Raw genomic sequence first — 72,089 nt, 5'->3', positions numbered from 1 at the left:
AATCATACTCATTTCACAACTCCTAATCCTTTTCACAAGTGAAAGAATATCAAATTCTTGCTACTTATGGAATATGCTAGATTCTAACATTTTATGCAATGATCCTTTCGTAATATCATAGCACAAAAGTCACAATGACTATTTCCAATGATATTACAAAGTCCTCTATCGAAGATTGTTACAAGACAATTCCTTATATGTGATGTCTCTCACTCAAAGTACATTCCTTTGAACATCCTTTTGCATAAAAGTTTCTAATCTAGACATGTATTTTCAATATTCAATTCCCAATATGGAAAACTTTCCATACTTACCATATGACAATTCATTCTTAATAGAATCTTATTTATTCATAATAATGTCGATATGGTCCATCCAATAATATACTTCCAACTACTCACAAGCGACCAATCCTAGGCGAACTTTGGATTGTCTTTGATAGTTGTTTAATTATCTTAGTCAAAACCGATTCTTGTCCTTTTTCCTTCTAAATGCGCTAGACATTTGGAAAATTTTAGAATGGTCAAATATTATAGCATTTGCAATCGATCCTATACTCGAAGCGTATAGGACACGATGCATAATGTCTTACATAAAGATTTGATACTTTATCAATCTTCTGCCATAATATTTTATGTGCTATGTTCTCAAAATTCGAACTATGAAGAGGAATGTCGTAATCATAATTGAAATTTGAGAACACACTATGTTTCCTAGACTAAATTTATTAACATTTCACAACCTAAACCTTTAAATTTGAAATGAAGCATAATATTCTCTCCCTTAATTATAGTAAAACAACTTTACAACCTTTACGACTTTGCAAGGTGTAACTCGTGTTTTTCTATAATTAATATTGCTAACTTGTAATACTTTCCATAATAATCATGCAATCATAACATTTATGCTCCCACTTATCATGATAATTATTATAAACATAACACTTATGCTCCCACTAGCTTTGACATGTATTCAGAAACCAGCTTAACTTCCAGAAAAACAATACTTATTGAATTTCTTAAGTTCATGTTTCTAATACCTAATTCTTTGATAATCCTTTATCTAAGCTTATACACATTTCCCTTAGATAGCTCACATGTGTGTCTAATCAATTCAGACTAATTGCCAAATCTCACAATTCGAATTATGGAAAGGGATACCGTAACCATAATCGAATTCGAGAATCCAATTTTCACAGTCACTATCCTTTTAAAATCTCTCTTAGTGAAAGAATTTCCTCACAGTCATTTTCATGAAGGAGGGAATCTTATGACACTTAGATTTTAATGGTGTATGTGTTCCTATCCATGTGAATTTTGTCAAAACCAAAGTTTACGACAAATTCAAACTCATATGGACCGAAATTTCTTAATCTTGACTTCTTGTCTTATGGTAGCACAGCTGCCCACCATGTCTTCCAAGTAGTTAAGCAGCTCACCTTTTCCTATCAATGTACTTTCCATTGATCAAGGTACCTGCCTTTTATGCGTTCAAATGAGAACTCATAGAACTCACATGCATAATTAACTCAATTGGAATGACACAGAAACAAAATAGTGTCAATACGATAGGATGTAAACCTCAACTTGTGTGCTAGTGATGATCGATAAGGTCTATTTTGATTTGTTCTTGAAACCTTTCAAGACCATTAAGACTCCCACTGACTCCTTGACATATAAGATTCTCTTGTCAATAAACATTTCTTGACAAACAAATATTCAAGAGTTAGTGTAGTTTTTTATCAAAACACTTCATAAATTGGTCTTAGTTGGTCTTTGTCTTATCAAAGACATCACAACTTTCCATATTTGATGAATGCTATAAACCTTCTTAATACTTTTCACTCAATGTCACAATCTTAACTCTAAGACTTGTTTTGGAACGAAGTATGATTGACTTCTTGATTTAACCATTTCTTCAATTCTTGATTCCTCTTCTTAGACATACAATTGTACTAAGACTGACTTAGAGGATCAATTGAGATATGGTTCTTAATCATTAAGACCTATCATAAAGCATAAAAGGTACTCTCCCTTCTTCTTAGAATGGAGAAACTTTTATCTTTCTGTCTACTTGATTCTTCTTATTCGTTCTGCTATTGATTTAAACTTTTTCAATCAATTCAGAATTACACTTAATCTTATAAGTATAATCATATTTACTAAACCATTAGTAAATCATGACGAATATCTTTGTTACTCTTATGGTGGACTTGATCAACACGCAACTTTGTGTACTCGATCTCCTAGTCCTTCACTTAACACTTTGTCAACGACTTAGTCCAATTTCCAAATATGAAATTTCTCATTCATCGTGCAACCAAGTTGCATGATTCCAAGTTTCTGTCCAACTGAAACTTGGGCGATGAGAAACTCTCCCTATTTGGTAAATTCTCGACATTTCCACAAACATAATTAAGAATCAAATCCATTATTGCTAATAATAGAAACATTCAAACATCAATTTTTCATATACGCCATCGCAGGGATAAATAATATAAAATCAAAATTTATTTTATTGCGGAAAAGATTTTGTCCTTACAATGCAATTCATTGAAAAACTATGCTAATACATCTTTCTTAGCAATCTAATTCTAACTCTAAGTAGTAGCTCAAGAATCTAATCTTCAAGTAATACGATCGAAATCCATTCCTTCTCGGTTAGATTCTGCTCACTTCTTCCCTTAAGCTTCCTCTCTTTTCTTTGATCCTACAAAACATCAATTGTAATCTTATTACATTATGTATTAAGAATCTAGAATAGGAGCTTAAAAGAGTTAGTCAATGGATTTTACCTAAAGCAGAGTCATACGTTTTGACTCTCCCATCTCTTAAATCTCTTAGGTAAATTGAGCAGCTTCGTCTTCAATGCCCCTTCTCTTGGCAATGAAAGCAAATTGACTCTTTTGGAACAGAACATGGAACTAATTCATACATTGCCTTTCTCTTATGATCAAACTTTTCGATCATAGCATGTCTTTCGTTGCCATTGTCTATATCCATAGAGGTCTTGAAGGCAGATTCACCAATCAACTTTGCTTTTCTATTGCGCCAAACCATTGCTGATTCAGCAATAATAAGCATATAGGTGAGATCTATAAGGTTCACGTCGCGGTTCATCGTATAGTACTCTCTTACAAACTCACTATACGAGTTAGGAAGTGACTAAAGAACCCAGTCAACAACCATCTCCTCACAGACAACGGATCCTAACATTCTTAACCTATCAATGTGTGACTTCATCCCTAGGACGTGTGCACACACTGACTTTCCTTCTTTATGTTTACTTGCCAAAAGGGCTTGAGTGAGTTTGAACTTTTCAAGCCTTCGAACTTGTGGGTTAGGGAGAATAATTGGAGGAGGTGGAGGAAGAGAAGCATGATCTCTTGTTCCTCGATCGAATTGTGGAATATCATCTTCATGCGGAATGCTTGTTCCACGGGATTTGGGAAGACCATAGTTGTCGTACTTTGACATCTACAAAACGGGAGAAAACGAATTCAAGTTAGTTGATTCATTGAGTCCTTAGTAAATCACCCAAATGAGATACTAAGGCTAGGACCCAACACAATATGCAACAACATAGAAAAGGGATGCCGTAATCTAGTTGCAGAATATTTGAAGGTAAGTGAATGATGATTCACTAATTTCCACCATTAAAAAAAACGAAAAAGAAATTTAAGTTTTAAATCTATGAAAACTCCTAGATCCTTTGAGATTCATTGAACTTTTCAATGGCATGTTTAAATCTCGATATGCCCCTCTAGTTTGTGACTGGGATGCCGAGGATCAAAAAGCGGGTGTGAATAACCATGCAAACTTACATGGTGCCCCCACATGTTACAGTCACCTATTCGATGTGTCGGTAAACCACACACGCTCCACCGAATTATGACAAACATTGAGTCACCCTTTGTTTCCTTTGCTTAGAACCATTTAGTGTGCCGGTAAACCACACACGCTCCACTAACTTCTTCGCAAGGGCACAAAGTGTAATTTCATGGAATTGCATCAATTCACTTTTGCCTAAAGTAACTAAGATTGGGAATTTGTAAAACATTTAGTTACTTTTGTACTTCATTATACTTATAATGGAAGGTTTCTGTCCTATCCTACCCGTTCGGCTAACAACCCTCCACTAGTCAAGAGTGCGGTGGGTAAGAGTGGATACCCATTCAATCGCCATTTTATAGGCAATTTCCTTAAACACCCCTTATAGACCAGCTTCGTGAATGAGGCCTACTAACGGTAAGACTGACTTTTACTCATACATATATATAATGTTAGACTATTTTACACTTTTAAAATACTAGGTGGTCAAATTTAACAATCATACTTTTAATTCAATTAAATTGTAAACCAAAACTTTATGGATTTATTAAACTTCTTTTAATTATACACCTTAATTAATTAATAAAACCATAAGAGTGTGATTTGAACTTTTCAAAACAATACTAGGGTTTTAGAATTTAACAGTCCTAAATTAAACTTTTAATCAACTTTTAAATTCCAAAACTTGAGGGCAAGTTTTGAAACATTTCAAAACATTAGGGTTTAGAATTTAAATATTTCAAAATCAAACTTTTCAATCAAAATTTAAATTCCAAAACTTGAGGGCAAGTTTTGAAACCTTTTTCAAAACATTAGGGTTTCAACTATTTAAATTTCAAAACAAAACTTTTGAGTTCTAATTTAAACTATAAAACCTAAAGGGATTAATTTGAAACTTTTCCAAACTTTGTCAAGAATATTCTAGATCACATAATTCAAATAAGGCAATTAACTATAATTGGTGGTTATCTAATTAGATCTAGTTCAAATTCTTGCAAGATAATGATCAAATAATTTCCATAACTTAACATTTATCAAATAAGGTAACAATTATCTAATTAGATGACCAAAATCTTTTATTTTGACAAGGATAATCATAAGGAATCAATAAAATTCGAATTTTATTAATTTTAAACAATTATGGTAATTATCCTAAATCAAAATAGGCAAAAATCCCGAAACAGCCTCCTTTTGACGCTCGAACTCGCCGAGTTCCTCTATGGACTCGCCGAGTTGGAGCTACTCGCCGAGTTCATCAGATAGGGGGCCAAAAAAATCGATTTTTGAAGCTTGAACAAATAACCAAGGCATCAATACAATAGAAACCAATCAAGGCTCTGATACCACTGATGGGTTTTATTCATAAGAACATCCTATGTGCTCATACAAACCCTAATGCTTGGATCTAGGTTTGTCTATTGTACATGCAAGTCATCCAAGACTATAAACCCTAGATCTAATATATAATAATCAATATAACATATGAATTAGGGTTTAGATCATACCTTGATTGTTATATAGTAATAACAATCTCAATTCCTTCTTGTATTGACTTTAGAAAGCTTAGAGTCACAAATGTCACTCCTCTAATGGCTCACAAACACCAAGAGCAAAAGGATGAAGAGGAGAAGAGAAGGAGGCTGCCCAAAACGTGTGGAAACCCTAACCAATTAGTTCACCACGTTTTTGGGGCTTAAGGGTTCCTTAAATAGTGAGGCTATTAGGGTTATCTAACAAGGAAACCCTAATTTGGATGCTTAGGCCCTAAGCAACCCATGAACTCCTTTCTTAAAGGCCTTTGGACGATTTCTAATGGGTTTCCCCATAGAATTCGTCCACCCCTTTAATATGGAGTCCATTAGCTCAATATTCAACTATCACACAATTGACAGTTCTAGTCCCTTAAGTTTAATTAATGTCTTTTAGCCACAAACTTAATTCTTATTAATTCTTGACTAATATTAATTAAACAATATGATTTCTCCTTTAATATATTATTCTCATAATATATTAATAAATCATAATTAATTCTTTCTCTCCATAATTCATCCTATCAAGGTGCTTTGGTGAAGGCAACCCAAAAGGACCATGCACCATCGGGTCAAGTACATACTAAAATAGTTATGGACTTAGACACTAATCCAACAAAAACATCTTCCGAGGGATATCTATTTTGTTGGTATGGTGAATAATGCATAACTTTTTTTAAAAGATTAACACAATAAAGGTGTGAGAAGCTTTATTATTGCAAGCATAATATTTGTTTAAAAAATAATTTAAGATTAAATAAAATTGAATTTGATTATCGGGATTAGATATAGGAGTGAGGGATGCAAATTTTTTTACATATATGGCTCACTTTGGGATAGGTTTAGAAGAATGATTTGATGAAGACTAATACGACCAAAGGGAGGTTGCATGTCCAAATGGCCATCAATGTAGTGTTGTGGGTTATGATTATGAAGACATGGTCTCATATATTTTCTCCCCTGATGTTGAACTAAATGAGGAAACAACTTGTATGAAGAAGACAAGCAAGGACTCTTTTTTAGTAAACTTTGTTTTTTAAGAAAAAACCAATCAAGAATCCAACCCAAGAGAAGAACAAGAACAAGAAGAACAACAAATTATTGTACAAGACGAAGTTTTTTATGAAGTATCGGAGAATGAACCAATAGGACAAGATCATTCTATTTCCAATGAGTTTGTATATTGGAAAAAACATAAGTTGGAACTAGGGGTGAGATTTCAAAATCCTAAGCAGATGAAACACATGATTTGTAATTATGTTATTGTAAGTAGTTATCAGTTATGTGGCAAGACGAATGGTACAATAAGACTTTTTAGGTTTGTGTACTTTTAGGTTGTGCGGCTCATTGACTAGTCAGGAACACTCTTTCCAATAAAGTCGTCGATTAGTGAGCATAATTGTGCTAGGAATTTCAAGGTGGTTTTAACAATGAAGTATGCATAGATTGTGAGTCATTACACATAACAAGTATTCCAGAAGCAGAAAATGATTGTAAGGCAGCTTAGACTAGAGGTCCAATAGAAATTTAGAATTGAATTTACTATTGGACATTATAGAAGGGAAAAAACATGTGTTACATTTGATTGGGGTTAATCTAGTTGAACGTTATGCAATGTTATGGTCATATGGTAAGGAATTAGAAGTTAACCCTTGGTTCTACTGTGAAGATGGATGTGAATACTATGTTAAATAAGGAGAATCATTTTATCAAGTTTTATATGTATTTTCAATGAGTGATGCAAGGTTGGATAAAAAGGGATTATGAATATAGATGGTTGCTTTGTAAAGGGTGCTATTTTAGGGAATTACTTTCTGCTATAGGTAGGATGCTAACAACAATATTTTTCCAATAACTTGGGGAGTAGTTTGTGTTGAGATTAAAGAAAACCAGAAGTGGATTTCGGGTAACCTTATTAATGACTTGAAACTAGGTATGGAAACTAGATTGGCTTTAATTTCAGACCAACACAAGGTTAGTAATTTATTAATACGTTGTTTACTTCATTTTAGTGCTAATATATATATATATATATATATATATATATATATATATATATATTTCCTAATACATATGTTAAATATGTATAGGGTCTAACTTCAAGTTGTTAAGAATTGTTATTGCCACATGTTGAACATAGGTAATGTGCAAAGCATATTTTAGCCAATTTCAAAAAGAAGTTTTCTGGTGTGCACTATGGAACCCTTTTGGGAAAGCATCTAAGGCAACCATAAAAACTTCATTTAATATAACAATTATGGAAAATTAAACTTCTGAAATAGGTGCCCACAAACAATTGATGGATAGGTTTCTAAAACCAAGTTCCTTTTTAGATTGGAAAATGTTATGATGTTGTAGAAAATGGTATTGTGAAAGTTTCAGTAGTGTTTGATATGTTAACAACCTCCGGGGAGAATCTAGTATGACAGTAGCTCTGACGAAGATCTGGTATCACAATTAAAGAAACCTGACAACATCAGTAGTTGTTCAAGAAGAGGTTGTGAAATCCCAAAAATAGTGATAAAAAATCTTCATTTTAAAAATCATTAATTCCATACATTAGACGTCTCAAAATCAACCACAATATAGTATATCAAATCATCAGATTAGAAATAGCCATAAATGCGGAATCATGAGGGGGATGTTGTGCGATCATGTTAGGCCCTTCCCTTTCGAACTGGAAGTACCTGAAAATGTTAAACCATAAAATCATAAGTACAAAGTTTAGTGAGTTCCCCAAAATACCACATATCACACGTAAAATTGTCATAGGCTACCACTACGGTCTTTTTCCTGGAATGTCATGGGCTACCCCCAGGTTCTTACGACCAAGTGTCATGGGTTACCCCATGGTCTTTCATGCAACTGCCATGGGCTACCCTCATTGTCTTCCATACAAATGTCACAGGCTACCCCCGGGGTCTTCCATGTAAGTATCATGTAACATTCTGTTTCGAGAAGTTTCTTATTTCATGAATGTGGGCAATAAATGGATTAAGTAAAGGCCTTGGGCTTTAATGGAATAGGGTTTAGACCCTATTGGATGTTGATCATATTGGTTATGTGATCTAAGCCATTGGTTTGTGTTTTTGAGCCAAGGGGTAAAATGGAAAAAATTACATGTTAGGCTTCTTACATGGATTATGGTTTTTATTTTGACATGTGTTAAGCCAAAGTTAATTAGATAGAAGTGTGGGGCCTGTCAATACATTTCCTTTGGATATAAAGACCGCTGAAAATAGAGTTGAAATGAAGAAGTTATGTTTGTTTGAAGTTGAGGTGGATTTGGGTGAAAATAGTCACCACGAAGTGGGGATCAGAGCCCATTGCGTGGCAGTCGCCAAGTGTGACACCCCCATTTTCACGGCCAGAAAAGACCGATTTTTATTTATGCTTTATAAAAATCAGAGTACCTCTTTTAATAAAAATGTTGCGGAATTTGTTCCCAATAAAACATGATAAATACGTTATCAAGGCATTTCCGAAGAAAATTATTTTTATTTATTTTAAAACATTTGGGATGTCATTGTCAATACAGAAACATAAGCATAAACAGAACTTACATTCATTATCAGTAGTGATTTATATCTCCTTAATCTCTCAGTGTAATGTGACTTCATATCAACACTTGTGATATAAATAAACTGAGTGGGTCAGGTTGGGAAACCTGGTGAGTACATAGGGTTTTCAACCCACAATAAGTAAGTTTATTAACTTTGTCAAACCAATCAAACCCGATTACCCCTTCCCGTTATCCTCACTTTACGTCCCTAAAACATCTAACACAAGGGACCTAGTCTAAGGACTTTCATCGGGGTGACAACACATGCTTCGGGGGTTCCTCAACAATTCATGTCAAATAAGGCAACCATGTGGGGGATGGAGTACTACTGGTGAGCACACAGTTCAAATAAACACCTAAGGTTGCGAGCCGGCTAGCGTTCCACTGGACTGTTTAGAATAGTCTGTGGTCGTCATCTATACTCCGCTAGATGACTGGATCATCAATAACATTGATAACAAGGCCTTTCATTATTTTATTTTGTCACACATAAACTATTACATCTACCCATGTTTTACCCAATACGTTTTGTAGATATAAAATACATATACCGTTTAAATCATTTAAAACATGTATAACAATCGTTCATCTAACATAGATAGCAAGTATAAAGATAATATGCACACAAAGTATGTAATTTATATAAAATACTTCATATCTATGTGGAAGATGAAAGGGACTATGCACTCACCTGAAAAGATGGTGATTCCGAACTCAGACAGTGCTTCGTTTCTTAAAAATAATTTCCTTCGACGAAACCTAGTATTATTACCACTAGAGTTTAGTCTATTATTTTCTGAGACTAATTAATAGTCTAGCTATTATTACTATTATATAAGCGTTAAAAATACTTATATAACTCATAATAATATCTCAAGTACTTATTATAAGTTCCTAATAACGTTATTATAATTAAATAAAAGTTATATTAAAAATAGTGTAGGCGTAGCTCACTTACAACGGGTTTTATAGAAAACTAGGCTTTTCTTAGAGCAACATTCCCTAGCCGAAAAGCTCTTCTTCTCGGATCCGTCGAGCACTCCAGGGCTTCCGCCTCGTGCTAGGGAGGTTCCTTAGGCTTTTCGGGGGCTTTCGGGGCTAGAGAGAGGTTATAGAAAAAGAGTAAAGAGAAGAAAGAATGGGAAAAGTGTGAAGAAAATGAGGGTGGGAGAGGTTCCATTTATAGGGTGAAATATGGCTGAACTTGGTGCCACATGTCACCATCTGGTGGCAAGACTTTGGGGAGAAAGCAATGGCCAAGATTGTGCCACGTCACTCATTTTCGCACAGCACACTTCCGACTTCTAAAATCCATAAATTTCGCATACGAGCTCCGTTTTTGACGTTCTTTATAACCATGCGTAGGTAAAAATAAGATCTACAACTTTCATTTTGACTCCATTGGCTAATTCTCTACCGATCTTAAATTTAACAGTACGGGGAGATTATATTGTTAAATGTCCGCGTAAAATTCATAACTTCTACATACGGACTCCGTTTTCGTCTGTCTTTTTACTGTTGAGTTCCTATCAATGAGATATTCAACTCTCATTTAGGTCGCATAGGCCAAAAATCACTCGATCTAAAATTCGAGTTTCGGGTTGTGCACTGCTAAGCCAAATCTTAGAAAATTCATAACTTCTTCATACGAAGTCAGATATGGGCGTTCTTTTTATTGTATGTTCTCGGTTTAACATATACTACAAATTTTTTTTAGATCACTAAGGTTAAAAAGTCCTCTATCGTAAATTCACTATTTACGTCTCCCGGTGCCGTGTTGGTTTTGTCGTAAAACTTCGACGGGCCATAACTTCTTCGTTATAACTCGGATTTTGACGTTCTTTATATGTACAGAACCCTTGTAACATATACTAAAACTTGGTTAATATTAATCCTTCTAAATATTATTTCATCAAAAACTCATTTTTTGACGCTCATTGTCTCTAAATTGACTAGCCCGGATCTACGGGCGTTACACCAAGGCACGACGATCAGTTAGGCTCAAGCCTATGATTTTTAGGGTTTTCAACGTATTTAATCATAAGGTTCCAAATTTTAGGTAATTTTATTATCCTCCATCACCTCTAGAACCCCTTAGGAGAAACCATAGCCTCCACATTCAAGATTTGAGCTTTTCCCCTCTCCTCGCTCCTCTTTTGGATGTTTTTTTATGATATTTTGATGAATTTCGAAGGTCCTTTTGATTGCAAGGAAATTTGTTTCAAATTTAGATCCATCAAAGGCACTGTATTTCTACGCTATTGTAAGTATAAAGTTCTAATCTTGCTATCTAGTTCGTTAGATCTTTTCATTTGGGGTTTTTGGCACTTTTGGTCCATTCTATGTGTGATCTTGGAGTTGACTGGACTCCAACATATTTTGATCGGTTTGAAATGTTTCTTGGACCTCATGGACTAGGAAAGTTATGATCTTTTGCCTTCTTTTTTAGCCATGCGAGTTATCTTGGTCGTTTAGGCCATTTTGGTATATTAAAGTTTAGATCTTGAAAGATTGTGACATTACTATCGATAAAGTTGGAAACTTTATCCATCTAGACATCTTGTTGATTCAGATATGAATGTGGGAGACATGGAATTAATGGATTGAGTTGAGAAAGATGAATTTTTGGGTCCCTTTGAGACTTAAAGTCTCAATCTTGGTAATTTGGACCTTCCTAACAGATAAAGTTAGAAACTTTAGCCATTAAGACCTTGGAAAGGATTAGATTTGATCTTTGGAGCTCTTGAAATCAAAAGAAAATGGATTAAGCTCATTTGAGTTACTCAAACCAGTCCCCACAACATGGCCTTAGGTTGCCACGACATGGAGACTGGGGAATCAGCGACTGTTTTGGCATTTTGTGCCCACAACGTGGCCAAGAAAGGCCACGACATAGAGGGTTGTTGCTGGAAATTTTGACCTTAGCTTTGATCGTTGACTTTCTGACGAGTTTGACTTTTTGTCAAACTTGGGTAGAATTGAGTATTTGACTAGGGATTGGTTTTGGTTTGACCTTAGGGAGCTTGAGTTGGTTGTTTTGTTACTGAGGTGGCTGTTGGGCTTCTGTTGAATAGTTCAAGTGAGTCTCTTCACTGTACTTGTGGGTCGAAGGAACCAATATCGGGCCACTGGATTATGTTTTTAGGATAATAGTTGTCTTTTATGACACTTGCTGATATGCATGTATGTGCTTGTTGTCTTTGTGAATCTTGCTGATATGACTGTATGCTTAGATGTAGGGGTGAAATAGACATGTACTAGTTGAAAGATACTGAAGAAGTTGAAATAGACTCAAGGGTTAAATAGACCTGCACCGGTTTGAAGATACCGAAGGAGTTGAAATAGTCTCGGGGGTGAAATAGACCTATACCTGTTATAGACACCGAAGGAGTTGAAATAGACTCGGGAGTGAAATAGACTTGTTCTGGTTGAAAAAACAACGAAGGAGTTGAAATAGACTCGAGAGTGAAATAGAACTGATTTAGCTTCGAGTTGTTATGTATGATTAGTATAGGGTATTTTGTGGAACTCACTAAACTTTGTGCTTACAGTTTATGTTTAAAATGTTTACAAGTACTTCTAGTTTCAAAAGGAAGGGCCCGGGTTGATCGTACTGCATCCCCTGAAGATTTATTCTGCATTGATTGTTTATGACTTTACTCTAATGTTTTGAGAATACGTTTACTTTGATTGTCTTTTGGGATAACAAATGAATGGTTTTGACTTATTTAAAATGAAAATTTTACTTGGTATTTTTAGGACATTACAAGTTGGTATCAGAGCCTTGGTTTAAGGGATTTGGGCACACTCTCGGGTGTGTCTGAACTCAAACTGAGGAGTTACTAAATCTTTTTAAATAAAATGAGTTTTCCAAAAAGGTTTTTAATAAAAATAGGTGGGATGCATGCAATCAGCCCGAGCTCAAGTAAGTATTTCCCAAAATACCCATACATTTGTTATGCTTATTGTTATGGTATGAGTATATGAGAATTGCATGTTATATTAAGGCTAAGGATCTACTCAGGATTTGCATGATAGAATGCTAAGAGATATGCATTTATATGCATGTCGATTGAGCTTTTGGAATTGCATGCTAGTTAGGATTTCAGATTATTGGAATAATGGCTTGATTAAGTGAGGCATTGGTTTAAATTACTTGATGCTCGAATGTTGCTTTCTTTGTGCTTTTAGAGATCTCCAATAATATAAGCTAATTTTTGAGAATACAAATGCTATACACCACCTATACAGCCACACAAGTATAACCCTTAGTTCTCTCTCCAAAACTAGGAGGTTGACCAAAAGTCAACTCAAGCCAAAAAGTCAACGGTTAAAGTTGACTTTTCACGTCATGGCCATCCTTTGCCATGTTATGGCGCAAAAACGACAAAGCAGACGCAATTTCCCCCATTCATCATGTCATGGAAACCTAGGGACACACATTGTGATTAGTTTTGAGCATAACAACAATCTTATGGTCCACATGCAAACTCTAAAGCTTTGGATCTAGTTTTTCTAATTGTACATACAATAATCATCCAAAGCTTATAAACCCTAATCTAGCATGCTTATTTCGAAATTGACATAATAAACAAGATAGAATGATACCTTTCTTTATAGTTTGAAGATCTTCAACCTTTGAGAGCTTTAGTGTGACAACCTGAAATTTCTATCCTGTACACTTATTCAAATCAATCAAATTCAGACTCATTTTTGTCATCTTCTAGCATTTTTTAGAGTCAATTAGAGTGTTTTAAGCATTGTACCTTCAAAGTTAGGGTTTAGAATTGAGTTCCGCAAGTTCAACATTTCAAAAATTGGCCAAAAACTCCGACTTAAGGAGTGTACGGCCGTACACCCCCTTCTGGCCGTACACTCTCAGGTATAAATGAGAGTGTTAGCCTCCATTCACCTCTTTTCACACCCTTTAAGTCGAAAATCAACTTCTCTCTCAAGAATCATCTGATTTTGCTTCTAGATCTTCAAGTTGTAAGTGTTTCTTCCTTCAATTTGATGATTCTTTACACTATCTAGTAAGGATCTATCATTTCATCCATGAAATTACTCATTTTGTTTAGATCTTTAAGTGTTCTCTAAGAACACCAAGCACACCTACTAAGTTTTTGGACCACAAACACCCCTAAAGGCTTCTATATCGTAAGTACCACTCCTTGTGCTTGTTATTTACTAGTTATACTCCTTAGAAACCATCCAAAACATGATCAATAAGGAGTGTATGGCTGTACACACCCCATGTGGCCGTACACCCCTTTATTTAGTGCAAAATGGCCTTAAAACTCATGTTCTATGCTAACACTTTATCAAGAACATTCAGGGGATGCAAGATAGAGACTTGGAATGCACTTTTGACCATTTTTACATGATTATCAAGGGTGTTGTTGGATTAGTGTCTAAGTCCATAACTATTTTGGTATGTACTTGACCCGATGGTGCATGGTCCTTTTGGGTTGCCTTCACCAAAGCAACTTGATAGGATGAATTATGGAGAGAAAGGATTAAATATGATTTATTAATATATTATGAGAATAATATATTAAACGAGAAATCATATTGTTTAATTAATATTAGTCAAGAATTAATAAGAATTAAGTTTGTGACTAAAAGAGATTAATTAAACTTAAGGGACTGGAATTGTAATTATAAGATAATTGCAATTGGGCCATGGATTGCCTTATATTATAAGGTTGGACGAATTCTATGGGGAAACCCATTAGAAATCGTCCAAGGCCTTTAAGGAAAGGAGTCAATGGGTTGCTTAGGGCTTAAGCATCCAAATTAGGGTTTCCTTGTTAGATAACCCTAATAGCCTCACTATATATAGAACCCTTATGTCCCAAAAACGTGGACAAGACTTCTTCTAGGGTTTCCACACGTTTTGGGAAGCCTCCTTCTCTTCTCCTCTTCATCCTCTTGCTCTTGGTGTTTGTGAACCATTAGAGGAGTGACATTTGTGACTCTAAGCTTTCTAAAGTCAATACAAGAAGGATTTGAGATTGTTATTGCTACATAACAATCAAGGTATGATCTAAACCCTAATTTATATGTTATATTGATTATCATATGCTAGATCTAGGGTTTATAGTCTTGGATGAATTGCATGTACAATAGAGAAACCTAGATCCAAGCATTAGGGTTTGTATGAGCACATATGATGTTCTTATGACCAAAACCCATCAGTGGTATCAGAGCCATGATTGGTTTCTATTGTATTGATGCCTTGTATGTTTGTTCAAGTTGAAAAATTCGATTTTTGTGAAACTGCCTGATGAACTCGGTGAGTCCCATAGCGGACTCGGCGAGTAGGCTCGACTCGGCGAGTCCAAGCGTCAGAAAGAGCAAATATCGGGATTTCTTGTTGTTTATCTTTGAGATAATTGCCTTTTATCATATTAGATCAATATAAATATGATTTTATGATATATATATATATATATATATATATATATATATATATATATATATATATATATATATGAGTATATTCTTGATCTAATTGAAGATATTTATCAATTAATAAAATATTTATTTCCTTATGTGATAATTGATTAATTATTTTGATTAAATTGGTAAATTGTTTTACAAGAAATTATTAAATAAATCAAATATGGATAATTATGTGATTAGATGTTAATTTAGATTATTTGTTATTTGATCCCCAATGTTTTAAAAAGGTTTCAAAACTTGCCCTCAAGTTTTGGAATTTAAATTTTGATTAAAATTTTAATTTTGATGTATATTTAAGTTCTAAACCTAAATGTTTTGAAATGTTTCAAAACTTGCCCTCAAATTTTGGAATTTAAAAGTTGATTAAAAGTTTAATTTAGGAATGTTAAATTCTAAAACCCTAGTGATGTTTTGAAAAGTTCATATCACACCCTTATGGTATGTGGTATTTTGGTCGCACCCGATTAAAAGTTTAATCGTGTCCGTAAAATGAATAAAAATAATTTTCTTCGGAAATGCCTTGATAACGTATTTATCATGTTTTATTGGGAACAAATTCCGCAACATTTTTATTAAAAGAGGTACTCTGATTTTTATAAAGCATAAACAAAAATCGGTCTTTTCTGGCCGTGAAAATGGGGGTGTCACACTTGGCGACTGCCACGCAATGGGCTCTGATCCCCACTTCGTGGTGACTATTTTCACCCAAATCCACCTCAACTTCAAACAAACATAACTTCTTCATTTCAACTCTATTTTCAGCGGTCTTTATATCCAAAGGAAATGTATTGACAGGCCCCACACTTCTATCTAATTAACTTTGGCTTAACACATGTCAAAATAAAAACCATAATCCATGTAAGAAGCCTAACATGTAATTTTTTCCATTTTACCCCTTGGCTCAAAAACACAAACCAATGGCTTAGATCACATAACCAATATGATCAACATCCAATAGGGTCTAAACCCTATTCCATTAAAGCCCAAGGCCTTTACTTAATCCATTTATTGCCCACATTCATGAAATAAGAAACTTCTCGAAACAGAATGTTACATGATACTTACATGGAAGACCCCGGGGGTAGCCTGTGACATTTGTATGGAAGACAATGAGGGTAGCCCATGGCAGTTGCATGAAAGACCATGGGGTAACCCATGACACTTGGTCGTAAGAACCTGGGGGTAGCCCATGACATTCCAGGAAAAAGACCGTAGTGGTAGCCTATGACAATTTTACGTGTGATATGTGGTATTTTGGGGAACTCACTAAACTTTGTACTTATGATTTTATGGTATAACATTTTCAGGTACTTCCAGTTCGAAAGGGAAGGGCCCGACATGATCGCACAACATCCCCCTCATGATTCCGCATTTATGGCTATTTCTACTCTGATGATTTGATATACTATATTGTGGTTGATTTTGAGACGTCTGATGTATGGAATTAATGATTTTTAAAATGAAGATTTTTTATCACTATTTTTGGGATTTCACAACCTCTTCTTGAACAACTACTGATGTTGTCAGGTTTCTTTAATTGTGATACCAGATCTTCGTCAGAGCTACTGTCATACTAGATTCTCCCCGGAGGTTGTTAACATATCAAACACTACTGAAACTTTCACAATACCATTTTCTACAACATCATAACATTTTCCAATCTAAAAAGGAACTTGGTTTTAGAAACCTATCCATCAATTGTTTGTGGGCACCTATTTCAGAAGTTTAATTTTCCATAATTGTTATATTAAATGAAGTTTTTATGGTTGCCTTAGATGCTTTCCCAAAAGGGTTCCATAGTGCACACCAGAAAACTTCTTTTTGAAATTGGCTAAAATATGCTTTGCACATTACCTATGTTCAACATGTGGCAATAACAATTCTTAACAACTTGAAGTTAGACCTTATACATATTTAACATATGTATTAGGAAATATATATATATATATATATATATATATATATATATATATATATATATATATTAGCACTAAAATGAAGTAAACAACGTATTAATAAATTACTAACCTTGTGTTGGTCTGAAATTAAAGCCAATCTAGTTTCCATACCTAGTTTCAAGTCATTAATAAGGTTACCCGAAATCCACTTCTGGTTTTCTTTAATCTCAACACAAACTACTCCCCAAGTTATTGGAAAAATATTGTTGTTAGCATCCTACCTATAGCAGAAAGTAATTCCCTAAAATAGCACCCTTTACAAAGCAACCATCTATATTCATAATCCCTTTTTATCCAACCTTGCATCACTCATTGAAAATACATATAAAACTTGATAAAATGATTCTCCTTATTTAACATAGTATTCACATCCATCTTCACAGTAGAACCAAGGGTTAACTTCTAATTCCTTACCATATGACCATAACATTGCATAACGTTCAACTAGATTAACCCCAATCAAATGTAACACATGTTTTTTCCCTTCTATAATGTCCAATAGTAAATTCAATTCTAAATTTCTATTGGACCTCTAGTCTAAGCTGCCTTACAATCATTTTCTGCTTCTGGAATACTTGTTATGTGTAATGACTCACAATCTATGCATACTTCATTGTTAAAACCACCTTGAAATTCCTAGCACAATTATGCTCACTAATCGACGACTTTATTGGAAAGAGTGTTCCTGACTAGTCAATGAGCCGCACAACCTAAAAGTACACAAACCTAAAAAGTCTTATTGTACCATTCGTCTTGCCACATAACTGATAACTACTTACAATAACATAATTACAAATCATGTGTTTCATCTGCTTAGGATTTTGAAATCTCACCCCTAGTTCCAACTTATGTTTTTTCCAATATACAAACTCATTGGAAATAGAATGATCTTGTCCTATTGGTTCATTCTCCGATACTTCATAAAAAACTTCGTCTTGTACAATAATTTGTTGTTCTTCTTGTTCTTGTTCTTCTCTTGGGTTGGATTCTTGATTGGTTTTTTCTTAAAAAACAAAGTTTACTAAAAAAGAGTCCTTGCTTGTCTTCTTCATACAAGTTGTTTCCTCATTTAGTTCAACATCAGGGGAGAAAATATATGAGACCATGTCTTCATAATCATAACCCACAACACTACATTGATGGCCATTTGGACATGCAACCTCCCTTTGGTCGTATTAGTCTTCATCAAATCATTCTTCTAAACCTATCCCAAAGTGAGCCATATATGTAAAAAAATTTGCATCCCTCACTCCTATATCTAATCCCGATAATCAAATTCAATTTTATTTAATCTTAAATTATTTTTTAAACAAATATTATGCTTGCAATAATAAAGCTTCTCACACCTTTATTGTGTTAATCTTTTAAAAAAAGTTATGCATTATTCACCATACCAACAAAATAGATATCCCTCGGAAGATGTTTTTGTTGGATTAGTGTCTAAGTCCATAACTATTTTAGTATGTACTTGACCCGATGGTGCATGGTCCTTTTGGGTTGCCTTCACCAAAGCACCTTGATAGGATGAATTATGGAGAGAAAGAATTAATTATGATTTATTAATATATTATGAGAATAATATATTAAAGGAGAAATCATATTGTTTAATTAATATTAGTCAAGAATTAATAAGAATTAAGTTTGTGGCTAAAAGACATTAATTAAACTTAAGGGACTAGAACTGTCAATTGTGTGATAGTTGAATATTGAGCTAATGGACTCCATATTAAAGGGGTGGACGAATTCTATGGGGAAACCCATTAGAAATCGTCCAAAGGCCTTTAAGAAAGGAGTTCATGGGTTGCTTAGGGCCTAAGCATCCAAATTAGGGTTTCCTTGTTAGATAACCCTAATAGCCTCACTATTTAAGGAACCCTTAAGCCCCAAAAACGTGGTGAACTAATTGGTTAGGGTTTCCACACGTTTTGGGCAGCCTCCTTCTCTTCTCCTCTTCATCCTTTTGCTCTTGGTGTTTGTGAGCCATTAGAGGAGTGACATTTGTGACTCTAAGCTTTCTAAAGTCAATACAAGAAGGAATTGAGATTGTTATTACTATATAACAATCAAGGTATGATCTAAACCCTAATTCATATGTTATATTGATTATTATATATTAGATCTAGGGTTTATAGTCTTGGATGACTTGCATGTACAATAGACAAACCTAGATCCAAGCATTAGGGTTTGTATGAGCACATAGGATGTTCTTATGAATAAAACCCATCAGTGGTATCAGAGCCTTGATTGGTTTCTATTGTATTGATGCCTTGGTTATTTGTTCAAGCTTCAAAAATCGATTTTTTTGGCCCCCTATCTGATGAACTCGGCGAGTAGCTCCAACTCGGCGAGTCCATAGAGGAACTCGGCGAGTTCGAGCGTCAAAAGGAGGCTGTTTCGGGATTTTTGCCTATTTTGATTTAGGATAATTACCATAATTGTTTAAAATTAATAAAATTCGAATTTTATTGATTCCTTATGATTATCCTTGTCAAAATAAAAGATTTTGGTCATCTAATTAGATAATTGTTACCTTATTTGATAAATGTTAAGTTATGGAAATTATTTGATCATTATCTTGCAAGAATTTGAACTAGATCTAATTAGATAACCACCAATTATAGTTAATTGCCTTATTTGAATTATGTGATCTAGAATATTCTTGACAAAGTTTGGAAAAGTTTCAAATTAATCCCTTTAGGTTTTATAGTTTAAATTAGAACTCAAAAGTTTTGTTTTGAAATTTAAATAGTTGAAACCCTAATGTTTTGAAAAAGGTTTCAAAACTTGCCCTCAAGTTTTGGAATTTAAATTTTGATTGAAAAGTTTGATTTTGAAATATTTAAATTCTAAACCCTAATGTTTTGAAATGTTTCAAAACTTGCCCTCAAGTTTTGGAATTTAAAAGTTGATTAAAAGTTTAATTTAGGACTGTTAAATTCTAAAACCCTAGTATTGTTTTGAAAAGTTCAAATCACACTCTTATGGTTTTATTAATTAATTAAGGTGTATAATTAAAAGAAGTTTAATAAATCCATAAAGTTTTGGTTTACAATTTAATTGAATTAAAAGTATGATTGTTAAATTTGACCACCTAGTATTTTAAAAGTGTAAAATACACCCTATACTATATATAACATTAAAAGTCTAACATTATATATATGTATGAGTAAAAGTCAGTCTTACCGTTAGTAGGCCTCATTCACGAAGCTGGTCTATAAGGGGTGTTTAAGGAAATTGCCTATAAAATGGCGATTGAATGGGTATCCACTCTTACCCACCGCACTCTTGACTAGTGGAGGGTTGTTAGCCGAACGGGTAGGATAGGACAGAAACCTTCCATTATAAGTATAATGAAGTACAAAAGTAACTAAATGTTTTACAAATTCCCAATCTTAGTTACTTTAGGCAAAAGTGAATTGATGCAATTCCATGAAATTACACTTTGTGCCCTTGCGAAGAAGTTAGTGGAGCGTATGTGGTTTACCGGCACACTAAATGGTTCTAAGCAAAGGAAACAAAGGGTGACTCAATGTTTGTCATAATTCGGTGGAGCGTGTGTGGTTTACCGACACATCGAATAGGTGACTGTAACATGTGGGGGCACCATGTAAGTTTGCATGGTTATTCACACCCGCTTTTTGATCCTCGGCATCCCAGTCACAAACTAGAGGGGCATATCGAGATTTAAACATGCCATTGAAAAGTTCAATGAATCTCAAAGGATCTAGGAGTTTTCATAGATTTAAAACTTAAATTTCTTTTTCGTTTTTTTTAATGGTGGAAATTAGTGAATCATCATTCACTTACCTTCAAATATTCTGCAACTAGATTACGGCATCCCTTTTCTATGTTGTTGCATATTGTGTTGGGTCCTAGCCTTAGTATCTCATTTGGGTGATTTACTAAAGACTCAATGAATCAACTAACTTGAATTCGTTTTCTCCCGTTTTGTAGATGTCAAAGTTCGACAACTATGGTCTTCCCAAATCCCGTGGAACAAGTATTCCACACGAAGATGATATTCCATGATTTGATCGAGGAACAAGAAATCATACTTCACTTCGTCCACCTCCTCCAATTATTCTCCTTAACCCACAAGATCGAAGAATTGAAAGGTTCAATGTCACTAAAGCCCTATTGGAAATGAAACATGAAGATGGTAAACCCGTGTGTGCCCACGTTCTAGGAATGAAATCACACATCAATAGGTTGATAATGTTGGGTGCGTCATTCCCTGATAAGTTGGCTGTGAACTGGGTTCTGCAGTCACTTCTCGAATCATATAATGAGTTCAAAAGAAAGTATTATATGATAGATCATGACGAAAACCTATTGACCTAACATACATGCTCATTGTTGCTGAATCAGAAATGATTTGGCAAAGCAATGGAGCGTATTTGTTGGGAAAGTCAACCAACTATGCTTTCGAGGACGTTCTAGGAGAACCGACCTGTGTTTGCTGCCAAGTGAAAGGGCGTTGGATACGAGTCTGCCCTAAGAGCCAGAAGAGTCCAGAAGATGGGAGAGTCAAAGAGTATGAATGTGCTTCAGGTAAAATCCACTATCTAACTCTATTAAGTTCCTATTCGTTGATTCTTAATACATGATGTGATAAGATTGCATTTGAATGTTTTGCAGGATCAGTCATCGCCAGCAATCCGCTCTTATCCCTTGGTGTCAAAGGGCGAGTTCCTTTCTTGTCTTGCCCAAAAACTTTCTTAAAAAGAGAGGAAGCTTGATGAAAGAGCAAGATGAATCTAATCACGAAGAAATGGATCTCGATCGCATGGATTTGAAGATTAAATTTTGAGCTTAGAAAATTATGATAGAATTGTTAGGAATATTTGACTACATAGTTTTTCAGTTGATTTTGCATTGTAAGGACAAATGTTTTCCGTTGCTTTTATGAATAAAATAAATTTTGGTTTGACTCATTTATTTATTTATTTATTTCCTTGCAATGAAATCGTTATGAAAAATTGATGCTTGCATATTTCTACAACGAATGGATGTGATTCTCAATTATGATAATTGTAGAAATGTCGAGAATTTACCAAATAGGGAGAGTTTCTCATCGCCCAAGTTTCAATTAGACAGAAACTTGGAATCATGCAACTTGGTTGCACGATGAATGAGAAATTTCATATTTGGAAATTGGACTAAGTCGTTGACAAAGTGTCAAGTGAAGGACTAGGAGATCGAGTACACAAAGTTGTGTGTTGATCAAGTCCACCACAAGAGTAACAAAGATATTCGTCATGATTTACTAAGGTTAAGTAAATATGATTACACTTATGAGATTAAGTATAATTCTTAGTTGATTGAAATAGTTTAAATCAATAGCAGAACGAATAAAAGGAATCAAGTAGGCAGAAAGATAAAAGTTTCTCTGTTCTAAGAAGAAGGGAGAGTACCTTTTATGCTTTATGATAGGTCTTAATGATTAAGAACCATATCTCAATTGATCCTCTAAGTGAGTCTTAGTGCAATTGTATGTCTAAGAAGGGGAATCGAGAATTGAAGAAATGGTTAAATCAAGAAACCAATCATAATTCATTCCATAACAAGTCTTAAAGTTAAGATTGTGACATTAAGTGACAAGCCTTAAGAAGGTTTATAACATTCATGTAATGTAGAATTTGGAAAAAGGTTTTCTTATTCTTGAACATTTGAAATTGGAAAGTTGTGATGTCTTGGATAAGACAAAGACCAACTAGGACCAATTTATGAAGTGTTTTGTCTTGATAAGAGCTACACTAACTCTTGAATATTTGTTTATCAAGAAATGCTTATTGACAAGAGAATCTTGTATGTCAAGGAGTCAGTGGGAGTCTTAATGGTCTTGAAAGGATTCAAGAACTAATCAAGAATAAACCTTATCGATCATCACTAACACACGAGTTGAGGATTACAACCTATCGTGTTGACACTATCTTGTTTATGTACCGTTCCAATTGAGTTAATTATGCATGTGAGCCCTATGAGTTCTCATTTGAATGCATAAAAGGCAAGGACCTTGATTAATGAAAAGTACATTGATAGGAAAGGGTGAGCTGCTTAACTACTTGGAAGACATGGTGGGCAGCCGTGTTACCATAAGGCAAGAAATCAAGATTCATAAAGTTCGGACCATAAGAGTTTGGATTTGTCGAAAACTTTGGTTTTGGACAAATTCGCATGGATAGGAACACGTACACCATTAAAATCTAAGTGTCATAAGTTTCCCTCCTTCATGAAAATGACTGTGAGGAAATGATTTCACTAAGAAAGATTTTAAGAAGATAGTGATTGTGAAATTGTATTCTCGAATTCGATTATGGTTACGGTATCCCTTTCCATGATTCGAATTGTGAGATTTGGCAATCAGTCTGAATTGTTTAAGACACACATATGAGCTATCTAAGGAAAAGGTGTATAAGTTTAAGAAGCCTTGATAAAAGATTATCAAAGCATTGAGTATTAGAAATATGAACTTAAAGAAATTCAATAGATATTGTTTTTCTGAAAGTTAAGTTGTTTCTGAATACATGTCAAAGCTAATGGGAGCATAAGTGTTATGTTTATAATAATCATCGTGATAGTGGGAGCATAAATGTTATGATTGTATGATTATTAAGGCAAGTATTTCAAATTAGCAATATTAATTATAGAAAACAAGAGTCATACTTTGCAAAGTTGTAAGGGTTGAATAGTTGTTTTGCTATAACTAAGGGAGAGAATATTATGCTTCATTTCAATTCTAAAGGCTTAGGTTGTGGAATGTTAATAAACTTAGTCAAGGATACATAGTGTGTTCTTAAATTCCGATTATGATTACGACATTCCTCTTCATAATTCGAATTATAAGAACGTAGCACATAAAATATTATGGCAAAAGATTGATAAAGTATCAAATCTTTATGTAAGACATTATGCATCGTATCCCACACACTTTGGGTATAGGATCGATTACAAATGCTATAATATTTGACCATTCTAAAATTTTCCAAATGTCTAGCGCATTTAGAGGGAAAAGGACAAGAATCAGTTTTGACTAAAATAATTAAACAACTATCAAAGGACAATCCAAAGTTCGCCGAGGATTGGTCGCTTGTGAGTAGTTAGAAGTATAGTATTGGATGGACCATATCGACATTATTATGAATAGAAAAGATTCTATTAAGAATGAGTTGTCATATGGAAAAATATGGAAATGTTTCCATATTGGGAGTTGGATATTAAGAATCAATGTCTAGATTAGAAACTTTTATGCAAAAGGATGTTCAAAGGAATGTACTTTGAATGAGAGACATCATATCTATGGAATTGTCTTGTAACAATATCCGATAGAGGACTTTGTAATTTCATTGGCAATAGTCATTGTGACTTTAGTGCAGTGACATTACGAAAGGATCATTGCATAAAATGTTAGAATCTAACATATTCCATAAGTGGCAAGAATTTGATATTCTTTTACTTATGATAAAGGATTGGGAGTTGTGAAATGAGTATGATTGGTAATGTGTTCATTTGATCTATTTCACAAAGTAAGAACCGTAGGTAAACATTGTGTGCATGCTAAGAGCATGGGACGAGTGTTGTAATAATTCAAGTAAGAAGTCGATTAACCGAAACAACAAATAATGAGTAATCGATATGGTGATAAATAAAAGGTGTTTTATTTATACTCAAAGGTTTGAGGTCATATAGAATTAGTATTATTCTTGTGTTTCACTTTGCATGTTTTGACTTCCTGAATAATTTAATTGGTTTAGAACAGTCAAATTATTCAAACGGGCCACAGTCGTTCATATGTTGGAAGTAGATATGAATGAAGACTGTCATGAATTGGTGTGTGGATTGTCTAAATAGCATTAGACATAAGCAAATGTTTGCTGCAACGTTCATGAGTGCTTATGAATATGATTTGAGCATTGGATTAAACCCACGCTCACTTGGATCACTTCATGGATAGTATCACGAGTAATTGGTGAGACGATAACATCTTATATTCTTGAAACCGAGATGTGTGAGTTGTATCTTGCGAGTCGGTTGCACATTGATAATATGTAAACGCACCAGTAACTTGGTGTTATAAAACATATTGTTGTGTGTGATTCGGTAAGTGAGTGCAAGCGAGCATTAAGTCAAAGTTTATCCGTTCCTTTTATTCAAAGTAGGATAAAAGTGATATCTGTGGGCCACTCGATGATTTAGTGATGGCACCTAAGTGCTTGGCCAAGCCGGGACTAAATTGATGTGTTCAATTGTAGTCTGTTGTCAGTCGTCATAAATCTGAATTCGGGAAACAACACATAGACAGAGAGAATGATTTAGATCCATGTCTCAGTCTATACGATATCCAGAATGGAGGAATATATGATCCCTTATCTAAGGACACACGTATTTGATAAGATCAGAGTTGACAGCGGCTTTGGAAAGCTACGATTGCAGATCAGGATCTGAAGTCATATGCAGAATAGTTATTAGACTTATCCAAGTGGGAGACTGTTGGATTAGTGTCTAAGTCCATAACTATTTTAGTATGTACTTGACCCGATGATGCATGGTCCTTTTGGGTTGCCTTCACCAAAGTACCTTGATAGGATGAATTATGGAGAGAAAGAATTAATTATGATTTATTAATATATTATGAGAATAATATATTAAAGGAGAAATCATATTGTTTAATTAATATTAGTCAAGAATTAATAAGAATTAAGTTTGTGGCTAAAAGACATTAATTAAACTTAAGGGACTAGAACTGTCAATTGTGTGATAGTTGAATATTGAGCTAATGGACTCCATATTAAAGGGGTGGACGAATTCTATGGGGAAACCCATTAGAAATCGTCCAAAGGCCTTTAAGAAAGGAGTTCATGGGTTGCTTAGGGCCTAAGCATCCAAATTAGGGTTTCCTTGTTAGATAACCCTAATAGCCTCACTATTTAAGGAACCCTTAAGCCCCAAAAACGTGGTGAACTAATTGGTTAGGGTTTCCACATGTTTTGGGCAGCCTCCTTCTCTTCTCCTCTTCATCCTTTTGCTCTTGGTGTTTGTGAGCCATTAGAGGAGTGACATTTGTGACTCTAAGCTTTCTAAAGTCAATACAAGAAGGAATTGAGATTGTTATTACTATATAACAATCAAGGTATGATCTAAACCCTAATTCATATGTTATATTGATTATTATATATTAGATCTAGGGTTTATAGTCTTGGATGAATTGCATGTACAATAGAGAAACCTAGATCCAAGCATTAGGGTTTGTATGAGCACATAAGATGTTCCTATGAATAAAACCCATCACTTTTTTTGCCTTTAGAACATGTAAAAGGGTACCGTACAAATACTCTTTGGTAGTTAAATTCTACTTGAAGGTACAAAGACATTGCCATTATACCTAGATTCAGATGTTGCTCTTCAGTTTCAAGAACACATTGAATGGTTTGATAGGAAAATGTTTTATATGGTGTTAATAAACAGAGAACTGAAATGTTTATTAACAGATATGGATGAAATTACATACATGACAAAAACAAACCTACTAAATGCCATGTAGGAATGGTAACAAGTTTACCTCTTCCTCATTTTCTTGGTAATGGTGTTTTTAACATCTAAGTACCACCTTTAAACATGTATACGACAATTTCTTTTAAGGATGTATTTATATTAAAATTTATATACTTTCTTTGGGACAAGAATGACATTATCTATTTTATGAATAGTGGAGGGACCATTTTTGTAATTCACGTCTTCTACTTTCAAGTCTTTGAGTACACATTTGTAGATTTTTCCACTTTGAAGATCCTAATCCAATAACTTTGCTCAACTGTAGAGGTACTTCGTTAGGCGAACTGCTCTTCGGGATAGAGCACCGATCAAAGCTGCTGACATAGACGAACAACCTTGTCGAACTCTCACACTCCTAAAATCTTCCTACCAAGAACCCAACAAATTCAATCTGTTAGTTCTCTCAACTACCGCTTTATTTGCTTCTGATTCGATTACATATCGTTAGTTCACCCAAAACTGGTGTCTGGCTGGGTATCACTTCTTTTTTCATTTAAAATCAGCGATCCATATTAAATTCTTTGATCAATGTTCATGTCAGTCGCTTAAAACCGCACAATTTATTGGGTTGGTCTTGAATTTTATAGAAAGAAAAAGGGTACAGTGATTCCAGTTAATCGAAATTCGAAAAAGTCCATATCAGGGGCTCATTATTTATTAGTTTTTACAATTATTAGCTGAACTTGTAGTTATATTATTAATTCCCATGTGGGTATGATAAATTTTGTATCGATAATGTGATTTGGTATACTGTATTTAATGTTAAACATTTATTGATTGTTGTTTGTGCGTTCGTTTGGTTTTACCTCTTTGGTGCCTTCGTATGTGTGGATTTCTGAATAATTTATTTCTGAATTGTCTGTCTGTATATGAATTGAAGTAATGGAGGAATCCAATTTGATATTGACCTGTTTAGGAGGTGGTTAGGTGGAGAAAGTGATAACATTGAATTTAGCAATGAATATAAATGAAGAAACCAAGAACATAAATGAGAAAAGTAACTCAGAAGAGGGAGAAGATACAGGAAAAGAAATGGTTCCACCTGTTGCAAATTCAATTCACAGATCAAGTTCAAGGCCACAGCTTGATCTTAGTGGAGCAGCCATTCAAGGGAATTTTGAAGAAAGAGATCCCACCATTCTTTTGCCTAATCAATCTGATGATATATCACATTTGGCATTAGACATTGGAGGTAAGTTTTCTTCTCTTAGTTCAGTTTCCATCAATTAGTTGTAATTTTACAAGATTCCTCTTTGTTCTTTATGAAAAAAAGACCTTTTTTATTTTCTGTGTTTCTTGAATGCCTTTGTAGTTGTAAATATTATCTAATCTCAACGACTTTGCATCAGGCTCTCTCATCAAGTTAGTTTATTTTTCAAGACATGAGGATAGATTAGTCAATGACAAAAGAAAGAAGTCCATGAAGGAGAGATTTGGAGTTATAAATGGTAACAGGAGGAGCTTTCCTATCCTTGGAGGGAGGCTGCATTTTGTGAAATTTGAAACAGCTAAAATTAATGAATGTTTAGATTTCATCCACTCAAAACAACTTCACAGAGGAGGTGCAATTCTTTTGTTACTCTTTCCTTATTATTTCTATTCATTTCACTTATACTTTTCATCTAATTAAACTTATATATATTTTTTTCTATCATGTATGATATGAATATTGATATAAACATTGGTTAGACAACGACAATGCAGTAATCAAGGTACACACACGTTTTTTTCATCAATGTTTAATGCTTCCATCTTTATATATTTTTATAGCTTTAATCATTTTACATATGTATCCTGCTTCACTTTTTCTACCTATTAACTTATTATAATGTTTTGAAAAGGCTACAGGTGGTGGGGCATACAAGTTTGCTGATTTATTCAAAGAAAAACTCGGAGTTAGCATTGAAAAAGAAGATGAGATGGATTGTCTTGTAGCTGGTGCAAATTTTTTACTAAAGGTGCTTTTTTTTTTCTATTCTATTCTTTTTCATGAATAAATTTAATAAATCCATGCATATGTTAATTAGGTTTTAAAAAAAAAAAACTAAATTTTATGTAGGCGATTCGACATGAAGCCTTCACCCATAAAGAAGGTCATAAAGAGTTTGTGCAGATAGACCATAATGATTTGTATCCATATCTTCTTGTTAATATCGGATCTGGTGTTAGCATGATAAAGGTACTTTTTTTTTTTTTTTTCTGTTCTTTTTTGATTCTTTTGATCTTTTTTATTAAGTATTTTGCATTTATGTAGGTTGATGGAGATGGGAAGTTTCAGAGAGTTAGTGGGACCAATGTAGGTGGTGGGACATACTGGGGCTTAGGGAGACTGTTGACTAAGTGCAAGAGGTTACTCTTATTTGACCACTTTGGTCAACTCTTTGACTCTCCACTTTGACTAATCTTGTAACAATAACGTTGTTCTTTCAGTTTTGATGAGCTTTTGGAGTTGAGTCAAAGGGGAGATAATAGCTCAGTAGATATGCTTGTTGGGGACATTTATGGGGGATTAGATTACTCAAAGGTAAATGTTATGTCTTTTTATGAAACGTATAAATAAAGTTTATAACTTTTTCACTCCTTTGACTTGATTACCCTTTGATCTGTTACATCATCTCAGATTGGACTTTCTGCATCAACAATTGCTTCCAGTTTTGGTAAAGCAATTTCAGAGAACAAGGAGATTGAAGACTATAGACCTGAAGACATTTCTCTCTCTCTTCTCCGAATGATTTCTTACAATATAGGCCAGGTATGATGTGATAGTGATTTTGTCTTTGATGAAACATGTGTTTCCTTTAAATCCAATAATAAAACCATTTTTCATAGTTGATTAATACCTGTGCATAAGTCCTTAGCATATGTAATATCAAAGAAGATAATGGAGAATGTATATTGTGAATCTGATTTCGATTTGATTTATGTAGATATCTTATTTAACTGCATTGCAACTTGGAATTAAACGAATATTTTTTGGAGGATTTTTCATAAGGGGTCATGCTTATACCATGGACACAATTTCTTTTGCCATTCAATTTTGGTAAGGATTACAATCTTTTTCCATTAGACATTTGATTTTAAGTTTTTAGCAAAAGGATTTAAGAAAATTTTGTTTTGATCTTATTCTTTTTTTTTAATTAGGTCAAAAGGAGGGGCACAAGCTATGTTTTTGCGCCATGAAGGTTTTTTAGGAGCCTTAGGTGCATTTATGAGTTATGAAAAGCATGGATTAGATGATTTAATGGTTCATCAATTGGTGGAAAGATTTCCAATGGGTGCTCCATATACTGGAGGAAAGATCCATGGGCCTCCACTTGGGGATTTAAATGAGAAGGCAAGTATATGGTCAACAAACATAATATGAGTTATATGATCAAACAACATGCTATCATTAGTCTTTGAGTCTTTAATGATTTAATATTTTAATAACTGCATACATTATTCGACTCATTCTCAACTTGTTAATCTTTTTAGGTCAGTTGATAACTTAACATAAAGCAGAATGAGTTGTGATTTATAATAAACATTTAGTGTCAAGATTGATGCAAATTGGGTAACTAATGTCCTTATATGTGATGTGAGCATGTTTTATGGCTTTTGAAGGGTGGATACAAAGGTCCAGATCTTGTATATAGCAATCAGAGAGAGAAAAATGTGTAACTTGATTGGCAATTCTATCTTGTATCTGCTTTTAATATGTATCTCTTGTGTAAAATAGAAATAGGAAAGATCATGTATGGGTTTTGCATGAATTTGTTTTGCAATAAAATTAGTGTCATATTCAATGCTTTGAAGAAACTGTGTAGAGTTATTTATGTTACATTGGCACATCAGAAAGTATTGTAATCCTGTTGTAATGATGAAAATCTTTGTGATATAATGCCCATTTATGTATGTATTGCTTATGAAATCCAAAATGAAATGGTTTTAAATGTGTGGTCACTCTTTCTTATTAGTTTTATATACCATTGTCAGTTTCCAATATTAAAAGAAAGTTACAACATGCATTCAGAAGTGACTGAGATTTAGGTTAAAAAGTCAAAATGCTTTATATTTTAGCATTTTGTTCATCTGCCAACTTTATTAAATCCTGAACTAATTCAACTGGATTTGGAATATTCAAGTTGCATTTCATCACTTTGGTATATAAATAAATGTTCATATTGTTCATGTAGTCATAACCTTTTGATCTATGTGTTTCTCTGACTTTGCATGATAACTTAGTTCGAAATATTAGATATTATTGTTTATTCTTTTAGAGCTAAAGGTTACTACTTTATTGACCTAATATTGTATTTATAACTTATTGCAGATATCATGGATGGAGAAATTTGTACGTAAAGGAACTAAAATAACTGCTCCTGTTCCAATGGCTTCTCCAAGAACTACTGGTTTAGGTGGATTTGAAGCTCCATCATCAAAAGGAGACACCCTTCGTTCTGATGAAAGTAATTTAAATGTTGGTGTTCTTCATCTTGTTCCCTCATTAGAAGTCTTCCCCTTGTTGGCTGATCCTAAAACGTATGCAAATCACTACTATTTTATATGTTTATATGTTCATTTGCTTCCATAAATTAGTATCTACATAACTACATGTTTGAATGATTAAAGATTCATCTTGTTTGCAGCTATGAACCCAACACTATTGATCTTGCAGAACCCAATGAGCTTCAGTAAGTTTTTAAGTTTTTATTTGGGTCAATGAGATAAAAGGGTTATTGTTCTTTTTTTTTTTTGTTGATTTGGATATTTGTTTTGTTGCAGATATTGGTTCACAGTGTTGTCTGATCATTTACCAGATCTTGTTGATAAGGTAAATGGGTTATATATTACAAACTTTCTTTCCATACCATGATTAAATGAAACAAACACTATTAACAAACAGAAAGGAATCACATTCCATTCCACTAGGCAAAATGAACAGTTTCATTTTCATTCCAATGGAATGAACCATTCCATTCCCTCCTACCAAACACTACCTCTAAAGTTGTTAGAAAATTTACAGGCAGTGGCAAGTGAAGGTGGAACAGATGATGCAAGAAGAAGAGGTGATGCATTTGCTCGTGCTTTTTCTGCACATTTGGCAAGGTAAGACTAAATTCCATAAAAAGATTATCTAATTTGGGAAAATTACAACAATATAAAAACTAAGTTTCAAAAGCTTGGATCTTTTCGCATAGTTTTTTTTTTCAAACTTGTTGTATTTTACAACTGATTACAGGTTAATGGAGGAGCCTGCTGCTTATGGAAAATTAGGGCTAGCAAATCTGCTTGAGTTGAGAGAAGAATGCTTGAGAGAATTCAACTTTTTTGATGCATATAGCACTATAAAACAAAGGTAATTATACTATTATGTATATAATTTTTTTTATTTTTCTTTAAACCCATGTAAAATTTCATTTTTTTATGGCAGAGAAAACGAGGCATCACTTGCTGTCTTGCCTGACCTTCTAATGGAGCTTGATAGTATGAGTGAGGTATAAGTTATAACACCATTTAAAAGGAAAAAAGAATTACATAATTAACACAAACTCCTTATAGAAATACAATCTTTTCATGAATCTTGATGCAAACATTGTTTGATTTTCAGGAAACAAGATTACTAACATTAATAGAAGGCGTTCTTGCTGCAAACATATTTGATTGGGGATCTCGTGCTTGTGTTGATCTTTATCACAAAGGAACTATTATTGAAATCTATAGAATGAGTCGCAAAAAAATGCAAAGACCTTGGAGGGCAAGTCTTTTTTTCTCCAACAATTAATTATTCACTTTACATTACATAATCTTTTTTAACAAATAAAAAAAAATCATTTTTTTTTATATATTTATATTTTAGGTGGACAATTTTGATGCGTTTAAGGAAAGAATGGGTTTTGGGGAGAATAAACCACCACGTCATAAACGGGCTTTACTTTTTGTGGACAATGCGGGCGCGGATGTTGTTTTGGGCATGCTTCCATTGGCCCGTGAACTTTTGCGCCGTGGAACTGAAGTGAGTTGGTCAAAGTTGGTCAAGGGTTTGAGTCTCAACAGCTGCAATGTGGGAGTTTTAATTCCAATGCTCACTGGCATTTAATTTATTAGCAACATGATCCAACCAATTTTTAATACAAGACAAAAAAGAAAATAGTAAAAATTCGGCTCCTTCTCTCCTCCATGTGTCATACATACATTGGTTAGGTTAAATTATTTTTTTTACATAATTATTTGATTATTAATCAAACTTTATCTTCATTAAAGAAAATAAAACACACTAAAATATGTAAAAGAATTTTCTTTACAAATAGAGAACAATATTGATATATTTCCATATATGTTTTTTTAAAAAAATATATTTCTTATATATTTGAAATATAAAATAATAAAAGTACATAAATCTTTGATATATTTTAAAATAAAGTAAATTGTTTATATTTCAAATAACTCAATAATAATTACAGTTGATAATAAATAAAAAAAACATTTTCTAATGAAAGATCATGTTGGGTTGCTTGTAAACTAACAAAAATTGAAATCGTTGCGTTGTGTATGTGGAGGAAGAAGAAGTTTTTTTTTTTTTTCAATTAAAAAATATTGCGTTGGTTTGGGTTGTTGATAAATATAGTCATATGCCGAGTCACCTATGTGGGCCAGCATTGGGATTGCTGGAAGAATAACCTTTTTGCAGAATTTTTTCTTTTTTTTTACAATTGGCATTGGTCAATGTAGAAAAAAAGATGTGAAATGACATAAATACCCATAAAAGATGACAAGTTATTTATTTATTGATTCTTTTTTTCAGGTTGTGCTTGTTGCAAATTCTCTTCCGGCGCTAAACGATGTAACTGCAATGGAACTTCCGGAAATTGTAGCCGAGGCTGCCAAGGTTTTATAAACTTTTTTTTTAAACAAATCTTTTAAAACATCGTTTTTTTTTAAAAAAAAAAGAATATTATAATGAAGCAAAAATTGTTAAAACAAACAGCACTGTGACATTCTTCGTGGAGCTGCTGAAGCTGGTGGCCTACTTATGGATGCAATGATCAGTATTCAAGATAGTCCAAGAGAGAAATCATCTTCAACTCCATTAATGGTGGTTGAAAATGGCTGTGGGAGTCCATGCATTGACTTGAGACAGGTCAGCTCTGACCTAGCTGCTCTTGCCAAAGATGCTGACCTGGTATGCTGACCTGGATTTCTTTTTTCTTCAAAATTCTATATTGCAAACGAGTTTTTATTGTGAACTTTTTGTATTTTTCAGGTCATTTTGGAAGGTATGGGGCGATCTTTACATACCAACTTTAATGCTCGGTTTGTTTGTGATGCTCTCAAGGTAATATTATAGCATTGTGTACTTTTTTTTTTGTTAGGATGAGATTGCTATAATTGTGTAGATTTTCAAAGTAATATGTTTGTGATTTTTTATTTATTTATTTTTTGTAGCTTGCGATGGTGAAGAATCAACGGTTGGCTGAAAAGTTGATTAAAGGGAACATATACGATTGTGTGTGTAGATATGAGCCAGCCAGCTAATTGAAAATTCAACTCTTTTGTGTTTCTTTACTTTTTTTATTTTTATTTTTTTATTTTTGGGATAATTTATTAATTATTATTTTGGTTAACACAATAATTTTAAATTATTTGTAACGTATCTTATGTATTAAATAAGTAGTATGATTATTGATTTATATCAAATGATCTAAATGAGAGAATTTTTTTATTATAAACATTTAGAAGTGTCTACAAAGAATAACATGCGTCACTGGTGGGGTATTATTCGCGATTTGGGTGCGAGAGGCTCCGAGAAGTTCAGTATTTATTATTTTTACGTATTCTACCCCTTTATTCTTGTTAAGTTCTGTTTCGGTCCTCGATGTTCTGATTTGTAGCAAAAATGGTATTTTGTAGATATTTTATGCGTTATTAATTGGCCGACATTGGTTATTGTTTTATATTAAAATTTTGGATGAAATTGTCGCACGTATCATCTTGTATTGTAGTGGAATCTTTTTATTTTTATATATTAAAAGAATACATGACCGACTTCAATGTATCGGAAAATTATATAGTGAAACGTTTTGAATTCAATTTTAAAATATGTTATGAATTTAATTATACAAGAAATCTGGTTGTTATAATTCAATTTTTAGTTTATGTAACTACATCTTATATTTGATTATAATAATTTACATAAATAAAGTATTATCTTAAAAAGTATTTTGTAGTACAAAGTTAAATAAAGGTATGTTTTTGTGTATATGGAAATTTTCCCGAATAATAATAAAAAAGATATGTAGATTTAGCTTAATAGATTAATAGTCATTAAATCGAGGTGACTCTTGATTTTTCAAAAAGCCGTATAACAAGTCTATAAAGGAAAAAATGTGTCGACCTAAGCCATTATATACATGGATAAAGGCGAGTATGAAAAATGTATTTATAGTGTTAAAGTCCAAGGGATATGTGTTAGTAAAGTCATCACGAAACAAACACAAACAACATTTGTTAACTGTTATAAACGTAAGCCACAAGTTTAGAGGAAACATTGGTGTTTGGCAACTAATTTTCGAAAGTTTTTAGCTTTTACTTTTTTAAATGAAAAATATCGTTTGAGAGTATTAGTTTAAAGCTTTTATTTTACAACAAAAAACTTTTGGACATGATTGATAGTTGGAAGTTTTATTTTTTATTTGTGTGGAAATATTCAGAAATTTAACCGTAAACTTTTTAAAATATAAGATTATATAAAAAAAACTAAAAGCTACTCCTTATAATTTTTTCTTTGATACAGGTTTTTTCTTAAAACAAACTCTAAAATATCATTAAAAGCTCTCAAAACCTTCACTGAAAGTTTTCAACTTTTACTTTCTAGTTTTCAGTTTTGAGCTTTTAATCTATGTCGTTTGATGCATTTGTGTTTTCTCAGTTATCTAAGGCATGGGGAGATTTTGAAAAGTAAATGACTCATAAATCTATTATGGGGCAAGATTCTATTATGTTTAATGAAATGTTATATTGATCGATTGACTTAGTATAGTAAGAAACATTTTCTATTTTAAATTATTGAGTTGATTATACCAAAAGTTTGTTGTTATAGCTTCTAAGGTAAAAAAAAAAAAAAGTAAGTGTCAAGAACAGCAAACCGGATTTAATATGGATGTGAGTTTCATATGTTATTTTGAAAATCGATATACATGCTAATATGATTTTACATATTATATTGACAAAACATAATTTTCTGTTCACAAATCATGTGTTACAAATCTTATAACAAACATATCATTAAGAAAACGAAAAATGTTTTACATCAATACAGTAACCAACCGCTTCAAGCAAATTAAATGCGTGTGACTATATGATAAAATTCATGCCATATAATGACACTTGATAGAAACAAAATGAAGCAAAAAGGCATGGCATTTGATCGACAAATGAAAACCACAAGTATTCAGTGATAATTGTTGTTAACAAGCATATGCATTTCTTTCTTGATTGACTTTTTTGCATTTATGAAAATGCATTTAACATGTTAGGTACTATTGTTTACCAATTAAATCAAAAACCATAAACTCTTAAATTTATACGCGTGCCATAAATATTTTGTGTGATTCTTTAACAAATAATTAAGGGAGACAATGGTGCCCATGATACAAGTGTCGACCCAAGGTTTTCCTTAATTGAAAATTTTAGACATAGGTTGTGGTTGAACGTCATCTATTTTGCTTTTTTAAATTTTATAAATTGTTATGTTTGATAAAGTAAAATGTAGCTTATAAATAATTAAAAAAAAATTATTTATATTAAGATTTCAACCGGTTTATTGAGTTATTCTAAAACTCTTCTAAATATATCCTTTACTAGTATTAATTATAAAAAAAAAACTCAATCTATGTTAAAAATAACCTTGTTATTAATCCTATAAATATGTATAGATGCCCCAAGGATGCAAATTTGGTAGTTAAAAAGTGAAATTTCATATAAGAGTTTCAGGGTCCAAATCTTCTAAAATATTATTAGTATTATGCGAAACATATCTCGGTATTTTAGAAGCCAACAAGTTTTAAGATTAAACACGTTTAAGTGTTATCGTTTAATTAAGTAGAAATATAAGATAAGGAAAGTGGAAAACATGAATTATTAATTATTAGAATAAAAACCGACTTAATTCACGTGTCCACTTGCCCAAGAAACCCCAAGAGTACAGAACAAAATGAAATGGTGGGCAATTCCGTGGGAGAGAGGATTTCTTAACCGACCCTCTCCCCCTTAAAACCGGTGACACCGCCACCAGTTTCCGCCGCACTGCCTCGGCTTCTCTCTGTTTATGGATATTTCTGAGTCGGTCGTTTCTTCCTCAACATAATCCATTGGCGTGCCTATTGTTTACTCTTCTACTAAGCGTTTACCAAAATTATCACCTTCGGGGATTTAAATTTGTCTTCTTCCTCGGCTTTATACATACCGACATGCGTGAATGCATACACACATACATTATACATACACATACACATACACATATCTTCTTGTTTTGATTCACTGAGTTTGTTTAACGTTTTCGAATCGTAGATTCTTCTTTTGATTTTCTATCGTGGTATATACCCAGCGTTTTATCCAAGCGAAAGAGATTCTCCTTGATTAAATACTGTTTGATTATTAGGAATTTAGGATAGTCCGATTGTATCGGTTGTAATTTGTTCTTTGGTTACATGCATTGAGTTGAAGGTAGGAAATTATAATTTGATTGCTTAGTTTTTAAACAATGTTGCAATTGTTGCCGGCTGCCATGGATCCGAGATTGGTAGGCGATGATGAAGGAACCTCCTCGAGTTTTGGTGGTGACGATGAAATCCGTCGTCCGATTACAGAAGACTCCGTTTCTGGGGGGAGCTCGGAAGATGAGGATGATTCCTCATCTATTTCTGATTGTGAAAGTGTTATCTCCGGAAGTAGAATCGTCGAACATACCAGGATTCAACCAGAAGGATTGGTTCGATTGGATGAAAGTGAAAAAATGTACGGGATTATCGAGAAAAAGTTCATATCGAGATTGGATGTTCATGGGGTTAAGGCTCAAATTCAAAACATCCATAGGAATCTGTTCAATACCAGTGCGATTACCCAAGCTAGACTGAGGAGCTTCCAGATTTTCTCAAAAGCTGTGGAGATTAAAAATGAAGGTGTGGCTAATATCAAGTATGCTTGGTTTGGTGCTTCAAAAGATGAAATTCACAACATCATTCTGCACGGATTTGGCCATGAGAATATTCAAAAGAACGGCTCTTTTAGTCATGGCGTTGTTCTATCTCCTGATCATTCCCCACTTGAAAGGTCGGTTGATTTTAATTCATGTTCTTCTTCCTCTAACTCTTTCATTTTATTAATCTATTATATATATCAACAGTGTGGAGTCTGCAATTGTCGATGAAGATGGGGTAAAACACCTTCTGCTGTGCCGAGTGATATTGGGTAAATTGGAGCTTGTGAATCCTTCTTCTACGCAATGCCACCCGAGTTCAGAGAATTTTCAGTCGGGAGTCGACGATTTGGTTTCCCCTAAAAAGTTCATCGTATGGAGTAATCAGATGAACACTCACATATTGCCAGAATTCGTCGTCAGCTTCAAGACACCATCGAAACCTTCAAACGTGAACAGTAAGTCACCTCAACAGTCTCATGATTCAATAGTCAATTTCATGATTCGATGAACCTCGATTGATTTATATACACAATTTTATATATGATTCAGGATCTCAATCAGATGGAGTTCGAATTCAGAAACCCGTTTCCCCATGGATCCCAATTCCAGAACTCATTGCAGCACTTTCCAAGATTCTGCCTCCTAAATCCATGAAGGAGATCACACAGTATCGTCGCAGTTACATTGTAAGTGCTAACAAATTCAAATTATACCTTTTTCATAAAATTATGGATTCGTTTTAATGGTGATTGGTATGATTTTACAGGAACATAAAATCTCTAGACGTGATATGATACAAGGAATCAGAGAATGTACAGGTGACAGCCTGTTGCTGATGGTTCTAAAAGATTTCACAGAGCAGCGAAAACATGGCCTGAATTGAAGTAAAGAAATTGTGGTTTAGGATGGAAGAAGGGTATTTTGGGGAATAAGTGAAAACTAACAGGGTACTTGTTGATTTTTAGATATGTTTTAGGTTATACATGAGTCTAATGTTGTACCCTTTTCTATAGTTGAAACAATTGTAAAGCTCTTGACTTGGAACTTTTGATTGTTTTGGGTACAACAATCAAGAAATAGTTTTGTCATTTGTGATATGAAATGAATCTTGATTTTGTTGTATTATTGCAATTAGTTGTTTTGGGTATAATCAAGAAACGATAGTGTTGGCTTTAAGGGTTTATTAAAGAAACGAGGAATTTCTAAGGAAAATTTGTTCCACATCGGTAGTAAGTGAAAATTAGGTAGTTGTATTGGTGATGTATATAATGAAAGCAAAAGACCGTAGTTTTATGAAAGAAAAAGACCCCAACTCACGCCTAAAAATGTAACAAATCTCTCTCTCTCTCTCTAAATCATTCATACCCGGGGTGGAACCAACTTTTGAAAATAAGGGGGCTTACACTATGCACGATTTAACGACATCGACTAATGATAATAAAAAAATTTATTTACTAAATACCGGTTAATTGATAGTTAAAACTTAAAAGTGTTATTAATGACACGAATTAAAATAAATTGGATTAAAATCGGTAATTAATTTGAATGGGTTGAAATAAATTTAACCAAATAAGGTAAATCTATAATTACATAAATAGGCCTCAATTTTAATCATAGTCATACCCTCATAGCCTCAATGCTAATTACTTCTATATAAAATATTATATAATTAAATAGGATTGGGAGAGACTTGGCATAACAGAAAACTAAAGCGGGGCTTGAAATTAGTCATAGGCTTGTCAATGTATATATTATACTTTGAAGTTGTAAAGGAGATTAAGGGGGACAAAGCATCCGACAACCCCTCTACTATCTCTGCCCATGATTCAAACTCTGAAGTCAAAACCAAAAGTCAAACATAAAAATCAAACACATAAATTTACTCAAACTTGAAATCAAAAACACAAATCAATCACTGTAAATCAAACCCGAAAATTTATTTAAACCATAAATCACACCCACCCATGATTGGAGCTTTTAGGAGACCTTGTAAGGAAATCATAGCTTTTTAAAGAGTCTCTCTCTCTCTCTCTCTCTCTCTCTCTCTCTCTCTCTCTCTCTCTCTCTCTCTCTCTCTCTCTCTCTCTCTCTCTCTCTCTCTCTCTCTCTCTCTCTCTCTCTCTCTCTCTCTCTCTCTCTCTCTCTCTCTCTCTCTCTCTCTCTCTCTCTCTCTCTCTCTCTCTCTCTCAGTAATCAAAATCATTCAAACCCAGGGTGGAACCAACTTTTGAAAATAAGGGGGCTTACACTATGCACGATTTAGACGCTAGTGTTACATACTATATTTGTTAATTTAACCACATCGACTAATGATAATAAAAAAAATTATTTACTATACTGGATAATAGGTGGTTAAAAGAGTTATTAACAAGGCAAATTAAATACCGGTTAATTGATAGTTAAAAGAGTTATTAATGACACGAATTAAATACCGGTTAATTTGAATGAGTTGAAATAAATTTAACCAAATAAGGTAAATCTATAATTAAATAAATAGGCCTCAATTTTAATCATAGTCCTACCCTCATAGCCTCAATGCTAGTTACTTCTTCTATATAAAATATTATATAATTAAATAGGATTGGGAGAGGCTTGGCATAACAGAAAACTAAAGCGGGGCTTGAAATTAGTCATAGGCTTGTGGATGTATATATTATACTTTGAAGTTGTAAAGGAGATTGAGGGGGACAAAGCATCCGACAACCCCTCTACTATCTCCGCCCATAATTCAAACTCTGAAGTCAAAACCAAAAATCAAACATAAAAATCAAACACATAAATTTACTCAAACTTGAAATCAAAAACACAAATCAATCACTGTAAATCAAACTCGAAAATTTATTTAAACCATAAATCGCAACCCATGATTGGAGTTTTTAGGAGACCTTGTAAGGAAATCCTAGCTTTTTAAAGATTCTCTCTCTCTCTCTCTCTCTCTCTCTCTCTCTCTCTCTCTCTCCCGTTACTACAATTCCCTATGCCAAGACTAAAGTTAAAAAAAAATTACTATTTTTCTAGGGGTGGATATCCGTTTTGTACAAAACAATTAGTTCAGTCAGAGAGGAGCTAATATATTATGCTTATAGGTAGGAGAAAAGAAATAATAAACATATAAGATATAAATTTCTTTCTATGTAGTTGATTTTGTATTTATTTGTGTGGAAACTTCATTGTGTTGTGTTCTTATTAGTTGTATGGTTTGAAAATATTCGTTTGGTAGAGAATTCGTGTAACGACCCGTCTCCGGTATGTTGTTTCCATGTTATTTATTTAGGAGTTTTCAAGAGGGACTCGGCGAGTCTATAGCCCGACTCGTCGAGTAGAGACAGGATTTCGAGCACGTGTAGTTGGCGACTCGACAAGTCCATATTCGGGACTCGGCGAATCCGCCTGCCAGGAAGTAACCCTAAATCCCTGGGTTTGCTCACTATTTAAGCAATGTTATGTGCCCCAAACTCGCCTCCTTCACCCTCAGAGAGCTTGTGAGAAACCCTAAACCACCCCTTGTATGATCTAAGTGTTTTTGTGTGGATTCTTGAAGGATTGAAGAAGAAAAAGAAGAAAGGACCAAAAAGAGGAAGTGTATAGCAAAGATCCAAGGCCAAAGTCAGAGTTCATTGAGGTATGTCTCGGAATTATCCTGTTTTGTGCTTAAAACCTCCATTAGAACACCTCTAAGGCTAGTTTAATGTAATTTCCAAGCTTTATAGTTGTATGGATGCCTTGTTGGGTCGAGATATCCCTAGATCTGTTCATTTAGGAGTGTTAGAGCCCTGATCTAGTGCCTTTTCGAAGTTTCTTTGCTTGAGAACCCTAGATCTAGCCTTTATTATGCTTTTTGAGCCTCTTAATGGGTGCATATGGGCACGTAAAGATAGAACCTTTACGTGTTAATCGAGCTTAGGGAGCCCAAATCTATAAGTTTTATGCGCTGGATTCAAGCATAATCGAGTTTAGAGTAGCTGCATGCATGCGACTCGGCGAGTCGGATGAACGACTCGGCGAGTCGAGTCGCGAGTCCTTGATTTTTCCCCTTTTGAGTGATGCCGAGTGGGGACCAGTGAGTAGTAGAGTGGACTCAGTGAGTTGGAGGTCAGACTCAGTAATGGAGGGACTCGACGAGTTGTTCATACAACTCGGCGAGTCCAAGGCAATCTTCTTAGCTCAAGAACAAATCGTTGAGTTGTTCATACGACCCGACGAGTCGGATACAGATAGCCTGAGTTCTAGAATCGAAAGGAAACTCGTCGAGTGGATGCCATACTCGACGAGTAGCAGCGAGTAGGGTTGAGAAGTGAGAATAGGGACTCGGCAAGTTGGCGGCCCAACTCGGCGAGTCAGGTCAACTGTAGGTTGACTTTGACCGGGAGAGTTGACTTTGACCAGGGGTAAAAGAGTCATTTTACCCCAATACAGTGATTAGTATTTGATTGAGTGTGTTTATGGAATTGTAACCGGGGAGATACCGGAGCAGCAGCAGATAGCTTCCAGAGCCATACACTCAGCAGCCAGTTCACGAGGTGAGTTTCCTTCCAGTAGGAACGGGTCTACGGCCATAATGCCGCCCCGTTTAGTTAGCAGTAGTTCCGGACTTCAGTCCGATGCAGTAGTTAGAGTGCTTGATGTCTTTGTGATTCAAGCATGTTTTGTGTTATGTGTTCCGGACATCAGTCCGATGCAGTATATGTGTTATGTTGGCAGATACGTGTTTATGTTATGCTATGTTCAGACAGTTTCGGATTTCGGTCCGATGCAGCTAGTTCCGGACTCCGGTCCGATGCAGGGGACAAGGTCCCAGTCAGTTCCGGACTTCGGTCCGATGCAGTCAGTTCCGGACTTCGGTCCGATGCAGTGGGCAAGGCCCAGTATGTGCTTTAATTGTTATTGTGTGGTATGTGGTAGTTTGGGGGAGCTCACTAAGCTTCGTGCTTACGGTTTCAGTTTTGGTTTCAGGTACTTCCGCAAGTAAAGGGAAGAGCTCGGGATGATGGCATCGCACACACCACAGCTTCAGTTTTTGTCCTAGGAGTTGATTCAGTTTCTTAGATATGTTTTGATACAGTTGTGACACAGTTTTTCTCACAGTATTTTAGTATGGTTTTGAGATACGCAACGTATGGTTTTATTATGTGATACTTAGTTTTATGATCTTTGTTATATTAAAAACGAAATTTTCGGGTCGTATTTTTGGGATGTTTCAATTCGGATCAGAGTATTGTTTTTGTCATCATGTATAAACTATATTTTTGTCTCTAGCAAAATATGATTTTCTTTTCTTTCGGAAATCAAATTTAGATTTACTGGATGATAAATTAGACATGGAATACTATGATTCTTTTTTCAGTGTATAACAGAAATTCATATAGGTACTATAATGAATTTTAGTACCAAGACAAGTCTACAAAAGTCTAAGTACCAATGCCCTCCACCGAAGAAATTTAAGTTTAGTAACCGAAAACCAATGGTCTTAGGAATAGTAAAATTTTTATGTTCCTTTTGCCATATTTCTTTGCCCACTTTGATACTTTTAGTCCTTAAGATCAATTATCAATTATGACTTTTCCTGTCCCGGCCTGCTAAAAATATAAATTTAAAAATAAAGTCAAAATTAGCTGACAGAGTCTAAACGAAAGTTGTAGATTATAATCTCACCTACGCGTGGATATAAAGAACGTCAAAAGATGAGCCCGTATGCAAAAGATATGAATTTTTGAAGTTTTAAATATAAAATTTGAAGCTTATCCGAAGCCGTACGCCCATCGTACGAGTTTATGCACCGCGTACTCGGACTATGTCAGAAGTTGGCTACGTCGACCTCTTTCTTAGGACGTAGGCACGTATCTCACCCCATCGACACGTCCGAGGCCCGGATAACAAACTAATGCCACGTCTTGTACGCCCAATGTATCGAAGTTACGCCCAACGTAGAACCTCGCAAGGCAGTACACCCTGCGTACATGAAGATTACGCCCAGCGTAATGTGAGGCATCAACCTCCTATAAATAGCAAGCGAAGCCCTCTGGAAATGGTTGTTAATTCTCATACTCTTTCACTCTCAATACCCTCTCTAGCTACTCTAAACCACCCTGAAGCCTAGGGAACATCCCTAACACCCGAAGCGAGTCCCGAAGCCCCGGAGTCCCCTAGAAAATAATTTTTTCGAGTCGAAACTCTGCCTGCGCAAATCCCGATTTTTTAGAAAACATCCCGGTTTCATCGAAAAAGATTGTTTTAAGGGACGAAGTGCTGTCCAATCACCGTCTTATCAGGTGAGTGTATAGTCACTTTCATCTTACAAGTAGATATGAAGTATTTTATATAAAATACATGCTATATGAATATATATTGTTTGTTTATTTGAGATGGATGTTGAATGAATGATTTATACAGGTTTTAAATGATTTAAACTGTATATGTATTTTATATATCTACAAAAATGTTGGGTAAAACATGGATAGATGAAATAGTTGGTATGTGATGAAAGATGAGTTGGATAAATGAGATGATCGGTGATATAGATCATGAGATGAGTGTGAGGGGTGAAATATGAGAGAAGCCCTTACCCAAACGTTGTCCCCCGTCATTCAGCAGAGTATGGATGACAACCATGGACTATTCTAGACGGTCCGTGGAACACTAGCAGGCTCGCAACCTGTAGGTGTTGTGAACTATATGTTCATCAGATGTACTCTAAAAACTCATTGACATGTATTGCAGGTGGATTCCCGTGAATAATATTGTTGATAAATGAGAGCTATGGACTTAGCACATGTTGTATAAACCCTGGCAGCTATGGACTTAGTGTCTGTTGTATAAACCTTGATAGCTATGGACTTAGTGCATATTGTATAAACCCTGGCAGCTATGGATTTAGTGCCTATTGTATAAACCCTGGCGACGATGTACTTCGTGCATATTCCTTAGGAATGAGTGATAGATGATTCTTAGGGTAAACCCTTAAGAAATAATCAAGACAATGAGGATGGGTAATTGGGTTAATTGTTTGACGTTAAAACACAATAACTTTATTATTGTGGGTTGAAAACCCTATGTACTCACCAGGTTTCCCAACCTGACCCACTCAAGTTATTTTTAATACAAGGTGTCGATACGACGCTACGTTACACTGAGAGATTAAAGGAGATGTAAAATCACTAATGTAAGGTGCTGTTTGTTTTTTCGAAGCGAAAATTCATGAAGTCTGCGGACCACCTCTGCAATCCTCTGTAGCAGAAGAGGTGGAACAAACGGCTGCAGCCTATAATAAGAAGCATGTTTGTTTTTTAACATCTGCAGACTGCTGCAATAAACTGAAATTTAAATAAACTAATTTTATAAACTGAAAATAGTTCTCAACACCGAAATTTAATAATTCTAGTTTTAAAACATTGAAATAATAATAAAAAGAACATGTAAAAAACAAAAATATAAAACTTTTTTTTTAAAAAAAACTTAAAAAAATATAAAAGAAGCTAATAGTTTTATTCTAGAAAAGAACTAATTTTAAAAAACATTAAAAAAGAAAATAATAAAAAAATTAAGAAAGTATTGCAAACATTGTCTACAAAGTTCGTAAAAAATTACACACGTTAAAAAAGATGCATCTGAAATTGAAAATATTATTAATAAAACGGTAAAAAAAATTAAAAAAATTATGTTAAAAAAAATCGTGGAAATTATAAAAATAAATTGTGTCACATCCGTAAATAAAAATTTAAGAAAATCAAAGTTTTAAAAAAAAATTAAAAAAAAAGTTATACAAAAATTCTTAAAAAAACACTTAGAAAAAATGAAAGCTGAAGAGGTTAGAAGAGGCAAGTCAAGTGCTGCGCCACGCAGCACACGCGCAAATGTTTTGTAGTCTGAAGTCTTCCAAAAAACAAAGTGTTGCGCGTATGCTGCGCCGCGCAGCAATAAGTGGTTTGAAGAGGTTTTTATAGAAAAACAAACAACACCTAAATGAATGTAAGTTCTGTTTATGCTTATGTTTTTATATTGACGATGATATCCCAAAGTTTTAAAATGAATAAAATAAATTCCCTCGGAAATGATTTGATAATATATTTATCATGTTTTTTGGGAACAAATTCCACAACGTATTTCTTTAAAAGATACTCTGATTTTTAAAATCAAGCATAAACAAATCGGTCTTTTCTGAGGATGTCACAGTTTATATAATCATACCATTTTTGCTCGACATGTTACAAAAGAGTTAAAAGTTTTATTGTAATCAAACATGAATCCATATGTATATTTATATTTTGTAAAAATATAAATGTAACGGTTTGTATTTTATCACAATTTTTCTCGTGTTTTACTTGTATCCCCCCCCCCCCCTCCGAAAAACATATAAAAATCGTGAAAACTGTAGGGATATGAACTCAGCTCGGATGTGTTCTTGGCTGGCTTACGAAATGATAGGAATGTTCTATAGGTTAGAACACGCGAAACTAGTCGTATCCTAATTTGTTTTAAACACATAATAACGTGTAAATTAGATAAACTAATATGTAAGTGTTATAATAATACTAGATTATAAAAGGAAATTACAATATATTCTAAGAATTAACTTGAAGGATAATTGTTTCTGGGAAAATAATGAAGATGTTCTTGGGAAGCTTTTGAAGATATGAAGGTGTTCTTGGCAAATATATGAAGATTGTTTTATGCACTTTGAGAGGATTTGGGGTGAATTTGGGACGTAAATGAGGGAATTAGGGAGAGTTTTCGGTTATACATTATATATATATATATATATATATATATATATATATATATATATATATATATATATATATATATATATATATATATATATATATATATATGTGGGATAAAATTTGATATGACACAACCATTGGGATGTGTAATTTATCTATTTAGAATGTGTGCCAAAAGATAAGGTAGGTGTTCTCGGCTTATCTTCCAACCAAGAACCTTGATTTCGGTCAAAGGTCCAACCGAGAACCTAGGGTCTTCGGTCTATAGGGGATTTTGGTCATGAGAGTTCTCGGTCTAGGTGGGTCCTCGGCTAAGAAGTGTTCTTGGTTCTTAGTGGTTCTCGGTCCAACATGGTTCTCGACCTAAGGATGAGATTTCGGTCCAAGTGATTTATGATTCCAAAAATCAAAAACCTTAAAAGAGATATTCATTTTCCTTACTTAATTTAAACTATTTAATTATGTGACTTATATTTGACTCGTTTGACTTGATTGACTTTGGTTTAACTTGTTTGACTTTTATTGACCCGAAATAATCGGTTGTTACACAGCTTGACAGGATACTAGTTTCTGTTCATCGAACCCTAAAGATTTTTCATATTTTGAAAACTTTTGAGAAGATGGCTTAAAAGCTTCCGCTAGGAAGTAAAGAACCAAATTGATGATTGCAGAAGTTCATAATCTTGAGCACATGCCTTAGCAAACGAAAACTTTACAACAACTCGAAACAACAAAAAAGATATGGAGTCTCGCTCGTCAAACAATGGAGATCAATGGTGAATTTAAGAAATCAAACGTATATATTGAGGAATTGAGGGCTAATTTTGTGATAAAGAGACATAACTGCAAAGTGTTATTTAAGAAAACAAATATCTGAATAAAAATAATATCGAATTTGTGAAAACTCAATTAGAGGCGAAGAAGATGAGTAAATGTGAAATAGAGGAAGAGTTGGGGTAAAAAATGGTTAATATAAAATCTATTTCTTTATAGTTTAAAACTCTTGAAAAACCAATATAGCCCAGGGTACAGTGATGTGGCTTATTCTTGCCACATAGGTTGAACTGTTTCTTGTCGGCATGTTTACCTATAGATACGGCAAAAAGATGGAATATTGGCCTAATTAAAAGGTCACTCACAAGTTTAGTGACCTATAATACAATAAAAAATTATGAAGGACTAAATAAAACCAAAGCAAATAGTTGGTAGGGTATAACTGACATTAACCCTTCAATATCAATTTGCTATTTCTGTCAAATCAAAGCAAGCGTCGATCGATTTCTGTCAAAATACACGTCGTCGTGGCGATTTCGATTTCGAATGAGAAGCAATAAGCTTTTCTATTTCTATGTGCCACAAATCATTGCTCACAGTCGCCGATGACTTGATCGGACCTCCTTACCGGAACGGAAAATCTCTCTCATCTCTCGCTCTAGCTCTCAAACTGTTTTACGCGTGTATTTCCAGAGATTTCTTAGGGCACGGAATCCAAAGGAGATGCATCTTCTTCGCCTGTTAATCGGACGCTAAAAGGCAAGAACAAGATGCATAAACAAAACGAGGTAAGAATCAGATCAATGCCGGTTTTCTATTTCTGTTTCTTCATCATCCTTTTCAATCATTCTTCTTGTTAAGCATATATATAAAAGTAATCGTACTTTTTGTTTTCCTTGGATACTATGGTATCAATCTTATCGGGGACTAGTAATGCCATTTCAAAGAAGGTAAAGTCACATAACAAGGAGATCATTATCTCACCAACTCTTAGTGGCATAATTGAACTAGATTCGGAGGACTCTGATTCCTATAATGGCAAAGATTACATAGATTTGTCTTCTGAAGACCATGATTCCGAATATGCGTACCTAACTTTCCAATCTCATTTTGATAACATAGATTTTCCTACCGGAATGGAATCCTCCAATCCATGGTTTCTGGATTATGTCAAGATGACTTCCTCAGCTGGATTCACACACCCTGTACATGCAATGCTTTCCCCATCAAAGGTAGATCTTGGATACGAAAGGGGTAAAAACGTCTTTTGAGACTGCTTAAGTCACAAAAAGAACATCTGGTTATTATATTGTATTCGTTTCTCATCATATTCGATTTCAGACGTTACATATTTTGTACCATTTATTTCTATGTCATGTTGAGTAAGTTCTAACTTATATCATATATGTGTCTGTGTTTACGTGTATGTGAAATAAAAGGCCTCACTTTACTCAAGTTCTTGTGTGTTATCTTTTTGGCACTTTCTTTTTCTTTGTAAAGCATAAAACCATACCAATAAAGAAGACTTATGTGGGGCTAAATTATATACATATTAACCGTCGCATTCGTAGGTCGTGTGACTGTTTGTTTCTATTTTTATATATGATTTTGATAATGACTCACCCAAAACGGAAAGAGAAAAAGAAATTAAAGATATTATTATAATGATCATCATTAATACGTGAATACAAACAATAATATGACAGTAATTTACAAAACGAAAAAAAACTATATTTGGAATGTTAAATAATAAAACAATATGTAACACCCCCAAATAATGAATTTCAAAAAGTATAATTTAAAAGGGGTAAAAGGTGAAAATTAATCTCCAGCTTGGGTTTGGGTGTTGTTTTCTTCGGATAGAGGTAGAGACAGATCAGTTTGGGATATTGAGCGTATAACAGTAGGAGGAGACCATTGATCAGGGACCATCAGAAAGTAAGTTGTCATTGCTTTCCTAAATCTTTTCTTGTATTGTTTCGGTGAAATTACGGTTGGGGAGGCGTTCTTGGGCCCACCCAAGATTCCGGAAGCTTTCACCCACGTTTCTAGATGTTTATCCCATGTATACTGTCTCATGAAGTCGATAATCCCAAGAACAAGTTCATGTTTTTCTTCATCAACCCCAACCAACAAAGAATAATCCATAACATCAACAGACTGTAGTGATAATCATAGATTCAAAAACCCATATAAAGAATTTGAACAATTAACAAAAAGTTTGTAAAAAATATACAAGGGAAAACTTACAGCAAGAAAAGCTGTATCGTTCCAGACAGCTCTTTCAAGCAATCTTTTTGCTTTGTTTCCAACAAATATAGGAGAAGTTGGCATTGCTTCAATTAAATTTTGATCAAGTAAAACTTTATTGCTTCCATTACAATCCGGATTATAACGTGATCTTGATGATCCTTTTAAATCATAAAGTCGTGTTAAATTCCTTCCATATAAAAGATTCTCCATAATCAACACGTCCATTTTCGTTTCTCTCCCTCCTTTCATATGCTTAGTCACCACCTTCACATAATAAATCAACATTACAAAACACAGTATATACAAAGAGACATATAAAGTAGGTTGCTATAATTACCTGATAAATGCCTAAAATCTTTGCAAGGCATGTAGGACTTCCGGTGCCAATTGATTCGGATAAATACTTGAAGTAAGCAGGAGCGAATTTTATGAAGGATTCGAGTTCTGTCTTTGTAACTTGTTTGATAATGAATCGATCATCTAATGTTTTTGCAAAAAACACATTGCTTTTACCACCCTGTGCACCCCACTTTTTACACCTGCTTAAAGACCGTATATAATCCATCTCAGAAGGGCAACAAATCCGCCTCAGAGCTTCAAACCTTTTCGCATAATAAGTAGTCACTGCATATTTCACTTTCCCAAGAGGACTGTCATCTGTGAACTCAACTCTGGTATGCAAAGACTTTGTATGTGATAAAGGATCCGAAGACATTAGGGAAGCACGAGACCCAGACATGGATATGGAGAGAATCCCATCATCTCCTAAACTCCTGAAAGATTCCAATGCCATTCCATCGAAATTGCTAAAGGATTGGAATGCAGATGAGTCAGCAGATTGTGAATAGATGGAATCGTCATCAGACACCTGCGCGATATAATCAGGGGAAATCAATGCGTATGATATGATGCTTGTGGGTTCGTCATCATACACAGGGACAACAGTGTCATTTACGCCCACGGCTAAAAGCAAGCGGGCCCCACCTTGGAGTTCTGATTCGCGAAAAGACGAGATGTAAACGGGATTATAACCGTTGAGGGTGTCGAGTTTTTCGGAAGTGGTTGTGAAGTTTTTGTTTAAAGAGCGATAGAAGTTCAAAAACGGCATACCCAACCAACTCGTGGAATCTTCCATAATTTCAGAGCCTTTGTTTGAGAAAACAGGAGATACAAGTGACGTTTTTGTCCCACAACTTTGTTCTTCTACACCTTTCTCGAGTAGTGAAGATTCTGTTAAGTCTGATTCGGATAACACAGAAGTTGTATCCTTTTGAAGGTTACCTGTCCAGGCAGCTTCTAGAGTGTCTGATAAACTTGCCATAACAGGAAATTGTCCTTCTGAAATTGCTCTACGCACACCTGGATTTGAAGATATTGATGGTTCAGAAAATAGACTTGGCTCGTTTTCTTCTGTTGGACTTTGATTCATACTTTGATTTATATCCACTTCAACATTTTCATGGTTTTGAATGTCCCCAAAATCCGAAACATCACATGAATCCACAACTTTATTGTTGTTATTAATATCGACGTGTTCGGATTCAAAATCATTGAGGTTGGATCGGGGGCTATTGGTGTCAACATTTGATGCATATACCAGGCGGTGGTCCCACATGTAAGATTGAAACAGAAGCTGTCTACGCAGTCTGTTGATTTCAAGAATATCAATTATCGGCTGTCCCTTTTTCACCTCGTGATGTAAAATCTTTTTCAGCGACTCCTGTGACAATATCATAGTCCGTAGATTTGATTATAAAATAAATAAAATTTTGTCAAAAAGAATAGAAAAATAGCTCATCAACTCACCTCAAACTCTGTTTTTTCCTTTCGTAACATAACTTCCAAATCTGCAATTTGTCGTCTTAATTTTGGGATTCTTGTCACACCATTAACCGACCCTGTCCCATGCCCGTTTTTCTTTTCTGCCATTCGACTCAGGGAGTTGAGAATTTCTGAAAATAGTAGCTCCGACCGGTACACAACCTGTTTGTAAATTCCACTTAGAAAGACATATTTACCCTCATGGAATCAGAGCTCAATCACTCGTGTAGTATAACAACAACAATCAAACCTCATCCACTTCATGTTGAATCCACTCCTGATTCTCGTATTTGAAATCAAGTTTATGAGGAGGAAGGAAAACATAATGGACATCAATTGAAGCATAACGAAAGCAAGCAACCATTTTCCCAAATCTGCATATAATATAAGTAAGGATGAAACTAACAAATTACAATATAGAATATAGTGAAAATTTATTTTTTTAAAGTACCCATAAAAGCGTAGACAATCACGATGTAGAGAATGACCACAGCTTGCAACCCTACTAGCAGCAGCATGGTTTGAGAAACTAAGCTCCAAGAATTTCCCGAACGATAAACCCCAAGCAGCATCTGACATCACTATTCTACGAGTTGCGGGTGGGAAACCGCTAGTCCGAGGGCATCTCAAACACCTGTGCCACATCCAAATCTTACCATCCTTTTCTCCGGGCAGTAAAAATTCGGGCAACTTCTTCACAGATATGGTTAGGGTTCCTTGTCTATGTGTATAACATTGTACATGTGCTTCTGCAGGCATCTCGCATGAACGACAGCTGTAACCTTGGTCAAACAAGTCATCTCTGAGAAAGCGCCCTAGTGGTTTATCAAAGTTCCCGTAGTATTTGATGCGAAATAAGTGGGACCTCTCACAAACTGTCCCCTTCCAGACACATCTGGATGACAAGGAAACCAAAATGCTTTGGTGATCAGAAGGTGAAGGAGGGAACTCTTCCTTTGAAGTAGTGGAATCCTCTTTTCCATTCTTTACATCCAATTGCAGAGATGATGCATCTGAAGCAGCATGGGATAAACTACCCTCACCTTGTGCCTGTGGAGGCTCAAAACAGTCTCCAGCAAGATGTGTATTTATTTGCCCGAGTGCCCTAGAAGCAGTAGGGTCCACCACCCCTTCCAAGGGGAACTGTTTTGCTTCTGATTTTTGGTTGATGATGGTAGAGAACATTTCTGACATGGAGACACTGTTCACTTGTTGTGGCTCAGGGTAGGAGTGATTTATATTTACATTTACATTCACCTGAGGTTTCTCACTCATAGGGGTGGTGAAACCAGGGATTGTGGAAATTGACCTGTCGATACATGATGCTTTGTCAGGAAGTGCTACGGTTAGGGTAGTATTCAAGGGCAGTTCGGGCAGTGAGGCGCCTTCATCGGCAAGAAAAGAAGTCTCTAAAGCCAAATGGTAAGCAGCAAAAACTCCATATTGAACAACATGCTTCACTTTCTTTAACTCATCGCCATTCGCCCCTCTCAGTAATATCTGAGAATTGCAACATAAGCAACATAATATTTAAAAAGCTAATCTTTTTTTTAATCTTTTTAAGTTTTAATGGGAATGTGAATGGGAATGACTTACAGTACATCCAAACGGTTTTGGACAACCTTCAAAGTACATGAGTGTCTTGACTAGCTTCTTTCCACCCTGACCAGCACTTCCATGTTCTTCCAGGAATCTTTCAACATGAAACATATCTGCACATCCCAGCTTCTGAGATGAAAGATGATCGATTGATGGAACTATTTGAGCACCTGTACATCGGGCTATTCGTTCAAGAAGTGGTCTTTTGATGTTTAAAACAAGAGATATGTTTTTTGCAAGAAGATAATCTTGTGCGTATCGCGATACTGATTTCTCCACCAATAGTACATCAGGCTGGTGAGCATCTATCTTTGCCACAGCCATCTTTAAATGATCCATTTCCTAAAGAAAATACCAATTCATAAAATGTTTCATTCCATGTACAATAAGCATGGATTTACTGTTACCTGTTGTAACAAAGTATCGAAACTTGACAGGTGGTTAGAAACACGTTGATATTCAAGAGCCCCTCCAAGAATCAAGAAACGAGGCCTCTCAATTCTTGATGCCATCCGTCTATGAGCCACATTTTTCTTACAAACAACCCCTTTAATCACGATGCTGGAAAAAGAAAATTGAATATTAAAGTAAGAACAAAAAATGAAAACTTTATATACCACAAAAGTTATTACCTGTCAGTGCGACGCCCTGAAGCCAAACATTTAATCTTCACATAACCTCCAGGGTCCATCCCTCCACCTTTACTTGTGTCTGGTTTTAACAAAGATGCAGCTTCCCAAGACAACGATGTTATAATCTCTAACCAACTATCTTTCTCGTCTTCCTCCCTTGCAAGAAGGTTTTCAACCTGCAACAACTGAGATACTAAAGCCCTGAAGTGTCCATCAACTACATTCTTCATGGCTTTCTTGTGCTCTTCATTTGACTTCTCCCTATTACGACACTCCCCGCTTCCTAAATTGCTTGAACTCCCCCACTCTCCAGCAGTAGCATCTCCATCATCATCATCATCATCAAATAAAAGAGATTCCCTCTCATCTTCTTCATCTTCGGGTTCAGGAGGTAGCCATAGGACTCCATTGTTCTCAAAATCTACAGGTTCGGGGACGTCTTGTGCAACATATAAAGAAGATGAAGAAGCTTCACAATCGCCACTAACATTACGTGTATGTGTATGCGTATGTGTATCCTCTTTTTTCTCAAGCTGGACTGCCTCAGAGACAGTGTGATCAAAAGCAGTTTGTAAGGAACAACTGCTAACACTGGTTACATCATGAGGTTCTGCATCAGGGTTCACTTTATGAGATTCATAGTCGTTATCCATATCATCCATTTGTAGTTCATCATAATAGCCATTATCCATCTGCAAAACATGTCCTCCACTAGTAGCTAGCTGATAAGCAAATTCTTCATCAAAGTCATCACCACTAGGAGACCGAGTTCCCGCATCAAGAAATAGTTCATTGCTCCTTGCTGCTAGTTCATTTTGCTCATCTAGATTTGATTCCATTATAACGGATTGGTGTGAAGTAACTCCAGTAGAGTAATGGTTATAAGAGCAGACTGATTGTGGCACAGATGTAAAATCAATGCTGCTACTTTCGACCGTGCCACTAGATTTGGTGCTAATGAGACTGACAGCTGATGGTGAGGTGCTAAGATCAAGACTAGAATCCTGGATTCCATGATCAACGGAACCAGCTAACCCACCTTGCTGCCATTGCTTGAAGCAATAATTACAAGCCCTGATCTTTTCTGATTCTTCCCTGATTATGTTTTGAGTACTGGGTCTAGTAGGGATCCAATTATGAGTGCACTTGGCACAGAAAACTCGACCACAAAGTCTGCAATGGTGTCTTCGGTTGAATAAGGTAAACTGGGTATCACACTCGTAGCATACCCTGCAACTCTGATCGGGCATCCAAAAATCCCTCGACACATTAGCAGGCTCAGACCTCCGAGGGATCCACGATCTGAGGTTACCTATCAGATTAGTTAATGATCTCTCTGATGCATCCATGGGTAAACAATTTTCTCATCCCTCTCATGATGGAATTCTCATCTGTTTCTCGTCATAACCACATTCAACTTTATACAACAGTGAGAAAACAACAAAACACTATCAGAAATCCCAAACAACTTGAATCCGTAATCCAGTTATACCAGAACTACGAAAAGAGAAAGACTAAATGGCATACACAACTATACTTTTGTTGTTGTTGATGTAGAATGCTACTAGTATTCCTCAATTCTTCAACTAATTCCAAGTAAACTCGTATCAAACCTATGCAGATCGTGATTTCTAACAGCCACCATTATGGGACTCCAATCAAAATCAATCCAAGTTGTATAAATGAAACCCTAACTGTGATGCAGGATTAACGAATACGGGACCGATGATGGCCGCAAATTCAAAAGTTGAATATCGCCCAAAAATAACCTAACTATTTAAAAAAGGCGAGATATGAATTTAAATTTACTCGATAACGCCAACCAGAATACGTCTGTCGTCAACCTTGAACGCGGAATCGATTAAAACCAATCATGAAACCTCCGTTAGGCGCAATTAATTGAATCAGAATCCTACAAAAGATACAAAATATCTATGAGACATCCGAGAAGAAGACATTAATAAAGAAAAGGAAACAAACAAATCACGTCCATGGAGAATGGACACGGACCTTTGTTTGATTAAAAAATTAACTAATTAAATTATTATGAAAGAGAGAGGGATAGGGAAGGAGCCTCGTCATCTGTGATGCAAGCTGTGTAACCATAAGTAACAATCAATAATCCCAAAGACACACAAAAGGAAATACTAAAAATAGAAGACGCACATATTGGTGACATGAAGTCATGGAAACCATGAACATCATACATTAGGTTAGGTTAAGGTAGAGAAGGAGATGATTTGCAATTGAATTTCTTCTGGTTCCCAATTTCTGAACCGATATTCCTCCATCCACAAAGTGTGAGGGTCCGTAGAAGTAGGCATTTGTTTGTGATTTTATTATCTCCATATTATTAAAGAATTATGAATGCTATTACTACCGTTATAATTTCATTTTAATCCCTTCCTTTTTCATACGACTAACATGCGGCCGAAAGTGAAAGGGTTAATAACGTTAAAAGATAATATTCAAAAAATGTCATTAATATCAAAGTATTTTCTAATCCAGCGGTATCCAGTGTTACCTTCCCTCTTTTAGGTTGAGGGTTCAAGTTTCGTAATAGACATAGGTGGAATTAATGAATAATTTAGGAGTCGATTAGATTATTTGCCTTTTCAAAAAGATGTTATTAATAAATTATTTATTTTGGATAATTTGATTGCTAATATTGTTTTTTTTTACTAAATAGGTCATTAAAATTATAATAAACATGTTAAATAGGAAATCGACCCTAAGATATTCCTCTTTGTAAGTTACAAACGCTATATTTGGCACTGTTGACATGGAAATAATAGGTCACGTCTGTGACACATGAGCGAACCCTTATTAATTAACACCCTCATTCGATACATAAGTTTCATTGTAGTCCTATTTTTTGTTCCACCCGAAAACCTTAAGTAGTTAGAAATCGAGAATAATGTATTCATCATCTTCACATCAATCAACTCTAGAACTTGCAAGGAATGAAGAAGATGTCAAAATATGTGATTGTGAGTCCATCATGTCGGAAAGGACATTGTGGGTGTTCTTTAACCTTTCACATCGATTTTAGAATTTTTCAAACTCAGGGGTGAGCTCTGATCTTTGTTCTGGTCACTATAAATTCATGGTTTCATCATAAGATGGTTGGTTGGTGTGTGTGTGTGTGTGGGGGGGGGGGGTTGCAAAAACCCTAAATTTTGTGTTGGTTTGTGCATTTTTGTTTCTTATTAGATTCGAAAAAAGAAATGTGACTACTTTTAATGGAAAGATGACTGGCTAGAGGACGAATACTATATGGAAAAGTTGTTCACTATGAAGTTGTAACTCAACAAGAATGAGGAATTGTTTGTTAAGGCCAACAGTAACAATATAATACTGGGATTGGAAAGTTTGTTGGCACAGAAGAAGTTGAACATCGTTTGAAAGTTGTAGGTTTGAAGAGGGTGTTGTTGTGTACAAAGCTTGTTTGTGGGTTTGGTTTGGTGTTTGATAAAGTTATGAAAGTGATGGTAATCAGTCTAAGTATTTTGTTAAGTTGTGTGGTTGAGGTATTATAATTCCAACCAACATGCAGGTCTTTTGTTAGGTTTAAAAGTTAGTATGATGTAGATTGGTGTGAATTTTTGGGTAATTTGTAAAATATTAATAATTGATGGTAATAGAAAGCCTAAAGGTTAGTATGATGTATGTCTATGTGAAAGTTTGTGGATTGGTAAATAAATGTGATTAGGGAAAGTGTAAGAAGTAAAAAGATTCACTTAGAAATGCATTGGTTTTTCCTTTTGACATTATTTTATATATGATATGTATGTACAACATATAATTTTGTGTAGTAAGGAAATGACAGATTTTGTAATAAGGAAATGAGATAATCTCTTACTTTGGGGTGGTTGGTTTAGATTTCAAATCTCATTTGGCTTGGTGCACTTTAGGCTCACCATAATTCCTTGGTTTTAGGACAACTAGCCCTTGTCTTGGTTATTGTTTTGTAATTGAGGCCCATGAACATTATTAACATCATACATTGGAATTACCTTTGTCCCAACAAATTGAGAACTATTATTTCTCATTAAAACAATGTTATTTTTTCATCCAATATCAGTTGTGTGGTGAGCTCAAAGAATGTTGTGAACTTGGACTGACGATATTGCTTTTGAAGCATGTTGTCAAAACTCCAAATTAGAAAATGTGGTGTAAGTCTTCTAAGTCAACATTGGTCAATTCTTGACCATGGTACTGAAAAAGCGAACAAACTCAACAAACTTCGACATTATACTTAGTAATAGAAGCGAAGCCTTGGAACCATATATTGAGCCAATCTTGTCGGTATTTAGGAAGCTATATGGTCTTTTGAAGGTCGAAACACTCTTTCAAAGAGTCATGTAATGTATTATGTGAGGTTATTGTTATGAATTAAAACTTCATCATGTCTAACAAATGACGATGAAGTAATATCATCATCATATCATTCATTTCGTGAGTAACTTCAACCTCCTCATCATAAATGGCATCCAACATGCCTTGAACTTTAATAAAATAAGCAAACAATATGTAAATAATCATTTACCCTCAAAAACCAAAACCCAAACAAAGAAAACTAACTAACTAACTACTCCATCAACAAAAGTAGTTATTGGCTGCCATCACCTCACCCACAACAACTAACACCCCAAATAAACCTTTTAATGCACTCATCATCTTCTTTATCACCATTACCTCAGTCGTTACCTTCACATACGCAAGTTGCAATGAGAAAAAGTGGTTCCTGAGGTCTTTAGTCATGTGTGACACATCCAACTGCCTTGCCCTGACATCCTCGACTTCAAGATTTAGCGCATCCATCTCCCTATGCAAAATTTCCCTTAGCTCACATATGTTCCCATTCATTTCTTCCTTGGTAAGGGAGTCCACTACCTGCAGTTGGAGGAGTGTTTTCTGGATTTCTTGAGGTCAGACTCCAATTGAGTCATTCTCGTCGATGTGACAACGATCTTTGTAAAACCAGCTGTGACGCAGAGAGGTAATAGAAGGCATTTTGACGTAGTTAGGGTAGGAAATATTGTGTAGAATTAGGGAAACAAACTGTGGGTATGACCCTTTTAGGGCACGAAGAGTTATTTTTTAGGCACTCAGGTAATGAACACTTGGAAGCTTGGAGAATAAGACATCATAATCAAAACGACTTTGTTTGCTCCTAGTCAAAGCTTATGTGGCTTAATTTGCTTATGTAGCGTTATTAACCGGCTAAAGGAGGTTCATGTGACTAAATGTGACTAAATGGACAGGTTACCACCAACATAAAAATTAAAAATAACTTAAGAGACTGAATGAACAAATTTGAAATATATTTTTTGATTAATAGGCCATTTTCCCTTTTTAATCTATCAATATCAAAATTTTGATTCAATGTGTAATACTTGAGGTAAAAGAAATTTCTAATTACTACAACCTAACTTGATAAATACAAAATGGATATTACTTTTAATAAAATTTAGAGGCTCCACATTTTTTGCACGCCACCTTTAAAAATGGTACAACGTACAGTTTGTTGTGTCGTAATTGGTCACTTTATAAGCTAGTGTTGTATTCCACAATACGCTAACCCTAAAATATATAATTGAATATTAAATCAGTTGTAATTCCTATAAATTTGGTTCATAGAACATCACAAGTCTTCAACATTTACATCAAATCCAACTGTTCAAAACATATTTTGGATCCAGGACGAGAGAAAAAATTGGTCTTTAAAATACACAAATTTCATCAAGTTTTTCATAATAACTTAATAATTGAAAAAAAATTATTTGTACTATCTTCTAATATAACAATTTTCATAAAAAAAATGGACCCTGAATGGTCACTCTGTCGCTCATCCTCTGGGACGAGTCTGATCAAACCTAAACGAGTTATCGCATTTAGCCCTCAAAATTATGAAAGCCAGATAAACCAGATATTAATAAATATATTTTACTAAAAATAAATAAGTTCTTATTATTATTAATTGTAAAAACTAGATTAAATTAAAAAAGTGATATCCAACATTATTACTATTTTGACCAAGAACCAAAAAACACAAGCATTAAAATTAATTAGGAAGATATAAACCAAACTTTTGAACAATAAGATGTAAATATATACTTATCTAACAATTAGTACAAACACTTTTTAGGTTTTTCTTTTCGGCGGCAAAAACCCCAACCATGTATTGAACAAACTAGCCAGAGGCTAGCCAACACAGTAATAACAACAAAAAAACACAAATGAAAAAAAATTACAAGAACACCGAATAGAGATTACAAAACACCAAATGGCGATACACAACGCACTTCCCAATTTGAAATGTTCATTTTTGCTTGAGTTTAAGCCACAAAATTTCATCGCCAAGATTTTGTAGCTTCACCTTGTTGAAAATTGTATTATATGGATCTCCAAATGTTCCGTAAAATCACCATTATCTAAATAAAAAGGATAATATATGAATTGGTAATGATAAATACAATTTATTAGATAAAGTCAACTAAATAACTTTTGGGGGCTATTCAACGATATATTTGTAGAAAATACATTATTGGAATGTCAGAAATAAAAAATATATATATAAAAAAAAGAAACATAAAACGTTGAGGTTCGTGTTTAATACAGTGTTATTAAAATAATTTTGTCAGATACTCAATGTTTGTTTCTTACTGTACAACAGTTTGAAGTGACTATTCACGATCATCCGGAACTATATTGGACCTAGATTTTACCTTGAAGTAGCAAAATTACACTAGAAATAAATAGAAGATTAGAGGTTTCTTTTGCATTGTTTGATGAGATAAAATATTGTAGGGATGTAATTGTACAACAAATAATAACGACAAGATAATTAAAAAACAATTCTTGACCAACACTATTTTTTTATCGTTCTTAATTACAAATTGTACAAAAAATATATTTCATTTTCGATTATACATAATTCCACCCTTCAACTTGGGTGATTATTTTTATTTCATCGTTTTTTACAAACAATAATTTGCATTCGTGGTAACAAAAATCGAGCTAATACTATTTTCTTCCTTTGTGCGCCATCTTTGATTTGTGGCTTTACCGGTACGAGTCGCAATCCCAAATCTTGTTTGTATGCTTTCGGAACTTGCTTGTAAAGATAAAGAATAATAAATGTTGAAAGTTAAAAAGGTATAATAAATCTAATGATTGAAAACAATACATAAAATAAAATTCAAAGTTAATAGGAGCATTACTACGGATTGTAAATGAATAAAGTATAAATTAGATATAATTTTTTAATTCATATTATAAATAATTAAGAGTAAATTATAGTTTTGGTCCCTGTAGTTTGGTCAGATTCATACTTTTAATCCAGTCTTTAAAATTTTGACAGGATGTATCCATGTGGTTAAAAAAAATTACACTGTATATCCTTAGTCCATTTAAAAACACAATTTTACCTTTACTTTTATATTTTTGTTTTTCATATATATATATATATATATATATATATATATATATATATATATATATATATATATTAGTTTATTTGGCATTTAAATTTAAGTTTAATATGTATATTATATAATATAGTAATTTGGAAGTCCCTTTATGAACAATAATGGTTTTCTATTGGACCACTTCTATTTTTTTCTTTAGCAGTCAAGGGTATTGTTCATCATGTACACGGGTCGTCTTCTCCTTTACCACCGCTACTATGATTAGTTTAGTCCCTCCATGTAACCATCTACTGTTGGATTAGTGTCTAAGTCCATAACTATTTTGGTATGTACTTGACCCGATGGTGCATGGTCCTTTTGGGTTGCCTTCACCAAAGCAACTTGATAAGATGAATTATGGAGAGAAAGGATTAAATATGATTTATTAATATATTATGAGAATAATATATTAAAGGAGAAATCATATTGTTTAATTAATATTAGTCAATAATTAATTGGTAATTAGTTTTGTGACTAAAAGAGATTAATTAAACTTAAGGGACTGGAATTGTAAATATAAGATAATTGCAATTTGGGCCATGGATTGCCTTGTATTAAGAGGTGGACGAATTCTATGGGGTAACCCAAGAAGAAATCGTCCAAGGCCTTAATTAAAGGAGTCTATGGGTTGCTTAGGGCTTAAGCATCCAAATTAGGGTTTCCTTGTTAGATAACCCTAATAGCCTCCTATATATATAGATCCCTTATGACCTAAAAGCGTGGCTAAGACTTATTCTAGGGTTACACACGTTTTTAGGCAGCCTCCATCCTCTCTCCTCTTCATCCTCTTGCTTATGGTGTTTGTGAACCATTAAAGGAGTGACATTTGTGACTCTAAGCTTTCTAAAGTCAATACAAGGAGATTTGGGATTGTTATTACTACATAACAATCAAGGTAACATCTTAAACCTATTCTTATGTTAATATGATTACTTGTATGCTAGAATTAGGGTTTATAGTCTTGGATAACTTGCATGTACAATAGAGAAACCTAGATTCAAGCATTGGGGTTTGTATGAGCACATAGGATGTTCTTAGGACCAAAACCCATCAGTGGTATCAGAGCCTAGACTGGTTTCTATTGTATTGATGCATTGTATGATTGAAAAATTTGATTTTTGTGGTTCTGGAGGCTGGACTCGCCGAGTCCATGCTAACTCGACGAGTCCATGCCTGACTCGGCGAGTCAGCTCGTCAGAAGGAGGGAAAACCGGGATTTCTTGCTGTTTTTGCTTAAGGATAGTTTCCTTATCATATTAGATCAATATAAATCCGATTTTATGATATATTTGACTATATTCTTGATCTAATTGAAGATATTTATCAATTAATAAAATATTTGTTTCCTTATGTGATAATTGATTGATTATTTTGATTAAATTGGTAAATTGTTTTGCAAGAAATCATTAAATAAATCAAATATGGATAATTATGTGATTAATTGTTAATTTAGATTATTTGTTATTTGATCCTTGTGCTTTGAAATGTTTCATATTTTCCCCTTTAGGTTTTATAGTTTAAATTTGAACCCAAAAGTTTTGTTGTTTTGAAATTTAAATAGTTAAAACCCTAATGTTTTGAAAAAGGTTTCAAAACTTGCCCTCAAGTTTTAGAATTTAAATTATGATTAAAAGTTTAATTTTGATGTATATTTAAATTCTAAACCCTAATGTTTTGAAATGTTTCAAAACTTGCCCTCAAGTTTTGGAATTTAAAAGTTGATTAAAAGTTTAATTAGGAATGTTAAATTCTAAAACCCTAGTATTGTTTTGAAAAGTTCAAATCACACCCTTATGGTTTTATTAATTAATTAAGGTGTATAATTAAAAGAGGTTTAATAAATCCATAAAAGTTTAGGTTTACAATTTAATTGAATTAAAAGTATAATTATTAAATTAGACCACCTAGTATTTTAAAAGTGTAAATTACATCCGATACTATATATAACATTAAAAGTCTAACATTATATATATATATATATATATATATATATATATATATATATATATATATATATATATATATATATATGTATGAGTAAAAGTCAGTCTTACCGTTAGTAGGCCTCATTCACGAAGCTGGTCTATAAGGGGTGTTTAAGGAAATTACCTATAAAATGGCGATTGAATGGGTATCCACTCTTATCCACCGCACTCTTGACTAGTGGAGGGTCGTTAGCCGAACGGGTAGGATAGGACAAAACCTTCCATTATAAGTATAATGAAGTATAAAAGTAACTAAATGTTTTCATAAAATTCCCAATCTTAGTTACTTAGGCAAAAGTGAATTGATGAAATTCCATGAAATTACACTTTGTGCCCTTGCGAAGACGTTAGTGGAGCGTGTGTGGTTTACCGGCACACTAAATGGTTCTAAGCAAAGGTAGCAAAGGGTGACTCAATGTTTGTCATAGTTCGGTGGAGCGTGTGTGGTTTACCGGCACATCGAATAGGTGACTGTAACATGTGAGGGCACCATGTAAGTTTGCATGGTTATTCACACCCGCTTTGTGATCCTCGGCATCCCAGTCACAAACAAGAGGGGCATATCGAGATTTAAACATGCCAATGAAATGTTCAATGAATCTCAAAGGATCTAGGAGTTTTCATAGATTTAAAACTTAAATTTGTTTTTCGTTTTTCATGGTGGAAATTAGTGAATCGTCATTCACTTACCTTCAAATGTTCTACAATTTGGGTTACGACATCCCTCTCCCGAGTTGTAGAATATTGTGTTGGGTCCTAGCCTTAGTATCTCATTTGGGTGATTTATTAAGGACTCCATCAATCAACTAACTTGAATTCGTTTTCTCCCGTTTTGTAGATGTCAAAGTTCGACAACTATGGTCTTCCCAAATCCCGTGGAACAAGCTTTCCACATGAAGATGATATTCCACGATTCGATCAAGGAACAAGAAATCATGCTTCACTTCCTCCACCTCCTCCAATTATTCTCCTTAACCCACAAGTTCTAAGGCTTGAAAAGTTCAAGCTCACTCAAGCCCTTTTGGCAAGTAAACATAAAGAAGGAAAGTCGGTGTGTGCACACGTCCTAGGGATGAAGTCACACATTGATAGGTTAAGAATGTTGGGATCCGTTGTCTGTGAGGAAATGGCTGTTGATTGGGTTCTTCAGTCACTTCCTAACTCATATAGTGAGTTCGTAAGAGAGTACTATATGATGAACCGCGACGTGACCCTTATAGATCTCACCTATATGCTTATTGCTGCTGAATCAGCAATGGTTTGGTGCAATAGAAAAGCAAAGTTGATTGGTGAATCTGCCTTCAAGACCTCTATGGATATAGAAAATGGCAACGAAAGACATGCTATGATCGAAAAGTTTGATCATAAGAGAAAGGCAATGTCTGAAGTAGTTCCATGTCATGTTCCAAAAGAGTCAATTTGCTTTTATTGCCAAGAAAAAGGGCATTGGAGATGAAGCTGCCCCATTTACCTAAGAGATCTAAGAGATGGGAGAGTCGAAACGTATGGCTCTAATATAGGTAAAATCCATTAACTAACTTTTTTAAGCTTCTATTCTAGATTCTTAAAACATATGTGATATGATTACAATTGATGTTTTGTAGGATCGAAGAAAAGAAAGGAAGCTTAAGGGAAGAAGTGAGCAAAATCTAACCGTGAAGGAATGGATTTCGATCGCATTTCTCTAAGATTAGATTCTTGAGCTACTACTTAAAGTTAGAATTAGATTGCTAAGAAAGATGTATTAGCATAGTTTTTCAATGAATTGCATTGTAAGGACAAAATTTTTCCGCAATAAAATAAATTTTGATTTTATATTATTTATTTATCCTTGCAATGGCGTATATGAAAAATTGATGTTTGAATGTTTCTATTATTAGCAATAATGGATTTGGTTCTTATTATGTTATTTATGGAAAGTCGAGAGTTTACGAAATAGGGAGAGTTTCTCATCGCCCAAGTTTCAATTGGACAGAAACTTGGAATCATGCAACTTGGTTGCACGATGAATGAGAAATTTCATATTTGGAAATTAGACTAATTCATTGACAAAGTGTCAAGTGAAGGAATAGGAGATCGAATACACAAAGTTGCGTGTTGATAAAGTCCACCATAAGAATAACAAAATATTCATCATGATTTACTAAAGGTTTAGTAAATATGATTATACTCATAAGATTAAGTGTAATTATGAATTGATTGAAAAAGTTTAAATCAACAGCAGAACGAATAAGAAGAATCAAGTAGGCAGAAAGATAAAAGTTTCTCCATTTTAAGAAGAAGAGAGAGTACCTTTATGATTTATGATAGGTCTTAATGATTAAGAACCATATCTCAATTGATCCTCTAAGTGAGTCTTAGTACAATTGTATGTTTAAGAAGAGGAATCAAGGATTGAAGAAATGGTTAAATCAATAAGTCAATCATACTTCGTTCCAAGACAAGTCTTAAAGTTAAGATTGCGACATTGAGTGATAAGTATTAAGAAGGTTTATAGCATTAATCAAATATGGAAAAGTTGTGATGTCTTGGATAAGACAAAGACCAACTAGGACCAATTTATGAAGTGTTTTGATAAAAACTACACTAACTCTCGAATATTTAGTTGTCAAGAAATGTTTATTGACAAGATAATATTATATGTCAAGGAGTCAGTGGGAGTTTTAATGGTCTTGAAAGGTTTCAAGAACAAATCAAAATAGACCTTATCGATCATCACTAGCACACGAGTTGAGGTTTACAACCTATCGTGTTGACATTATTTTGTTTCTGTGCCGTTCCAATTAAGTTAATTATGCATGTGAGTTCTATGAGTTCTCATTTGAATGCATAAAAGGAAAGGACCTTGATCAATGAAAAGTACATTGATAAGAAAAGTTGAGCTGCTTAACTACTTGGAAGACATAGTGGGCAGCTGTGCTACCATAAGGCAAGAAATCGAGATTAAGAAAGTTCGATCCATATGAGTTTGAATTTGTCGTAAACTTTGGTTTTGACAAATTCACATGGATATGAACAAATACACCGTTTAAATCTAAGTGTCATAAGATTTCCTCCTTCATGAAAATGATTGTGAGGAAATACTTTCACTAAGGAAGATTTTAAGAAGATAGTGATTGTAAAATTGCATTCTCGAATTCGATCATGGTTACGGTATCCCTTTCCATGATTTGAATTGTGAGGTTTGGCAATTAGTCTTGATGGTTTAGACACACATATGAACTTGTTGGATTAATGTCTAAGTCCATAACTATAATTGGTAAGACTTGACCCGACCCGGCATGGTCCATTTGGGTTGCATGGCATCATGCACTTGGATAGACTATAATGAGAGAAATAAGACACTTATGGTTATTAATATATTATAAGTTCTAGTATATTAATAATAAGAATAATAAGATTATTTAATTAGTATTGATCAAGAATTAATCTAGGATTAATTAAGTGATCAAAAGAAGACTAATTAAATATATGAGTTGATTGCGTAAATCATCCATACTTGTATAGTGGGCTAATGCTCCATGGATAATCAAGTTGGGCTAAAACCCATAGGATGGTCCATGGATGCTCCATGGTATATTTGAACCCATGGATCCAAGGAAATGGAAAGTCATGACAATTAGGGTTTAACCTAATTGTAACACTATATAAAGATCTTATTCTTGACAAAATCGGCGACTAGTATCATTCTAAAGAGGGCTAGCCGATTTCATGAAGTGTAGAATTCTCTCAAGTTATTCCAAGTGTATTTGGTGTTGTGTGAACCATTTGAGGTGTCACACTTGGGGCACTAGGCACTCAAGCTTCATGAAGACTTTCTACATCAAAGAGGTATGTATTCTATCTTGTTACACTCATTGTTTTGTATGCTAGATTAGGATAATACCTTGGAAGTTCTTATTTGCATGTATAATAGAGAAAACATAGATCCAAGGTATTTAGGGTTGCATGTACACTTAGGAGTGTTAGAATGCTCAAAACCCAACAGTGGTATCAGAGCCAGGTTTGTTTTCTTGTTATACTTGCAAAACTGCTTAAAAAATCGAAGTTGTTGCTGTCTGATCATCAGACTCGGCGAGTCCATCAGGAGACTCGGCGAGTCCATGCCTAAAAAGTGATCAAATCGATCCAACTCGCTGAGTTGGTTCATGCACTCGACGAGTTGGACCCCCAGACAGCATAGACTCGACTTTTTTGGCTGGAATTGGACTAGGAACATTACACTAAGATGTTTTTGAACTTATAAACTTGTTTTTGATGTGGTAATGTTCATGCTAATCCAATTTCAAAGATAATTGTCAATAGATTCATGTTTTGTATTAGTTTAAGGTTTAGACTAATTACATGAAAAAGTTTGATTTGAATTATCTTGTTCTTATGAGTTGCTTAGATTAATGGAAAAGTTGAGTGAAATAGTTGTTTTCAATCCAAATTAATCTAAGAGTTGATTCTAAAATGTGTTTTTGTAACTTGTCCTCAAGTTATATGAAAATTCACATTTAAGTTTCATAAAACTCATAAAAGTTGGCAAAGGTTACAAAATGAAGAGTCTAGTTCTAATTAAATGGTGTTATGACTCCATAATTTGTCCTCAAGTTATGGAGGACCAAGAGTCTCTTCATTAAATAATAAATTAAAAAAAAGTGTAACCTTAATTAATTCCATAAGTTATAAAATAAAGAAAAGTTAATTCTTTTATTAGTTTAAAGTCTTCCATAACTTGTCCTCAAGTTATGGAACTTGAAGAGTTTTTGGATTAAAACTACTTTAAACACATAAGTTATGGAACTAATTAGTTTTGAATAGTTTCAAAACTTGCCCTCAAGTTTTGGAATTTGTAAAGTTTTCTCTTATGAATACTTTAATTCCAAGTTAGCCCTTAGAATTTTAAAGAGTTAAAATTCAACCCTTATACTTTATAATATTACAAGTTAATAATATATATATGTATAAGAGTAAAGTCAGTCTTACCGCTAGTACGCCTCATTCACGAAGCCGGTCTATAAGGTGGGTATAAGGTTGTTGCCTATAAAATGGCAACTTAATGAGTGTCCACTCTCACCCACCGCTTGCTTGATTGGTGGAGGGTCGTTAGCCGAACGGGTTTGACAGGACTATAATTCTCCCTTCATTAAAAGTATTAATGATAAATACTAAGTAACTAAACTCTTAATAATACCCAATCTTAGTTACTTAGGAAAATGTGAATAAGGTGCTAATCCATGAAATTATACTTTTCACTTTGTTTAAGTCGGTTAGTGGAGCGTGTGTGGTTAACCGACACACTAATTCGTATTTAACAAGGTAGGCAAAGGGTAACTTAATGTTTATCATAGTATCGATGGAGCGTGTGTGGTTAACCAACACATTGATTGAGGGGTAAACACTTAAGGGTACCAAGTAATTTGCATGGTTACTTCACACCTTGTTTTGTGATCCTCGGCATCCCAGTCACAAAACCTGAAGGGCACACTCGAGATTGAAACATGCCATTGAACAGTTCAATGAATCTCAAAGATCTAGGAGTTTCAAAACCAATTAAAACCTAATAATACATTTCGTTTATATTGGTGGAAATTGGTGAATCGTCATTCACCTACCTTCAAATATTTTATAGCTTGGATTACGACATACCTCTTCTAAGTTATAAAATAGTTTGTTGGGTCCTAGCCTTAATATTTCATATTGGGTGTCATATTAAGGACTTAAGATCAACTATCTTGAATATCTCCCAAAAACATGTCTGGTTTAGACATTTATGATCTTCCCAAATCTCTTGAAACAAGCTTTCCTAAATGAAGATGATGTACCATGGAAATCATACTTCTTACACCTCCTCCAATTATTCTCCCTAACCCACAAGTTCAAGGTCACTCAAGCCCTATTGGCAAGACAAGGTCTAGGTATGATCACATCTTGGAGATGTAGTCACATATTGACAAGCCAGGAGAGTTGGGTGTCAAAGTCTTGAGAAAGTTGGTGGTTCAATCACTTTCTAAGTCACATAGTGAGTTCCTTTGGGACACCTATGAAACAGACTATGACAAGACCCTTAATGATCTTATCTATTTGATAAGATCAACTTCCTAAAACTTTATGGACATTGACAATGATGACATTGGATATCTAGTAAAGCTCTCTCTTCCCAGTGGAAAGGGATCGGCCATAGTCAACTGGGTTGACCAAATGGTAAAGAGAAAAGCTAAGTCTGTGATAGTCCCGTGTACCATCAAAGGGTCCATATGTTTATATTGCCAAAGAAAGGGGCATTGGTTGCGAAGTTGCCAAATTTACCTAAGGATGTTAATGTCAATAAGTTTGACACTACCTCAGGTAAAGTCCACTATCTAACTCTGCTAAGTTTCTATTATGAGATTCTTGATACATGATGTGACTGGGTCACATGGTGATGTTTTAAGAATCAAAGAAAAGTGAAGAAACTTAAAGAAAGAATATGCCGAATCTGATGGCGTAGATGGATTTCTATCGCATAGTTTGAAGATCGGATTCTTGAGCTACTTCTTAGGAGTTATGAGATATTGCTTAGGAATAGATAACAACAAGTTTTCATGTGGATTGTAAGGATAAGTTTTTCCGCATAGATTTAAAATAAAAGAAAATTTTTGATTTTATTTATTTTAAAATATCCTTACAATGACATTTGAGGAAAAATTGTTGCTTATATGATTCCATTAATAGCAAGAGTGGAAATATGAAATTGATTCTTTCATTTGTGGTAATGTCTAAATTTACCAAATAAGGAAAGATTCTCATCACCCAAGTTTCAATTGGACCGGAACTTGGAATCATGCAAGTTGTATAGCATGATGAATGAGAACTTTCAAGTATTGGAAAATTAAGACTAACTACTTGTTCACATGGATGTGTGAGTCAAGTAACGGACTAAGGGATCGAGTACACATTCTTGTGCACTGATTAAGTCCACCACAAAAGATCGATAAGATTATTCGTCATAATTTACTAAAGCTTAGTAAATATGGTTATACTTACAGGCTAAAGTATAATTCCGAGACATTGGAAAAGTTTCAATGTAAGGTAAAGCGAATAAGAAGAATCAACTTAGGCAGAAGGATAAAAGTTTCTCAAATCTAAAAAGATGGGAGAGTACTTTAGTATCAGTTTTTATGATCATCTTAATGATTAAGAAACCATATCAAAGTTAGTTCTCTGAGGAAATCTTAGTGCATTCTTATGACTAAGAAGAGGAACTTGAATTGTTGAAATGGTTAAATCAAGAAGATGAGTCATACTTCGTTCCAATACAAGTCTTAGAGTCATACTCCAAGATTGTAACTTGAGTGACATGTCTTAAAGAAGGTTTAAAACACTTGTCAAATGTAAGAGTAAAAGTTTTCTACTCTTGTACATTTGAAATTGGTAAGTTGTGATGTTTTGGATAAAACAAAGACCAACTTAGGCCAATTTTGTGAAGTGTTTGTCTTGATTAGAATCCACACTATCTCTTGAATAACTGACAAGGAAGTCTTATATGTCAAGAGGACAGTGGGAGTCTTAAAGGTCTTGAAAGTCTCAAGAACTAATCATGAATAAAACCAGAAGTTCTTCACTAGCACACGACTTGAGGTTTATAACCTATCGTGTTGACATAGTCTATGCCCATTCCAGTTAAAGTTGGCTTTGCATATGAGTTCTTAGAGTTCTCAATGTGTTGCACAACAACTTGGAAGCAATGGCAGGCCCTTGAGCTGCCAGGTGGCAAGAAGTTAAGATTGAGTTCAATCCGTATGAGTTTGGATTTGTTATTATCCTTGTCTTGTGACTATGGTTTTGACAATTCACATGGATAAGAACACATACACCATAAAAATCTAAGTGTCATAAGGTTTTTCTCCTATTCATGAAAATGATGGTGAGGAAACACTTTCACTAAGTAGATTTTAGCTAAATAGCAATTGTGATATTTGCATTCTCAAAGTCGTTAGTGGAGCGTGTGTGGTTTACCGGCACACTAATCTGGACTTGTGAGAAATGGCAAAAAGGTCTAACCATTATGATTACGGCATCCCTCTTCATAATTGTTTAGACACACAAGTGTGCTATCTAAGGGAAGGTGTATGATTTTGATAAGGTTTTATCAAAACAATCTAGTATCAGAAATCTGAACTTTGGTAAGAAAGTCAGCTGATTTCTGAGTACATGTCAAAGCTAGTGGGAGCATAAGTGTTATGATAATAATCATCATGTTAGTGGGAGCATGATAATTATGATAAATATTGCAAGTTAGCAATGTTAATTATAGAAAACAAAAGTTTCAATTGGGAAAGAGTTGTTTTGCTATAATTAAGGGAGAGGAAATTATACTTCATCTCAAATCTATAAGCTTAGATCGTGAGGTTTTAATCATTTAGTCAAGGATATATATGAATTTCATGTTGGAATGGCTCAACATAAGGAAATTTTGTATATGACTCCATTATTTGCGTTCTAAAATTCGATTATGATTACGGCATCCCTTTTCATAATCTGAATTATGAGAACTTGGCAAATTGAAATGGAAATATTATAGCAAAAGACTGGTTTAGTCTTTATGTGAGACATCATGAATCGTGTCCCATATGCTTCGGACATAGGATCGATTACATGTGCTATATTCATCCATTCTAAAATTTTCCAAATGCCTGGGGCATTAAGAAGGGAAAAGGTTTAGAACTGGATATGACTAAAAGGATTAAACAACTACCGAGGACAATCTAAGGTTTACCAAATATTGGTTGCT

At 34.3% G+C, this 72,089-nt stretch overlaps 3 protein-coding genes and 1 long non-coding RNA gene across 7 annotated transcripts; 3 read left to right on the top strand and 1 right to left on the bottom strand.

Annotated features, from left to right (window-relative positions):
* Positions 1-27,123: 27,123 nt before the first annotated feature.
* Positions 27,124-34,573, top strand: LOC145102511 (pantothenate kinase 2-like). 3 transcript variants are annotated; one of them, XM_079039915.1, is made up of 23 exons: positions 27,124-27,289; positions 27,824-28,088; positions 28,246-28,458; positions 28,586-28,608; positions 28,738-28,854; positions 28,956-29,075; positions 29,151-29,245; positions 29,327-29,420; positions 29,517-29,648; positions 29,824-29,936; positions 30,038-30,230; positions 31,209-31,417; positions 31,525-31,569; positions 31,661-31,709; positions 31,902-31,984; positions 32,118-32,234; positions 32,310-32,373; positions 32,487-32,633; positions 32,736-32,891; positions 33,681-33,764; positions 33,864-34,058; positions 34,140-34,211; positions 34,322-34,573. In XM_079039915.1, exons 2-23 carry the CDS (start codon positions 27,854-27,856, stop codon positions 34,409-34,411), a joined length of 2,646 nt encoding a protein of 881 aa, XP_078896041.1. In that variant the 5' UTR covers positions 27,124-27,289; positions 27,824-27,853; the 3' UTR covers positions 34,412-34,573. The 3 variants fall into 3 exon arrangements, with proteins under 3 accessions (XP_078896041.1, XP_078896040.1, XP_078896042.1); XM_079039914.1 differs by having other exon boundaries at positions 27,813-28,088; XM_079039916.1 differs by lacking the exons at positions 27,124-27,289; positions 27,824-28,088 and having other exon boundaries at positions 28,269-28,458; positions 28,745-28,854.
* Positions 34,574-37,067: 2,494 nt separating this feature from the next.
* LOC145102510 (putative inactive poly [ADP-ribose] polymerase SRO5) lies at positions 37,068-39,206 on the top strand. The gene is made up of 4 exons (XM_079039913.1): positions 37,068-38,206; positions 38,280-38,530; positions 38,625-38,761; positions 38,842-39,206. Exons 1-4 carry the CDS (start codon positions 37,638-37,640, stop codon positions 38,956-38,958), a joined length of 1,074 nt encoding a protein of 357 aa, XP_078896039.1. The 5' UTR covers positions 37,068-37,637; the 3' UTR covers positions 38,959-39,206.
* An 8,668-nt stretch (positions 39,207-47,874) lies between these two features.
* On the top strand, positions 47,875-49,024 carry LOC145100345 (uncharacterized). Its single transcript, XR_013704982.1, has 2 exons — positions 47,875-48,357; positions 48,692-49,024. It is a non-coding gene; the product is annotated as an uncharacterized LOC145100345 (long non-coding RNA).
* A 219-nt stretch (positions 49,025-49,243) lies between these two features.
* Positions 49,244-56,195, bottom strand: LOC145102509 (1-phosphatidylinositol-3-phosphate 5-kinase FAB1B-like). 2 transcript variants are annotated; one of them, XM_079039912.1, is made up of 11 exons: positions 56,041-56,195; positions 55,885-55,968; positions 53,875-55,786; positions 53,650-53,803; positions 53,240-53,584; positions 52,095-53,143; positions 51,894-52,017; positions 51,629-51,805; positions 50,160-51,542; positions 49,820-50,086; positions 49,244-49,729 (listed from the first exon to the last, which is right to left on the bottom strand). In XM_079039912.1, exons 3-11 carry the CDS (start codon positions 55,221-55,223, stop codon positions 49,391-49,393), a joined length of 5,187 nt encoding a protein of 1,728 aa, XP_078896038.1. In that variant the 5' UTR covers positions 55,224-55,786; positions 55,885-55,968; positions 56,041-56,195; the 3' UTR covers positions 49,244-49,390. The 2 variants fall into 2 exon arrangements, with proteins under 2 accessions (XP_078896038.1, XP_078896037.1); XM_079039911.1 differs by lacking the exon at positions 55,885-55,968.
* Between the last annotated feature and the right edge of the window lie 15,894 nt (positions 56,196-72,089).

This window comes from Lactuca serriola, chromosome 4 (assembly GCF_051521515.1).
Source record: "Lactuca serriola cultivar US96UC23 chromosome 4, Lser_US96UC23_V15, whole genome shotgun sequence".
NCBI lineage: Eukaryota > Viridiplantae > Streptophyta > Magnoliopsida > Asterales > Asteraceae > Lactuca > Lactuca serriola.
Note: the sequence above shows the minus strand (reverse complement) of the source record. Positions and strands in the feature narration are given on the sequence as shown.

Bases quoted from the DNA above. Each gene is read 5' to 3' on its own strand.
- LOC145102511 (XM_079039915.1), top strand. From the start codon at position 27,854: ATGAATATAAATGAAGAAACCAAGAACATAAATGAGAAAAGTAACTCA. The intron at 29,246-29,326 runs GTTACTCTTATT...TTGTTCTTTCAG, and splicing joins CTGTTGACTAAGTGCAAGAG to TTTTGATGAGCTTTTGGAGT. The intron at 29,421-29,516 runs GTAAATGTTATG...ACATCATCTCAG, and splicing joins GGGGATTAGATTACTCAAAG to ATTGGACTTTCTGCATCAAC.
- LOC145102510 (XM_079039913.1), top strand. From the start codon at position 37,638: ATGTTGCAATTGTTGCCGGCTGCCATGGATCCGAGATTGGTAGGCGAT. The intron at 38,207-38,279 runs GTCGGTTGATTT...ATATATCAACAG, and splicing joins GATCATTCCCCACTTGAAAG to TGTGGAGTCTGCAATTGTCG. The intron at 38,762-38,841 runs GTAAGTGCTAAC...ATGATTTTACAG, and splicing joins AGTATCGTCGCAGTTACATT to GAACATAAAATCTCTAGACG.
- LOC145102509 (XM_079039912.1), bottom strand. From the start codon at position 55,223: ATGGATGCATCAGAGAGATCATTAACTAATCTGATAGGTAACCTCAGA. The intron at 51,543-51,628 runs GTGAGTTGATGA...ATATTGTCACAG, and splicing joins AGGAAAAAACAGAGTTTGAG to GAGTCGCTGAAAAAGATTTT. The intron at 49,730-49,819 runs GTAAGTTTTCCC...TTATCACTACAG, and splicing joins ACGATACAGCTTTTCTTGCT to TCTGTTGATGTTATGGATTA.